Source organism: Helianthus annuus, chromosome 13 (assembly GCF_002127325.2).
Source record: "Helianthus annuus cultivar XRQ/B chromosome 13, HanXRQr2.0-SUNRISE, whole genome shotgun sequence".
Classification (NCBI taxonomy): Eukaryota; Viridiplantae; Streptophyta; class Magnoliopsida; order Asterales; family Asteraceae; genus Helianthus; species Helianthus annuus.
This window is the reverse complement of record NC_035445.2, coordinates 22996760-23068848: the sequence shown is the minus strand read 5'-3', so window position 1 is coordinate 23068848 and position 72089 is coordinate 22996760. Positions and strand designations below refer to the sequence as shown.

Genomic DNA, 72089 nt, shown 5'->3' with positions numbered 1-72089 from the left:
TTCAATTTCAGCTTCTTGAATATTAAGTTTCAATTTTGCGATTTCATCCAGTTGTTGGTTGATTAATTCTTTTTTTAACCGAAGCACTGTCGACAGATGAACATTTTCTTTATAAGTTTTACCATTTCTGTCATCATTATCTTTCATTGTGCGTTTAAGCTTCTCAAAATTTGCAGTGATCTGACGATTTTCAAGAACTAACCTTTCATTTTCTTTCCTAACCTTTTCATGGTCAATTTTATCATTTTCAATTTTGTTAGTTAATTCTTTTAATCATTCAGTTGGAGCTTTCACCATTTTATCTCGATCAAGGATTTGATCCTCAACATTTCTGACTCTAGCAGTCAGATCATCAACCTTCTTACCGTTGAGATAAGTGACTGTACTACAAACTTTGCACTCTTTGATGCAATATTTGCAGTCAACATTACCACTGACTTTCTTACCTGACTCAGTTGTTGACGCGTTTGAACTGACCTGGCTTTTAGACTCAGAGACGGATTTAGAATCTACCTCAAGCGCCTTAGCTGCCAGCACCTTGTCAGCCATCTTCCCAAGATTTTCAGCATTCAACTCTTGAGTCGTGTCAATGATCCCATTGTCAATCTTCTTTGATTTTTCTTTCTCTTCTTTCTCCTTCTCATCTTTCTCTTTCTCTTCTCCGCTTCCCCACCATTTCCTCTGCCAATAATCATCTTCTTCTTTCAATTCTTTGATTATGGTTTCCAAATCAAGAGTGTTATGGTCAATAGCAATGTTTCCCTGGGGGTCAAGATAACATTCCCTGTCTGGATCCCATCTATTTGCTCTTTTTGCTTCAAGATAGATACCATATATTCTGATCATTCTATTCGTGGCTAACAGCTTTCTGTGACCATACTTTTGTTCTTCAGTTCTGTTGTCTTTCCAAGGAACAGGTTTAGATTTTGCCATGAATGCATATCCAACCGCATCCTCCTCAGGTAACAACTCACTCCAGTCAAAACCTTTATCGTCGTGAATTACAGCAAGAGCTCTAGATTTCTCTTTGTTTTCCTCAAGCTGCTTCATTCTTGGCGGCTCCGATTTATTCTGATGATAAATCGCTTTCTTATAGTAACCTTCTCTGAACGGGTTCTCAGATTCATCAGCATACGCATTTCGGCATTCACGCTTAAAGTGACCCTTTTGTTTTGTCACACCCTGGCTTTGCGGAAGCATGGGTTAATTTGGTGTGACTTCTTAATACCATAGCTTAATCACAACAAAGCTATATAAAAGTAAAACCATGCAGATCATCCATTGATTTAAGTTTTAAAATAAAAATACCACATCATTGTTTTAAAACGTCGACACATGCAACAGAATTACCACATAACAAAATAAAAACATTGTTCGGAAGACATAACCACAAACTTAAAACAGACGCAGTTTAAGAACTGTGACTCGTCCAGGTAAAAGCCACAACCCCTAAACTTGGATGACCTTATACTCTTATGCAACGTGAAAACGTAGCATACCGTGCCAGATCCTTAATTCCCTGAAATACATGTAAGTTGGAAAAATCAACAAAAATGTTGAGCGAGTTCATGTGTAGTGAGTATGTAAAACCTTTGTAAGTATAAAAACCCTGGTATGTAGCAAATAAGGAAATAAAGAGATCACCAATGGTTTGCAAGGCCATTGATATGTGTGAAGTGCAGTAGGAAGACTCAAACCTAGCAGATTTTTGCGTCGGGCTCAAAGTCACCCCAGGGTCCGTTCTGTTGGGCCTGGGGCTGGGCTCGCTACACCCAGATAGATCAACCGCTAATGACCCTCGGTCCTACAATGAGGATTAATGGCCTTCAGTTCCCGCCTACCCACTCACATGATCTAAGTAGTAACCCTCCTTACGCTAACCATACCATGTAAAAAGTATTCGTAACCATAGTAACATGTATTTCACCCCCGTAGTTTAAAAACTGAAAACAGTTAAGAGAAAAGGGGGGGCATGAACTCACCGTAGTGCGTCTCTAACTAGTAATCTCCCAGTCAACCTGCTGTGCGACGACCTACACGTACTAACTTCTATTAGACGGACGGCCGTGCCTTAGCTTAAGGTTTAAGTTTTTGGGAAATAGTTAGACAACCATTTCGTGTTTACACTTTTTAATTATGTATTAATTATATTCCTTCCCAAGGATGGGGGTTTTAATACATGTGCGTTTATATAATTCCAAGACTTCATTATTAAGTCCCACTTAATAAAATATACTTTAATTCATTCGTCCAAAACACTCTATCTCCAAAATATAAATATTTTCCCAAAAATATTATATTTTATTCCATATAATTTTCCCCAAAATAATACTTTTATCAAAATACACATTTAAGAGTATTTTCTGAAAATGCATAAGTTACATTTAAAGTTCGGGTGGTAATAATAATACCTGTGTAACTTAAATATTTATTGTGAGGGCGTTAGTATTATTTTGGAATCGTTACTGTTCAGTGTATTTTTAGTAATATTATTTTTACTCTAAAAATAATATTCATGTAGTTCACAAAACAATCATAAAATCGCACAAGGGTTATTATGTAAATTATATATTAAATATATTTTTAACAAGTTTTATTTATGAAAATTCCACCTCCGACACATGGGAATTTTGTAATAAAAAGTCATGGCGAAATTTATTTGGAAAAACCAAGCTAAAAATATATTCATAACACTTGTTGTAAAAATATTTTCTAAGTGTTATAATTCTGGAAAAATTTCGCCAGAGTTTCCTCTGTAACTGGAGGTGGCCATGCTTACAAGCGTATCATTTTCTTTTCAAAATTCAATCAACAATTTTCCCATTATCAACAAACAATATTCAAACACTAAACTAGTCAAAACAAGTATAAATCGCAAACACATGAACTTGTAAGTTGTGTAAAAGTATGTAGTATCCTTCCATCATTTTTAGTAGATCCTTCTATCCTTAAAAATGAAATCGGTTTCTTGAAAGCTTTATTTTTAAAGAAAATGCATCTTTAAAACTTCTTGGTCAAAAATTACAAAAATATTTCTTTGTTAAAACCTTTTGTTACACAAGTGTCTACACACTTGTTTGTTCACAAAAATGCCTTTGTTTCAAGAAAGATCCGGCTTTTAAACATGGTTTGTATCTTACACTTGGTTCTTCGAAAATACCACTTGTAGATCTTTAGATCTACTAGTTTAGAACTCCATTTCATAAGAAAAACTCTTTTTACACAAGTTCATGTTTATGTATGAAAGGGTTCGTCATCTAGTAACGTTCCTACTTAACATAATGCTAGTTCATGTTCCATGAACATGATCTGGCGTGGTTAGATGATGATCCGTTCCACTACTAGCAATCAACAACATAAAATAACCATCACTAAACAGGATTCATGAGTTTTACACCACTAGTTTCTTTTTATCCATCAAGTTCATCATTGTAACAAGACTTTTAGATTTGATCTTTAGTGTTTATGAATTTTATCCGATAAACTACTTATTAACCACTTTAGACAAGATCAAGAGAGTGATTAGAAGCACTTACAACTAGCTCAAGTCTAGGGAAGAAATCAAGCGAAAACAAGGTGGTTAATAGCGATGTAGAATTAAAAGATTGAAACTTATGTGTGATCCTTCACCTTCGTGTGTATGTGGAATTAAAAGATTGAAACTTGAAAGTGGGTGTGGGTGTGTGGATGCTCTCGGCCGAGTATCAAAGAGAAGGGAGAGAGAGAGTTGTGATTTTGTTAAGTGTGGAATGAATGAAGGTCTTGATCCCATGGTCTTATTTATAAACTATCTTAGAGTATTATCCACTAGATAACATGTCATGAAGATATTAAGCAACTTGATTAAAATAATCAAATGTGCAAGGGGGGGGGGGGGTAATTGGTTGAATTTGAACAATGTAGTTAGTATCTAGTTAGTTAGTTAGAGTTTAAACCAATTACTAGTGTGTTATGTTTTGTAACGGGTGTTAGGGTATTCGGGGACCCTAACTAGCTCAGAATAGGAAAAATAGTGTCATTGTCAATATTTTTATGTTTCGGGTAAAGTCCGGTTGTTCGGTTGGATACTGATCCGTTAAAGTGCTTAATAAGCATTTAAAGTGTCTTTAATATTATTTTTAGTGACACAAAGAATTCCCGACACTTTGGAAAGTGTCTAGTATTATTTTTCCAGGTTTTTGCACTTTACTAGTTAGCTTAAATGCTGAATTTTGTTTTAAAGTGCAGGATTTTGTGTTTAGAACATGTTTTAGGCACATCCGGTCACTATAATTTTCACCTAGTGACGCAGTTCTACAATCCTCTCTTCTCTACACTTCCTACTAGTGTAGTAAACTATTCCCGGCTCATACTGGCCTTAGAGACAGTGTCTGTCTGGTGCTGGCTATGTCAGCACGTTTACTGGGTTATCCGTTCATTGTGCTACTGTGCTTTTGTGCATCAAGTTTGTCACTATAGTTCTGTGTAAATGATGGAGTGACAGTAAATAAAGTATGATGCATGTATGTGTATGTATCAGAATTCAAGTAGCAGTTTATCCACAATTGTAAGCAAGCACAGTAATTAAGCATCAATTAAATATTTATTAATTCGTACGGATACCTGATTTGGTGAGGGTTGTCACATTCTCCCCCCGTTAGAAAAATTTCGTCCCGAAATTTTAGGATCTGCTTCTAGTTGCAGGGGTCTTGGGAAATAAGTGGGGGTATTTTTCTTTCATTCAGTCCTCACGTTCCCAGGTGTATTCAGGACCATGTCTTGCGTTCCATCGAACCTTGACGAGCTTGACACTGCTCCGACGGGTTTTGTTGATCTTCCAATCTGTAACCTCAACTGGTTCTTCGACAAAATGGAGCGTGTCGTCAATATGAATCTCGTCTGCGGGAATGACAACAGTATCTTGCGTTGGACTCTTTTTCAGATTCGATACATGAAATGTATCGTGAACACCATTTAGCTCGGCAGGTAGGTCCAACTTGTATGCTACTAACCCAATTCTTTCCAGAACCTTGAATGGACCAATATACCGCGGATTCAACTTTCCACGCTTCCCGAAGCGTGCCACACCCTTCTAGGGTGATACCTTTAATAATACCATGTTTCCTACCTCAAAATCTAGAGGTTTTCTTCTTCGGTCCGCATAGCATTTTTGTCGATCGCGAGCCGCCTTGATGCGATCTCGGATCTGTGCAATCTTATCTGTGGTTTCCTGGACCACATCAGGACCAACCAATTGTTTATCACCGGCATTAGACCAACAAAGCGGTGATCTGCACTTGCGGCCATATAGAGCTTCAAATGGCGCGGCACCAATACTGGTGTGGTAGCTGTTGTTATATGAAAATTCGACCAAAGGTAAATGTTTATCCCAGCTGCCGCCCAAATCCATAACACATGCTCTCAGCATATCTTCCAACGTCTGAATAGTCCGTTCGCTTTGTCCATCGGTCTGTGGGTGAAATGTAGTGCTCATATTCAATTGTGAGCCAAAAGCTTCTTGGAAGGACTGCCAAATCCTTGACACAAACCTTCCCTCTCTATCAGAGATGATTGAGAGAGGCACTCCATGACGTGCAACAATTTCTCTCATGTAAATTTCAGCCAACTTGCTCATGTTATCCTTCTCTCTGATAGGTAAGAAGTGTGCTAATTTCGTTAGCCGGTCCACTATTACCCAAATAGTGTCATGACCCTTTGGCGTTCTTGGCAACTTCGTTATAAAATCCGTGGAAATTTGTTCCCACTTCCACTTGGGAATCTCAGGTTAGGGCTGTAAACGAATCAAACGAACACGAACAAGGCCATGTTCATGTTCGTTCGTTAAGGAAATTAACATGTTCGCGAACTATTCACGAACGCATACCGAACATAAGTTTATGTTCATGTTCGTTCGTTAAGGAAATTCAGTTGTTCACGAACAGTTCGTGAACACTAGTCTCGAACAATTCGTGAACACTAGTCTCGAACACAAACGAACACAAGCAAATAAAAACGAACGCAAACGAACATTTAACTTGAAAATAAAAAATAAAAACATTGTTATCCTTAAACATTGGATATAAGTAGTTAAAGACAACCATAGATGGTAAATCAAAACACAAGAAGTCTACTATTCCACCAAACATGAATCAAGTTTAACTAACTAGGACATATTGTCCTAGAATGTGCAAATTTTAGCTAACTTAGAAAAAAAAAAGATTTCAAGTTTTTAATATTTTTAGATAAAAGGTTTATTATTTATTATTTTTTAATATAATCAAACGAACATGAACAAACCTAACCGAACATATTACCGAACGTTCACGAACACAGTCGAACGAACTAGACATGTGTTCATGTTCGTTCGCTAAGCTAACCGAACGATTTTTTTTGTTCGTGTTCGTTCGTTAAGCTAATCGAACGAACATAAACGAACTTCCCGCCGAACGGTTCACGAACGGTTCGCTGAACGTTCGGTTCGTTTACAGCCCTATCTCAGGTTGTTGCAGAAGTCCTGAAGGCTTCTGATATTCAGCTTTTACCTTGGCGCACGTCAAGCATTTGCTAACATAAACAGCAACATCGCCTTTCATCTTAGGCCACCAATAGTAATCTTTAAGATTTTGGTACATCTTATCCGCTCCTGGATGGATAGAGTACCGTGATTTGTGAGCCTCATCAAAAATGACTTTTCTCAAATCACCAAACAGAGGAACCCAAATTCGTCTCATAAAACATAACGTTCCTTCCTTGTTTGGCACCAATTGCTTCTCCATCCCCGGAGATATTCCTTTTCAATATTTCTTTCTTTTAGTGCTTCTTTCTGCGCAGCACGAATGCGCAGAGAAAGATCTGTTTGAATAATCATCTCCAAAGCCCTAACCCTTATGGGCTTGATCCTTTCCTTTCGACTTAGGGCATCGGCGACCATATTCGCCTTCCCTGGATGGTACTTGATCTCGCAGTCTTAATCGTTCAACAACTCAACCCATCATCTCTGTCTCATATTCAACTCCTTCTGGTCGAATATGTGCTGTAGGCTCTTATGATCTATGAAAATTGTACATTTCGTACCATATAGATAATGTCTCCAGATCTTTAACGCAAATATCACTGCGCCTAGCTCCAAATCATATGTGGTATAGTTCTTTTCATGTACTTTCAATTGACGTGATGCGTAAGCTATAACTTTCTGGCGTTGCATCAACACGCAACCCAAACCTTGGCATGAGGCGTCACAGTATACCACGAAAACCATCAGTTCCCTCTGGTAGCGCTAAGATAGGCGCATTACAAAGCTTGTCTTTCAACAGCTGAAACGCTTCCTCCTGTTTGATTCCCCAATCAAACTTCTTATCTTTCTGCGTGAGGAGTGTCAGTGGTTGAGCGATTTTCAAAAAATCCTCGATGAACCTTCGATAATACCCTACCAAACCTAAGAATTGACGAATCTCGGTTGGCGTCTTTTGTGACAACTCGTATTTCAGAACCCATTTATGTGCTTAATGTAATGCATGTGAACTTGGCATGATTATCTGATATGTTGACTTAATGAATGTTATGTTTGATATGTGCTATGTGTAATATATGTATGTATGCAAACGAGCCCAACGCACAACACTCACCCGATCGCACAAGCCCATTCCGGCTACACCCTTGTATTCGGATCTATGGGCAGCCCAAATGAGGGTTTGGCCCACTCCCTTATGTCGCATAACACTTAGGAGATAGGGTTACTTCTCACAACTTGCAAAACACTTTACACACACAAACCCTAGCTCTCATCTTCTCTCTAGAACTCGACAGCAACATACCCTCCCCATCGAAGATTTCTTGGGTTCGGATCACCTTTCCTGTTTGATTCTACTAATCGGTTAGTGTTTTTCTATGATTTCATGATTTATGTTGTGATATGGGTGTTACATGATGTTATGATATCCATGATCTGATATGATGGTTAGGATGGTATGATGAACGATGATGGTTATATGATAATATTTCTGTGAATCGGATTGAATGATAATAGATGTTAATCGACTATTGTGTCCCGTTTTCAGATTGGTTGCTTGTTAATTTAGGAGCGAATGAACGTAATTGGCTACATGTTCATGTGAATCGATAGATTAGTGTTCATGCTTTGATTTTGATTAGGGCTCATAAGAGTTAGATGTTGGAAACCTTAGTTTGATCGATCCATATACAAGTTAGAATCTGTTGATTGTGTGTGGATTAATAAATCATAATTACGGAATTTGTTAATGATAAAGTAACTGATTGTTTGATTGGACCGAATAATTGGAAACAAGATAACTGACTTGCACAATTCTAGGAAACGTGTAACTAGTTGCCATGATAGGATAACTAAATTGATCGCACAAGCTGATTTAATCGCACAAAATGATCCATTCGCACAAGAGGTCCCCAGTCGCACAAGACTGTTGGATCGCACAAGCTGTTATGTTTGCTTAACTGTTGGGCCAGGTATACATGTTGGGTTGGGCTAGTTCGGATCGCACAACCCAATCGGATCGCACAAGTCGACCGGATCTTAAAGCTATCCGGATCACACAAGACCAATGCTTATTTGTTTGGGTCGTTGCATGTTGGACTGTTTATACTTATTATGGGCGGGGTACTATTGGGCTTCTAAGGGTGAATCGCACAAGGTAGTTAGACTTGTGCGAGCCCAATCCCTTGAATCGTACAAGAGTGATTATGTTATGTAATTATCTGATAAAGTGTTGCCATGATCTATACATGATCATAACATGTTAACTTGTGTGAAACTTATGTACACTACTTGAAACCAAAACCTGACTTGTATGGTAACCGTGTTAGGACGTGGTTGACCACTAGCAACTAGACTTGACCTTTCTGTGTATCTGCCAAGCAAACCAAGGTGAGTTCACACTCTTACCAAGGCATGGGGTTCCCAGGGTCGGGAATGGGTTTGGAAGATTTCTTGTACCTAAGTTATTACCGGGATTAGATACTTTGGGCCTCGCGAGAGGAAGGTTATTGATAGATACTACTAGTCTAGTGATACAAATACTTCTCTTCGCACACACGCCGGGAATGGCTGCGATAATAGAACCAATCTTCGCACACATGCCTGGAATGGCTGCGAACCATACACTAAACTTCGCACACATGCCGGGTGGGCTGCGATACAAATATACCTAGTCTAGAATACTTGGGAAACTCCCACTAATCTTCGCAAACATGCCTAGAGGGCTGCGATACAAATGCATACGCAACATGATTCACTAAACAAACATACGACCTACTATACTATTATGATCACTGAACAACCAACTGTGAACTCGCTCAACTTTGTTGTTGACTCTCTGTTACATGCCTTGCAGGACCTTAGGTAGACATGGAGCTTGCACGGGAGGCGCAGTCGTTGTGGGACATGGATCGTGGATGCCATGCTAAAACATTTAAACATTTGAACTTATTACTTACATTGGGTTTACATTTATGCTTCCGCTAGACACTTAATATGCTTGTTCGAACACCTTTCATATTGTTTGGTCGAATTACATTTATTACTTATTATGTTCGATATGATTGGTGGCTTGATCCTGGTCATGTCACGCCTCCAAGCGGTGGTACTCCGCGTGTGGATTTTGGGGGCGTGACAGATTGGTATCAGAGCCATTGGTTATAGAGAACTTCGTTTTAATAAGGGGAAAACGTTTTTGTTAAAACCAGATTATAACCAGAACAGTGCTCTCAACGATCCACAACGACGCTTCGCTCCACGTGCAAGACTCAACATGCTAGGTAATATGGTATATGTTATATTGCCTACTTGCTAGATTACATAGAACTTTGCTCAGAGTATGCTTAGATACACATAACCACTATTGCTTGAGAATACTTGTGTGCTTACTCTTTTCTGTCATCACATTTTTCGCGAACCTCTCTCACTTATGTTACCTTTACTATGAAGATCATGTCTAGACGTATTAACATGACTCAAGCCCAGTTGACGGCTCTCATTAACGAACAAGTTGTTGCGGCACTTGCAGCCGCACAGGCAGGAGGTATATCCTGCAGTCGTAACTCACACTAGGATCTCTAGATCCTACACTCCTAAAACTAACTCTTGTGTTTAACCTTGTCCTCCTATTCTTACACACAATAGGTCAACACGCTCAACAACCTGTTTGCACTTTCAAGAACTTCATGGACTGTCGTCCAAGCACATTTAGTGGCACTGAAGGAGCAGTGGGACTCCTCCATTGGTTTGAGAAGATCGAGTCGGTGTTTGAAATGTGTGAATGCCCTGAGGCTCGCAGGGTGAAATCTAGAAGGAATTGCGCTGACTTGGTGGAACGCGCAAGTTCAGATATTAGGGTTGGCAGCTGCTAACGCCACCCCTTGGAACGATTTCAAGGAACTGATCAAGTGAGAATACTGCACACGTGATGACATCCACAAGTTGGAGGTGGAGCTCTATCATCTGAAAATGACAGGGTCGGAAATTGAAGCTTATACGAAACGGTCAAACGAGCTGGCCATCTTGTGTCCAACCATGGTGGACCCTCCAGTCAAGCGCATTGAGTTGTACGTCAAGGGGCTAGCGCCAGAAATTCAGAGCCATGTGACATCGCTAACCTTAATAATATTCAGGATATTCAGCGTCTTGCTCATCGCCTCACAGATCAGGCAGTGGAACAGAACAGGCTGCCTAAGCGCATCAGCGCTACTGCTACCGCTACCACTTCTGCTACTCCTGCTATCCCCAATGACAACAAGCGGAAATGGGATGGGGATTCCAGCAAGGGTTCAGCTACCGTTCAGTCTCAAGCACAGCAGCAGTGCAAGAATAATGATTACAAGAGCCCAGGTCAGCAAACTTCTGGTGGTCAGGGGCAGGGTGGATATCGGGGAATTCACCCACTGTGTAACAGGTGCAATAGACACCACAGTGGTCAGTGCCGCAAGGGCCGCTGTCAGAGATGTCTCAAGATAGGGCACGAAGCGAAAGATTGCAGGAGCTCACGACCTGCGAATCAGAACCAACAACAACCACCAGCTCCTCAAAACCAGCAGCAGCAACAGCGAGGCAACAGGGGATGTTTTCAGTGTGGTGCTGAAGGTCACTTCAAGCGGTATTGCCCCCAGATGAACCAGAATCGCAACAACAATAACAATCAGGGCAATGGGAACAACAATGGTGGAAACAATAATGGCAATGAAGCTAGGGGACGTGCATTTGTGCTGGGGCAGGGAGAAGCAAGGAATGATCCCAACGTGGTAATGGGTAAGTTCCTTCTTGACGACTTTTATGTTACTGTATTGTTTGATTCGGGTGCGGATACAAGTTATATGTCTCTAAAAGTTAGCCAAATGTTAAAACGTGCACCAACTCCCTTAAACACCAAACATGTCGTAGAGTTAGCTAACGGTAAAAGTCTAGAGGCCACACACATAGTTCAGGGTTGTAATCTTATCCTCGCTGGTCAGACTTTCTCTATCGATCTCATTCCCATAGCTCTGGGTAGTTTCGACATCGTCATTGGAATGGACTGGTTATCCCAACAGCAAGCAGAGATCTTATGCAAAGAGAAGATTGTTCGTATCCCTCGTTCCGGTCAGGAACCCCTCGTGATTCAAGGCGACAAGAGTGGTGCTGTGGTAGGCATCATCTCCTTTCTAAAGGCTCAGAAGTGTTTGCGTAAGGGCCACACTGCCATTCTGGCACTTGTTACTGATGCATCAGCAAAAGAAAAGAAATTGGAAGATATTCCAGTTGTACACGACTTTCCTCAGGTGTTCCCTGAAGATTTACCTGGTCTACCGCCTCATCACCAGGTCGAATTCCAGATCGAGCTAGCTCCAGGAGCAGCACCGATAGCTCGAGCACCGTATCGCTTAGCTCTATCAGAGCTAGAAGAACTATCTACTCAATTGCAAGAACTCTTGGATAAGGGTTTTATCCGACCTAGCTCTTCGCCTTGGGGAGCTCCAGTATTATTCGTGAAAAAGAAGGACGGTACCTTCAGGATGTGCATTGATTATCGCGAGCTCAACAAGGTGACAGTGAAGAACCGCTATCCTCTTCCACGTATTGATGACTTATTCGACCAGTTGCAAGGGTCGAGCTACTACTCAAAGATAGACTTGAGGTCAGGTTACCATCAGCTGAGAGTCCGGGATGAGGACGTCTCCAAAACCGCATTCAGAACCCGTTACGGCCACTACGAGTTTCTTGTCATGCCATTCGGATTAACGAACGCACCTGCAGTCTTCATGGATCTTATGAACAGAGTGTGCAAGCCATACCTAGACAAGTTTGTCATAGTTTTCATCGATGACATCCTGATCTATTCCAAGAGTCAGGAGGAACACGAGCAGCATTTACGAATTATCTTGCAACTTCTTCGATCAGAACAGTTGTACGCCAAGTTTTCAAAATGCGACCTCTGGCTTCGTGAAGTCCACTTTCTAGGCCATGTGGTAAACAAGGATGGGATCCATGTTGATCCATCCAGGGTAGATTCGATCAGGAACTGGCCTGCACCACGTACACCAACGGAAATACGCCAATTCTTGGGTTTGGCGGGTTATTACAGACGATTCATTAAAGACTTCTCACGGATTGCACAGCCGCTTACACTACTGACACAGAAGGGTGTCACCTACCATTGGGGTAATACTCAGGAAACCGCTTTTCAGCACTTAAAGGATAGACTTTGCAGTGCACCTATCCTCTCATTGCCAGAGGGCACGAACGATTTTGTGGTCTATTGTGACGCATCGATACAGGGGCTTGGTTGTGTATTGATGCAACGGGATAAAGTTATTGCTTACGCTTCGCGCCAACTCAAGGTTCACGAACAGAACTACACGACGCATGATTTAGAGCTGGGAGCTGTTGTTTTCGCGCTCAAGATATGGCGACACTACCTGTACGGTACCAAGTGCACTATCTACACCGATCACAGGAGTCTCGAGCATATCTTCAAGCAGAAGGAATTGAACATGCGTCAACGTCGATGGGTTGAGCTACTCAATGATTACGAATGTGCCATTAAGTACCATCCATGCAAAGCCAATGTTGTGGCTGACGCCCTCAGTCGAAAGGATACTACGCCGAGGCGCGTACGAGCACTACAACTTACTATTCAGTCTAGTCTTCCTGCACAGATACGAGATGCTCAGGTGGAAGCATTGAAACCAGAAAACGTCAGGGCAGAAGCCTTACGCGGCTCAAGGCAACGATTAGAATAGAAGGAAGACGGCGCCTATTATGTAACGGGACGTATTTGGGTCCCATATTATGGAAACTTACGCGAGCTGGTAATGGACGAAGCTCATAAGTCTCGATACTCGGTACATCCAGGTTCAGATAAAATGTACCATGATCTCAGAACTACGTATTGGTGGCCTAGCATGAAGGCCCACATTGCAACTTACGTTAGCAAGTGTTTGACCTGTGCGAGAGTCAAAACGGAATATCAGAAACCATCAGGCCTACTTCAGCAACCCAAGATACCACAATGGAAATGGGGGGAAATTTCCATGGATCTTGTTACTGGCCTGCCTAGATCACAATGTGGGAATGATACTATTTGGGTGATCGTGGATCGACTCACAAAGTCTGCACATATCCTAGCTATTAAGGAAATGGACAAGTTCTCCACTCTAGCAGATGTATATATCAAGGAAGTTGTCTCAAGGCACGGGGTGCCAACCTCTATTATTTTGGATCGTGATGCACGATTTACCTCAGAACTGTGGCAAGCAATGCACAAAGCTTTCGGCTCACGGTTAGACATGAGCACAGCTTATCACCCTCAGACGGATGGGCAGTCTGAGCGCACGATTCAAACCCTAGAAGACATGCTTCGGGCATATGTTATCGATTTCGGCAACAGCTGGGAAAAACATCTCCCTTTAGTGGAGTTCTCGTACAATAACAGTTACCACACCAGCATCCAAGCCGCTCCATTCGAGGTATTGTACGGACGTAAATGCCGGTCACCTCTCTGTTGGGCAGAGGTGGGGGATAGTCAAATCACAGGTCCAGAAATGGTAGTTGATGCTACTGAATGGATTGCTCAGATACGGCAACGCATGGCGGCGGCTCGCGACCGTCAGAAAAGTTACGCTGATAAGCGCAGGAAACCACTCGAGTTCCAAGTTGGGGATCGAGTGCTACTCAAAGTCTCACCCTGGAAGGGTGTAGTTCGTTTTGGCAAACGAGGCAAGCTCAATCCGCGGTATGTCGGACCATTCGAGATCATAGAAAGAATAGGCAAGGTGGCCTACAAACTGAACCCACCAGCTGAACTCGGTGCAGTTCATAACGTTTTCCACGTGTCGAATCTGAAGAAGTGTCTGTCAGATGAGGCCCTCATAGTTCCTTTGAAGGAGCTCACTATCGGCGAGCAGTTGCGATTCGTCGAGGAACCAGTAGAAATCACGGACCGGGATGTTAAGGTCCTCAAGCACACCAGAATACCTCTTGTTCGAGTTTGTTGGAACTCCCGTCGTGGCCCAGAGTTTATTTGGGAACGAGAAGATCAAATGGAACTCAAGTATCCCCAATTGTTCGCAAATAGTACAACCACTACTGAGGCTGAAGCTACCACGGAATTTCGGGACGAAATTCCAGATCAACGGGGGGAGGATGTGACACCCCAGGAAAACCAGGAAAACCATGCAACTTAGCTAGCTTCCTCAGTGAGTACGTACCAAATTTCGGGACGAAATTTCTTTTAAGTTGGGGATAATGTGACAACTCGTATTTCAGAATCCATTTATGTGCTTAATGTAACCCATGTGAACTTAGCATGATTATCTGATATGTTGACTTAATGAATGTTATGTTTGATATGTGCTATGTGTAATATATGTATGTATGCAGACGAGCCAAACGCACAACACTCACCCGATCGCACAAGCCCATTCGGGCTACACCCTTGTATTCGGATCTATGGGCAACCCAAATGAGGGTTTGGCTCACTCCCTTATGTCGCATAACACTTAGGAGACAGGGTTACTTCTCACAACTTGCAAAACACTTTACACACACAAACCCTAGCTCTCATCTTCTCTCTAGAACTCGATGGCAACATACCCTCCTCATCGAAGATTTCTTGGGTTCGGATCACCTTTCCTGTTTGATTCTACTAATCGGTTAGTGTTTTTCTATGATTTCATGATTTATGTTGTGATATGGGTGTTACATGATGTTATGATTTCCATGATCTGATATGATGGTTAGGATGGTATGATGAACGATGATGGTTATATGATAATATTTCTGTGAATCGGATTGAATGATAATAGATGTTAATCGACTATTGTGTCCCGTTTTCAGATTGGTTGCTTGTTGATTTAGGAGCGAATGAACGTAATCGGCTACATGTTCATGTGAATCGATAGATTAGTGTTCATGCTTTGATTTTGATTAGGGTTCATAAGAGTTAAATGTTGGAAACCTTAGTTTGATCGATCCATATACAAGTTAGAATCTGTTGATTGTGTATGGATTAATAAATCATAATTATGGAATTTGTTAATGATAAAGTAACTGATTGTTTGATTGGACCGAATAATTGGAAACAAGATAACTGACTTGCACAATTCTAGGAAACGTGTAACTAGTTGCCATGATAGGATAACTAAATTGATCGCACAAGCTGATTTAATCGCATAAGATGATCCATTCGCACAAGAGGTCCCCAGTCGCACAAGACTGTTGGATCGCACAAGCTATTATGTTTGCTTAACTGTTGGGCCGGGTATACATGTTGGGTTGGGCTAGTTTGGATCGCACAACCCAATCGGATCGCACAAGTCGACCGGATCATACAAGCTATCCGGATTGCACAAGACCAATGCTTATTTGTTTGGGCCGTTGCATGTTGGACTGTTTATACTTATTATGGGCCGGGTACTATTGCGCTTCTAAGGGTGAATCGCACAAGGCAGTTAGACTTGTGCGAGCCCAATCCCTTGAATCGTACAAGAGTGATTATGTTATGTAATTATCTGATAAAGTGTTGCCATGACCTATACGTGCTCGTAACATGTTAACTTGTGTGAAACTTATGTACACTACTTGAAACCAAAACCTGACTTGTATGGTAACCATGTTAGGATGTGGTTGACCACTAGTAACTAGACTTGACCTTTCTGTGTATCTGCCGAGCAAACGAAGGTGAGTTCACACTCTTACCAAGGCATGGGGTTCCCAGGGTCGGGAATGGGTTTGGAAGATTTCTTGTACCTAAGTTATAATCGGGATTACATACTTTCAGCCTCGGGAGAAGAAGGTTATTGATAGATACTGCTTGACTAGTGATACAAATACTTCTCTTCGCACACACGCCGGGAATGGCTGCGATAATAGAACCAATCTTCGCACACATGCCTGGAATGGCTGCGAACCATACACTAAACTTCGCACACATGCCGGGTGGGCTGCGATTCAAATATACCTAGTCTAGAATACTTGGGAAACTCCCACTAATCTTCGCAAACATGCCTAGAGGGCTGCGATACAAATGCATACGCAACATGATTCATTAAACAAACATACGACCTACTATACTATTACGATCACTGAACAACCAACTGTGAACTCGCTCAACTTTGTTGTTGACTCTCTGTTACATGCCTTGCAGGACCTTAGGTATACATGGAGCTTGCACGGGAGGCACAGTCGTTGTGGGACATGGATCGTGGATGCCATGCTAAAACATTTAAACATTTGAACTTATTACTTACATTGGGTTTACATTTATGCTTCCGCTAGACACTTAATATGCTTTGTTCGAACACCTTTCATATTGTTTGGTCGAATTACATTTATTACTTATTATGTTTGATATGATTGGTGGCTTGATCCTGGTCATGTCACGCCTCCAAGCGGTGGTACTCCGCGTGTGGATTTTGGGGGTGTGACATCTTTGGAGTTTCCCAATTCTTTATCGCCTCAATCTTGGTGGGGTCCACATGAATCCCATCTCCATTTACCACATGTCCCAGGAATTGGACCTAATGCAGCCAAAACTCGCACTTAGAGAAGTTGGCATACAACTGTTCCTTTTTCAGCAACTCCAAAATAGCTCTTAAGTGTTGTTCGTGTTCAGCCTTCGTCTTTGAATAAATCAAAATATCATCGATAAACACAATCATGAACTTGTCGAGATACGGCTTGCAGACTCGGTTCATTAAATCCATAAAAACAGCTGGTGCGTTAATCAACCCAAATGGCATAACTAGGAACTCGTAATGTCCATAACGAGTCCTAAAGGCTGTCTTAGGAATACTTTCCTCTTGTATCCTTAGCTGATGGTATCTAGATCGAAGATCGATCTTTGAATAAAAGCTTGAACCTTGCAGTTGGTCGAATAGATCATCAATCCTTGGCAGAGGATACCTATTCTTGATCGTAAGCTTATTCAACTTCCGGTAGTCGATACACATATGAAAACTACCGTCCTTCTTCTTGACAATCAGGACCGGAGCTCCCCAAGGTGAGAAGCTTGGTCGGATAAATCCTTTGTCTAACAACTCTTGAAGTTGTGTTGACAACTCTTGCATTTCTGAAGGTGCAAGTCTGTAGGGTGCCTTAGCCACAGGCGCGGCGCCTGGAACTAAGTCAATGTGGAATTCCACTTGACTTTGGGGTGGCAATCCTGGCAAGTCCTCTGGAAAGACTTCAGGATATTCCCTCACAACAGGGATATCTTCGATCTTCGGTTCAGCAGCTTTCTTATCCACGATGTGTGCCAGGAAGGCAGCACATCCCTTCTGTAAACACTTTCGGGCTTTCAGGCAGCTGATGATTCTTAGAGGCGTGTCTCGCTTCTCTCCATGAACCACAATTGTTTCACCATCTTCGGTTGGGATGTGAATGAGCTTTTCGTGGCAAACAATCTCTGCCTTGTTACTTGATAACCAATCCATCCCTACTACCATGTCGAAGCTTCCCAACTTGACTGGCAGTAGATCCAAAGCAAACTCACGTTCTCCCAACTCGATCATACAACCTCTGACCACTTCATTGGTTTCTACTAACTTTCCATTAGCCAATTCGATTGAGTATGGAATATCTAATTTACTAGCGGCTAACCCAAGCATATTCTTAAATTCTAATGATACGAAGCTATAATCAGCACTAGTGTCAAATAAAACGGATGCAAAGCGTTGGTTTATAGGGAACGTACCAGTAACAACATTGGGATCCTGGCGCGCTTCCCTTGCTTCAATATTGAAAACTCTTCCCCGTGCTTGGTTCAATTCCGGGCAGTTTCTCTTAAAATGCCCAATGTCACCACAGTTAAAGCAACCCATTCTTTGACCATTTCCTGCTCCGTTTCCAGCTTGATTGTTGTTTTGATTCCGGTTCACATTACCCGCTTGATTCACGTTGTTCCTTCGATTTCCATTCCCTCCGTTATTTCCTTGTGCTCGATTTCCATTATCTCCACGATTATTGTTCCTATTTCCAAAACCTCCTTGGCCTCCCCGGCCAGCAATAGCCCAACAGGAATCCTTCGAGTGGCCAACCTTTCCACATGCTTCACATACTTTTGACCCACACCGGCAAGAATGGTGACGCTGGCAGGTGTTGCACTTGGGATGAGTACCCATATACCCTTTTCCTTTCTTTCCAGCACCGGTTGCAGCTTGGATCGGTGTGCTTGACTCTCTTTTCTTACCAACACCACTTGTTCCTTGTTTAAAGTTCGAGAACTTCCTTTTGTTCTCGCCAGATGACTCTACGTGAGTCTCCTTCTTCTTTTGCTCAACATTTGAAAACTTGTTCAAACGGATGGCCTCCTCAGTAAGAGCTACGCTCAGGTCGATGGCCTCGGTGATTGTCGCAGGCTTTGAAGAGGTCACCATACTCATGATTTGAGGAGCTAAACCCCAAATGAAGCGCTCGATTCGCTAGTGTAACCATATAAGGTACCACATGAGACAAGTCGTGAAACCTTTGAACATACTCTGCGATCTTGGAGCCTTCCATCTTTAAGTGCCAAAATTCAGTCTCCAACCTTTGAATTTCAGCGCGAGAGCAATACTTTCTTCGCATAAGCTCTTTTAGCTCGTTCCATGTCATTGCATATGCAGCGGCTTCGCCAAGAGTCTGAACTTGTAAGTTCCACCAGGACAAGGCTCCGTCCAAGAATTGCCTAGAAATGTAAGTCACTTGTTGGTCTGGAGCGCACTTGCTCATTCGGAGAACAGACTCAGTCTTCTCAGCCCATCTGACAAAAGCAACAGCACCTCCGGTGCCGTCAAAGTTTACAGGTTTGCAGTCTAGGAACTGCTTGTAAGTGTACCCTGCACATACGTTAGAATATACAAATGGCATTAGCAAACTTGCTAGAGATATCCAAATGTATCGTGGTATGTCTTAATTACTTAATATTACCATGAGGCAGATTGTTATTGCCGTTGTTTTGGGAGATATTCCCACTGGTTTCCACCTGCGAAGCAGCATATTGCGCAATGGCGGCAGCAATGACTTGTTGGAGTTCTGCCTCGTTGGTAGGCATGCGCGTCTGACGTCTTGGTGGCATCTTCTAAAAGATGTGTTCACGTTGGTCAGGTCGTAATAAATAGAAGGATCATGCGTATATAGCAACAATATCAACACATAACACCTCATGTTATAAATAAATCAAACACATAACATCTCATGTTATAAACAATTAATCAAACATCACATATGATGAGAATACTGCGATTGTACTGTCATAAATCGAGACCACAATGTAAGGTTTACAAGTACACAACTGTGTCATACAACATCCATGACTAAGGGCCACATCGCCCTAGTCCAAAACTATCAAATCAGTGTCAATACATCCAATATACAAATCATCAAAAGACAGAATCATCCAAAATGCGGTCTCTAAAAAGGCTGTAAAGTCTGCACAATCGCCGTCCTCTCATCAAAAGTCTACCCGTGTCATACAAAATGGCCCTAAGCTGATGGCGGTGGAGGAGGGGGAAAATGAGAAAAGAGCAAACGTCGCATGTGAAGCCAATCCTCCTCCATAGCGCGATGAGATCGCAACAGATATGCTAGCTGCTGCTCCGGCGTCCAAAAACAAGCAGTAGAATCGGGAGATAACGGACGAGGAGGGTGTGATACCGCAGGGTGAGTAGGGCACTGGCACGGTGGTCGCTGAACTCTCTCCAGCTCCTGCACGCGGCGAGTCAGCGCCTCCTGCTGTATCATGAAAGATCTGAGAATATCCTCTGTAGAATAACCCATGTGATAAGGATGATAAGGATCAGATGGTGGCATGATGGGTGGCGAAGTCCAGAGGAACGGCTCACTAGATGGAGCGTAGGATGGTATAGCAGATGATGCAACAGGGGGAACAAAAGTATGATGAGAAATCGGAGGTACAAACTGATCTCCTCCTAACATGAAAGGTACATGACCAAACGGCTGACGAGATGAACCTTCTCCAGGACGTGGTGGAGGGATGTCCTGGAGAAATGTAACCGGAAGGTCTGCGCGATGCGCATCAGTGACGTGTGTGGGAAACAAAGGTGCATCAATAGGAACTGAAGCAGGTGCTGAAGCAGGTGTAACAGGTACCACGAAAGGCGAGTAATCATCATCGTCTATCCACCCATTTCGGGTGTGCGCATATCGAGGATCAACATGGGTCGTAAAAGGTGCATGATCGAACTGCACATGCACTGGGTCAGGAAGAGGGGCAACAACAGGATTAGCAGGAATATCAGCAACATGAGGAGCATCAATATGAGCAATAGCAGCATGATCATCCACCAACGGTGGAGCTTCAATAGGTAGGCCCACAATGGGTGGTGCGAAAACGGGTGCATCATCAACAGGTACATCATTAACCAAAGGAGCAACAACGGGTACATCAACATGAATAGGGTCATGCTCGAATGCGGGCTCAGGAGCAACAACTGGCTCAGGGGCCGTAGCAGGCTCCGGATCAATAAACTCCATCTCGAAATCAGCGGGATCAGCAAACACAGGATCGACAGGGGCTACGGGATCCTCCATGGGCTGGTCTAAGTGTACAAACTCAATATCATGGTCTGGGTCAAAACTAGGAGGGAAAACAGGATCTGAATCATCATCAATATCATGATCGAACACAAAACTAGGGGCAGGTGCAGGGTCTGTGTCATGCGAATGGTGCTGCACTCCCTGCGCGTGCGAAGGTGCGGATGCCACAGACTCAAAGGAGTCTGGGACTGGTGAATGATCGGGTGCCTCCTCAGCAGGAGCATCAGCAAGAAGTAGGAGATCACCAGCAGCAATGTGGGCCTCGCCCTCAAGGTCATCCTCCTCAAACAAGTCGACGTCGTCGTCAGCGACTACGTCGAGGGGCATGTCAACAATAGGGTAAGTGGCAAGGGGCACAGGGGCAGGGATCACCACGAGTGGCAAGTCCCCAGCGATAGGGCCATCAGCGGGCTCAGCAACGACATCGGGCAGCGCAAATGGCTGGAAATCATGATCGTCCATGCTGGTAGTATCTGAGGTATACACCTCGTGCTCTGATGAGACTATGTCGTCTGATACTATAGGCATGGGGTCTGTGGTGTCCGACTCTCCAGTACCGGATGAAGGCATGACGTCTATAACAAACACACACACATGCACAAATAATCAATCATATAATCATATAAACATGTTAGTCACCAATAAACAAGCAAGTAATCCTCCTAGTCCCACTAGACTACCTCCCAGCCTCTCCGACTGAATCTCCTAGTCTCTCCGACTAATTCCCTCAGTCTCCCCGGCTGAATCTCCTAGTCTCCCTGACTAATTCCCTCAGTCTCCCCGACTGAATCTCCTAGTCTTGCCGACTAATTCCCTCAGTCTCCCCGACTGAATCTCCTAGTCTCCCCGACTAATTCCCTCAGTCTCCCCGACTAATTCCCTCAGTCACCCCGACTGAATCTCCTAGTCTCCCCGACTAAACTCCTTCAGTCTCCCCGACTGAACTCCCTCAGTCTCCCCGACTGAACTCCTTCAGTCTCCCCGACTGAACTCCCTCAGTCTCCCCGACTGAACTCCCTCACTCTCCCCGACTGAATTATAAATTTTAAGAAGGAAAAGTGCTCAACTTTTGTTTGTAAAAACGTTTTGTGACCTGGATCTGGACTTAGTGTATGCAATGTAAAATTGTTTTCGTGAGAGCCCTAGTGATCATAGTCTAGACTCGAGAAGGAATCTTAGTTCGCTATGATCAAAGCTCTGATACCAAGCTGTCACACCCTGGCTTTGCGGAAGCGTGGGTTAATTTGGTGTGACTTCTTAATACCATAGCTTAATCACAACAAAGCTATATGAAAGTAAAACCATGCAGATCATCCATTGATTTAAGTTTTAAAATAAAAATACCACATCATTGTTTTAAAACGTCGACACATGCAACGGAATTACCACATAACAAAATAAAAACATTGTTCGGAAGACATAACCACAAACTTAAAACAGACGCAGTTTATGAACTGTGACTCGTCCAGGTAAAAGCCACAACCCCTAAACTTGGATGACCTCATACTCTTACGCAGCGTGAAAACGTAGCATACCGTGCCAGATCCTTAATTCCCTGAAATACATGTAAGTTGGAAAAATCAACAAAAATGTTGAGCGAGTTCATGTGTAGTGAGTATGTAAAACCTTTGTAAGTATAAAAACCCTGGTATGTAGCAAATAAGGAAATAAAGAGATCACCAATGGTTTGCAAGGCCATTGATATGTGTGAAGTGCAGTAGGAAGACTCAAACCTAGCAGATTTTTGCGTCGGGCTCAAAGTCACCCCGAGGTCCATTCTGTTGGGCCTGGGGCTGGGCTCGCTACACCCAGATAGATCTACCGCTAATGACCCTCGGTCCTACAATGAGGATTAATGGCCTCCAGTTCCCGCCTACCCACTCACATGATCTAAGTAGTAACCCTTCTTACGCTAACCATACCATGTAAAAAGTATTCGTAACCATAGTAACATGTATTTCACCCCTGTAGTTTAAAACTGAAAACAGTTAAGAGAAAAGGGGGACATGAACTCGCCGTATTTCCTCTGTAACTGGAGTTGGCCACGCTTACAAGCGTATCATTTTCTTTTCAAAATTCAATCAACAATTTTCCCATTATCGACAAACAATATTCAAACACTAAACTATTCAAAACAAGTATAAATCGCAAACACATGAACTTGTAAGTTGTGTAAAAGTATGTAGTATCCTTCCATCATTTTTGTAGATTTTTCTATCCTTAAAAATGAAATCGGTTTCTTGAAAGCTTTATTTTTAAAGAAAATGCATCTTTACAACTTCTTGGTCAAAAATTACAAAAATATTTCTTTGTTAAAACCTTTTGTTACACAAGTGTCTACACACTTGTTTGTTCACAAAAATGCCTTTGTTTCAAGAAAGATCCGGCTTTTAAACATGGTTTGTATCTTACACTTGGTTCTTCGAAAATACCACTTGTAGATCTTTAGATCTACTAGTTTAGAACTCCATTTCACAAGAAAAACTCTTTTTACACAAGTTCATGTTTATGTATGAAAGGGTTCGTCATCTAGTAACCTTCCTACTTAACATAATGCTAGTTCATGTTCCATGAACATGATCTAGCATGGTTAGATGACGATCCGTTCCACTACTAGCAATCAACAACATAAAATAACCATCACTAAACAGGATTCATGAGTTTTACACCACTAGTTTCTTTTTATCCATCAAGTTCATCATTCTAACAAGACTTTTAGATTTGATCTTTAGTGTTTATGAATTTTATCTGATAAACTTCTTATTAACCACTTTAGACAAGATCAAGAGAGTGATTAGAAGCACTTACAACTAGCTCAAGGATAGGGAAGAAATCAAGCGAAAACAAGGTGGTTAATAGCGATGTAGAGAGGTCCTTGTGATTCCGTAAGCACCGAGCCTCCTTATGTGTGATCCTTCACCTTCGTGTGTATGTGGAATTACAAGATTGAAACTTGAAAGTGGGTGTGGGTGTGTGGATGCTCTCGGCCGAGTATCAAAGAGAAGGGAGAGAGAGTTGTGATTTTGTTAAGTGTGGAATGAAAGAAGGTCTTGATCCCATGGTCTTATTTATAAACTATCTTAGAGTATTATCCACTAGATAACATGTCATGAAGATATTAAGCAACTTGATTAAAATAATCAAATGTGTAGGGGGGGGGGGGGTTAATTGGTTGAATTTGAACAATGTAGTTAGTATCTAGTTAGTTAGTTAGAGTTTAAACCAATTACTAGTGTGTTATGTTTTGTAACGGGTGTTAGGGTATTCGGGGACCCTAACTAGCACAGAAAAGGAAAAATAGTGTCATTGTCAATATTTTTATGTTCCGGGTAAAGTCCGGTTGTTCGGTTGGATACTGATCAGTTAAAGTGCTTAATAAGCATTTAAAGTGTCTTTAATATTATTTTTAGTGACACAAAGAATTCCCGACACTTTGGAAAGTGTCTAGTATTATTTTTCCATGTTTTTGCACTTTACTAGTTAGCTTAAATGCTGAATTTTGTTTTAAAGTGCAGGATTTTGTGTTTAGAACATGTTTTAGGCACATCCGGTCACTGTAATTTTCACCTAGTGACGCAGTTCTACAATCCTCTCTTCCCTACACTTCCTACTAGTGTAGTAAACTATTCTCGACTCATACTGGCCTTAGAGGCAGTGTCTGTCTGGTGCTGGCTATGTCAGCACATTTACTGGGTTATCCGTTCATTGTGCTACTATGCTTTTGTGCATCAAGTTTGTCACTATAGTTCTGTGTAAATAATGTAGTGACAGTAAATAAAGTATGATGCATGTATGTGTATGTATCAGAATTCAAGTAGCAGTTTATCCACAATTGTAAGCAAGCACGGTAATTAAGCATCAATTAAATATTTATTAATTCGTACGGATACCTGATTTGGTGAGGGTTGTCACATGTTTGCACTTAAAGCACGTCACTTTAGACTTGTCAAAGCCTAATTTGGTAGAAGGTCCACCAATAGACTTCCTCCCTGTGATCTCCATGAAACGCTGTGCTTGACGAACTGCACTGGCCATACACCACCTTATGTCGATCAGTTCCATCTCCTCAGGATCTATTTGATCGTAGTCTTCCTTTGTCAGGTTGGTGTTGCCTATCTTGCCAGCTACAAGACTTTCATACGATTCTAACACAGACGCTAGGAAAACCATCTGTTGTTTAGCAGACTCCTCGCTGAAATTCTGAGTGTTCTTTAAGTCTACATCGATGTTGCATTGAAATAAATTCTTTGCATTAGAATGATTTGCAGATGACGAAGATCCACTGTGAAATCCACTGCTTTGACTTTCTTTGTTTGATATGTTGGAACTCTCAGCAGAAAATGTTGTCTTGGGAGATGTATTCTTTGGCATCATGCTCTTTGGATAGTACAAATCCAAGTTCTTCTAGTATGATGAATGATTGACTTTGTGTGTCTTCTTTAATTCCAACTCGTGACTCTCTAGTCTCTCAATCAGCAGGTCTACAGTCAACACTTCTGGCGGCTTGATAGTATTCTTCAGCATCAACGCATAATATTGCCAATCCATCTCATCTAGCAACGAATCAAACAATTTGTCGACTAGCTCATCTTGAGTATAGAAAATTCCATGTCTCGCCAGTTCCAGCTTCAGGTGCCCAAACCTCTCAATCATTTTACAAACTGATTCATTCTTTAAACATCCAAACAAATCAAACTCTTTTCTAAGTAGTTTCTTTTTGTTTTTCACTATTTCTATATTTCCTAAACATTTGGTTTCTAACTTTTTCCAGAGATCTTTAGAACTGCTGTACTTGATCAAAGATATTATATCTTCTCGAACAGACTGAAATAATAGTGCAACGCATTTTTGTTCAGCGACAAAAGCTTCTATTTCTTCAGGTGATGTTAAACTTTCACCATTTTTGCCTCCATCATGGTATCCACTTTTTAGACTCTTCCAACTAGGATAAGCAAAGGCTCTCAACCAATCTTCAAACTTCTTGGCCCACCGACTGTATTCTTCTATAGCCATCAACTTCGGGGGTTTGTTATAAGTTCCAAACGCACTTTCAACCTCCAAGGCATCCGATAACTTTTTCTTTGTGTTTGGCGTGTTCTCATTGGTGTTGTTCGAAGAAGTATCATCTCCTGAATTTCCAGCAAAAGCATACATGTCACTAAATGGGTTCATGAATATATCATCCATCTTGCACGTACCTGAAAAATCAGCAAACACTTAGAAAATTTTTCGAAATTTTGAAAAATAGCTAATTTCAAGCGAAATCAGCTTTCGAGCGAAATCAACAGAGATGGTTCAAGCGAAATCAGAGAAATCTGATTCGAGCGGAATCAAATTTTTACTTTTCAAGCGAAATAGGATTTAGTTTGATTTCAAGCGGAATCAAACTTAATGTTTCAAGCGGAATCTAAAGTAATCTGGTTTCGAGCGAAATCACAACCCAAAACTCAGGCGGAATCAGAATTTTACTTATTTCGCTTCAAATGGCCAATGTTTTCGAGCGGAATTAAACTTTTCAAGCGAAATCCTTCGAATACCCTTTCAAGCGGAATTAGGTTTTTTGGTCATTTTTACCATTTTTAATCCGAATTTTAACCTGATTCTTTCTAGGGTTTGTTAACACTATGTTTTACACAATATATTCGAAAATCAGGCCATTTCCACCGGTGGAACTAGTTCAAATCAGAAAAGTATGAGAAAAAGTGAGTAGAAAAGAGAAAATCTGGTAGAATCAAGCTGCTATGGTATGAACTCCTCGTCCTGTGCTTTGATACCACTTGTTGGACCGTGTGCGACCCTAAATAGTCAGTAAAAGCAGTTCATCTTTGAATATAGAGGAGGAATCAAAGTAAACAAAGTCACAACAGCTTTATCCTTTCAATTTCCTTTCTATTAATGCTTTCTGAGTGAATTTTGACAGCAATTCGACACCTAGCACATGACCAGATTCCGCTCCAACTCTTACAAATGAGAACATCACTGATCTATTTATAGTTGCCCTGATTCCGCTTGAAACACTCTCAAGCGGAACCCCATGATGTTCATTCTCGAGCGGAATCACCTTGTAAACATTGAAGCGGAATCATAAACTAAACATCTGGAGCGGAATTTCATTATATCCTGATTTCGCTTGAAATGACATACTAGTCATTTTGAGCAAAATTACACTCTAAAACCACTTTTTCATTTCCAAGCTCCAATCAAACCTATCTAGACCTAAGACTCGATAAAGACGCAGTAAACAGACATTCAGTGCACCAACAAGGATCTCAGGAATCCTTAAGGAATTATGTGAATAAGTTTAGCCGGGAATCCTTAGATATCCCGCATCTTGATGTTCCGACAGCTGTGCAGGCTTTCAAGATGGGATTGCAAAAAGATTCCCAATTTTACCAGGATCTTGTAATGAATCCCTGCAGGAATCTGGATGAAGCTCGTAACAAGGCACTAAGATACATTCGGCTGGAGGATGATAAAAAGATGCAAGAGAGAATGAATTCGTCCACAACCTATGAGTCAACCAACAGGAAATCAGAATCTTCGTATAAACCATATCGCTCGAAGCCATACGGTAGAAATGATAGGAAAAAGTCAATGCTGTCGAAGACAAGGATCCTGAGGAGTATCCTGAGTTGTCTGAATATTGTTTTTCAGTTAATATACCTGAATTGATGTATGCTATGCAGGGTTTAGGAGACAAAGCCAGATGACCTCGGAAGAATCAACAAAAAGCTGATTGGAAGGATAAGTCCAAATGGTGTGCCTTCCACGAGGATTTCACACATGTTACTGAGGATTGCATTGCCCTGAGAAAAGAAATAAGCTACCTCTTGAGCAAGGGGTTTCTGAAGGATCTGCTGGGAAGAAAGAAGAATAAAGGGCAGGATCCTGAGAAGGATCCCGAACGAGCAGCATCACCCCCAGCAGATGCCAAGATAATTAACTTTATTTCAGGAGGATTCGATATTTGCGGGACTTCATATTCCGCAGCCAAGAGGCATGCAAAGGAAGCTAAAGCAGAAAGAGGAGAAAAGCCGACCAGGATGGCGACGCTCACAACTGACAAAGTGATCACTTTTGATAGTTGTTTTGGTCAAAAATCACACAAGGATAATGTAACCAAACTTTATGAAAACGGGGTATGATGCTTGGTTAATTATGAAAGTAAAGGATCACTTCTGTGATAAAGACGCAAAGACACGATGATTTATACGAGGAAAAAGCCCTTGATCAATGAATGATCTCCGGCATAAAAAACCTCGGGTGATGGCAACTACCGATCACCAACTTCAATATAACAAAAAAATATGATTACAACTTTGGATGATAATGAGCTGAGTACAAGGATCACTGAGTGTCTAAGTGTTTGAGAGTTGTGTCGTATGTCGTGTGTGTCCTTCCGAATGAAGAAGAGTGGTATTTATACATGTGTAGGTGACCTATTTTAGGTAAAATGACTAACTATCAGCTCATTACCCCTTTAGAAATAAAGACAATCTAGCCTAAATTGCTGCCCATAAATCAAGCCTAGTTTCCATATCCTGTGCAACGTCTTTCTTCGATTAAGCTCTTGCCATATTTGTGAAGACGCGTTCCTGGATCATGATGTCTAGAGCATATCCTGCTAGATGTTCCTGCAAAACAATATTGTATTGAGTGGAAGTAGCCGTTAGTATGAGGGTCACCATAATGTCCCATGATCCTGATCCTGAATTTCTGCTGAGGATCACTGTCTGCCAAAGAAACAAGGATCACTGGTTAGGATCATTTGTAAGGATCACCTACAATAAAATCCAGCCCTAACAATTGCCCCCAAAATATAAGGAGTTAATTGTAAATAGACAAGTTATATTTTGTTTCGATCTTATCTCTAACGGGCGATTCCGAACAACTAGCTGTTACACATGGACTAGCCGTTGTGATTATTACGCCATAGATGTGACAATCCCTGCAAATCATCATTATAAATAGGAGATAGGGTTAGGATCATTTTAAATTCGAGATATCTTCCCTTTATAATCGCTACCGAAGACTGATCAGGTATCCTCTTCTTCTCTCTTTCCCTTCTTCCTTCTTTTTGCTCTGTTTTTTCTACTCCGTCTCTGTTTCTGTTCCGTCACAAACATGTTGCTCCGGAATTCTCCACACAAGGATTCCAAGAAGGATAGTCCCCTGACAAGCCAAGGGATCATTAAGGATTCTCCTACGGAGAGATGTTGCTTTACCGATGCTCATGTAGATAGGATTCGTCATTGCTTTCCGGCGGATGCCGTCTTCAAATCCTTCACATCTACTGCCTTGAGTGATTTTACTTCAGATACCTGGGTGATCTTTCCTGCAACTCCATTTATCATAGGATATTCGTATCCTTTTCCAGCCTTCACCCAATCTTTCTTTTCTCTGACCCGCATATTTTATATCCAAGCTATGCCGATGATCTGGAGGGTCTTGTATACCTTCGAGAGGATCATCGAGCAGGAGGGGATTGATTTAGGGATGGCAGAGCTGGCCGCACTTTATGATCTTACCACGTTTGGTTCTCATCGATATTTGTTAAAACGGAAGGCCGGGGAAGATCATCCTGTCTTGAAAGTTACCAAAAATGACACAAATTGGAAGCGTCGTTTCTTCTTTGTGAGAAGGGATTCCCTCCCTAATGGGAATGATCTGCCCAAGGAGTGGGCTACTCATGGTAGGATAGAGGATCCTCGAAGGATCACTATCAGTCCTGTCTCCTTTGATGAAGATCACTAATATCTCTTTTCATTTGCAGCCATTTCCATCGCTCATCTCAAGTTAACCCCTGCTGCAAGAGAAAGAGTTTTAGCTTTTAAAAGGCTTAATCCTGAGGTCAGAAGTTTTCAAGTCACCATCCGAGATTCACAAGAAGTATCCTCCGCATCTGCCACAATGTCAAGTAAGTATCCTTACCAAAAAGTAAGTTTTAGGCAAAAAATATTAAATTAGTTAGGAGACTTATCTTGTTTTGATTGTGTAGGTGCTGGGAAATCCGCTAAGTCTGCCAAATCTGCTTCCTTGTTTGGGATTGATGATCTTGCCAAGGTCACGTCTTCGAAGAAGAAGACTTCGGTTGCTAGTCCTTCTGCTTCAGCCCCTAAATTACCCATTAGGGGTAAGGGAAAGAAGAGGAAAATTTCTGAGGATCTTCAAGGATTTCCCCTTCTCCGTCAGCAATTTCTTGATTCTGTCAACGAGGTCAGGATCACTGGCCCTGTTGGTTATCCTGATGGTTTTTGAAGATCACCCGTGTCTGACGTTATATCCTGTTGTTTTTGCAGAAACTTACTGAAATAGAATCTTATGTTAGCCACGTTGAAGATCAGGATCGCCAGATTGCCGACCTTCACCAAATGGGTGAGCTGAAGGATCTCAAGATCACTGATCTTGAGAAGAAGATCCGGACTGTTAAGGATGAGGCTGTCAAAGCATTGATTAAGTTCGATTATGAGAAGCATGACATTACTCAGGACGCTAAAGTCTCTGCCTCGATAGCTATGTACAAGATACAACTGCAGATGGCCACGGAGGCTCAGGATCCTTCCTTTGATAAGAGCACATGGGATATTGAAGGCTGGAAGGCAAGGCTAGCAGAGTTGGAGGATGACGATGATGTTGAGGATATCCCTATGCTTGAAGGTGGAGATGCAGAGAAGGATCAGGGTGGGGAAGCTGGTGGTGATGGAGCAGCAAAGGAGTAGGCTGCATGATTGGGCGATGATGGATATTGTTGACTAGGCCGGAGCCCAATTTTTTAGGATTGGTAGTGGTTTTTTGTGGTTGTTGATGTTTGAAACAATTATGGTCTGTAATCTCTGAACAATAGTTTCTTAGGGTTAAGGATCCTGGATCCTTGGAACAATAGGTAGGATTACAAAAGGTGGAGGGATCCTCTGTTTGGGGGATGAAGCCTTTGTGATCCTGCCGCTTTTATTTCCTGCAAAATGCTAAGACCGCATAGACAATGGACACCCTTTGCCAACCCATGTGGACGGGCCACGTTTTGCTGGTAGAAATGTGGGTTGGCAATTTTGACAGCTTTTTGAAAGGGTTAATGATCCTTTTGTTTAATAATATAACTTAACTTTTCTGGCTTATCTTGTGTTGTTATCCTTCAATAATCCTCTTATTTCTCAATTGCTATATTTGTTAAAATAACAAGCGTTGACAAAGTGTTTAATAAACTTAGGATATGATCCTGGATCAAATATCCTCATATTGAAAATTCTCAAAGTGTTTTAGTTCAAGGATCATAGGTTCGGTTGTCAAAGTATAAGGGTTGGTTAGGATAAAGAGTATAATCAAAAATAGTCAAGGATCATACCTGAGGATCCACGTTAGGATCCTAACCTTCAATCAAGACAATCATAGATAAGACTTTGATAGTTAATAAGGATTAAGGACCCTTATATGTTTAGACTTCCAAAACCTGAAAAGTGAGATATAACTTGGGACTAAGCCAATGTAAAAGATAAATTAGTAACTGGGGACATGCCCAAAGTATAACTGAGAATGATCCCAGAGGATCACTGGGGACAAGCCCATAGGATAACTGGGGACAAGCCCAAAGGATAACTGGGGACAAGCCCAAAGGATCGTATGTAAACTGGAGTATGGCCCTTTCTGGCAACTATCCAAACTTAGTGACATGAAAATGTCAAAACCTTAGCTAACGTGAAAACGTTAGAAACCTTAGGAACGGATGTATGGTGCGTCCACCATTATACGTAGGATCCTAAATATAGCCAGTACGATGAGGTTATCAGCCCCGAAAGTGGGTACTAGTCCCAAAGACGTGAACTATACCAGGATCATCGTGCGCTGCTGGCGGAAACTGGGGATAATCCCAAGGATAACTGGGGTTGTACCCAAGGATCTGTGGTGCTTTTGGAGATCTTTGACGATTTGCTGAAGATACCTGAACTATCATAACTCAAATGGTTTGTGAGTAGAGGATGAAGGATACATGATCCTTATCCTTAGGCAAAAAGTAAGAAAATGCAATAGTTTTAGGATAAGCATATTACCAGAGTAAGGATCACCGATATCTCCAGGATCCTTCAAGGATACTTCAATGTAAGGATCACATGCAGGAAGGATCATGTTCACATGAAATATTTCTTTAAGTGAACAGCATTCCAGGCTCTTGGTAACAAGTTTCCTTCCATGGTTAGCAACCTGTATGCCCCCTTTCCTGCTTCAGCTTCAATCAAGTAGGGACCTTCCCATTTTGGTGCTAGCTTCCCGTCAGCAGGATTGATAGTATTTTGAAATGCTTTTCTCAACACCATATCTCCGACTTGGAACTTCCTTATCCTGACATTCTTGTTGTAGGCACCAGCCATCCTTTGTTGGTAGCTTGCCATCCTTATCCTAGCTAGATCCTTGTTTTCCTCAATAGTATCCAAATCCTGAGCTAGGATTGTAGCATTTTCTTCAGGATCACGAGCACTTGTTCTAGCAGTTGGGATCACCATCTCTGTTGGGATCACTGCTTCTGCCCCAAATACTAACGAGAAGGGTGTTTGTCCGGTGGCATTCTTGGGAGTTGTCCTATCAGCCCATAGCACATAAGGTAACTCCTCTGCCCATTTTCCTTTCTTGGATCCTAGCTTCTTCTTCAGATTGTTGATGATGATCTTGTTGGATGATTCTGCTTGACCATTGGCTTGTGGATGAACTGGTGTTGATGTGATCATCTTGATTCCCCAACTGTCACAAAAGTTAGTGGTTCTGCTTCCAATGAATTGGGAGCCATTATCACATACAATTTCAGAGGGAATGCCAAATCTAGTTATAATGTTTCTTTTAATGAAGGATATGACTTCCTTTTCTCTGACTTGAGCGAAGGCTTCAGCTTCTATCCACTTGGAAAAATAGTCAGTCATGGCAAGCATAAATACTTTTCCACCAGGTGCTTTAGGGAGCTTGCCAACTATATCCATTCCCCATCTCATGAATGGCCAAGAGGATGGTATGGGGTGTAGTAATTCAGCTGGTTGGTGAAGGATATTGCTATGTCTTTGGCAAGGATCACACCTCTTAGCATACTCTATAGCATCCCTTTTCATGGTTGGCCAGTAGTATCCTGTTCTAAGGATCCTTGAGAATAATACCCTGCCCCCAGTGTGGTTTCCACAATCTTCTTCATGGAAGTCCCTCAACACTTCTTCAATTTCAGGATCCTCAATACATCTTAAATATGGTCCTGCAAGGGATCGTTTATATAGCACATTATTCAAGATTGTGAATTGAGATACCTTGATCCTGAAAGCTCTAGGATTTTCTCCCATTGGAATCTCTCCGTTTTGCAAGTATTTCATTATTGGTGGGATCCATGATCCTGAATAAGGTTGAGCTTCTTCACCAGGGATTACTGCAGTATCCTCTACTATTTCCATGGCCACCTGATTTTCAATAGCAGGAGCCAGGATATGGATGATAGGGATACTTATATCTTCTGGAATCTTCAAGGATGATCCTAGGTTGGCCAATGCATCAGCCCCTGTGTTCTCCTCCCTTGGTACCTGTGTCAAGCTGAAAGAAACAAAAGAGAGTGCCAATTCTTTGACTATCTCTAAATATTTGGTTAGTTTTTCACCTTTAACAGCATAGGATCCGTTAAAGTGATTAGTGATCAATAATGAATCTACATATACGTTAAGATACTTTACCCCCATATCCTTAGCGATTTGTAAGCCAGCAATTAGGGCTTCATACTCAGCCTCATTGTTAGTTGCTTGGAACTCACAGGCTATGGAGTGGGGTATTATGTCCCCCTGTGGCGATTTTAGTAGGATCCCTAGCCCTGTGCCTTTGATATTTGAGGATCCGTCAGTGTGCAGGATCCAAGGATCCTTGGTCTCATCCAGCTGCTGGACCTCCAATTCTGCTTCCTTTTGTAGATCACTACTGAAATCAGCCACAAAGTCAGCTAGTGCTTGAGATTTAATGGCTGTTCTTGGTTCGTATCTTATATCATGGGCACTAAGCTTCACTGCCCACTTAGCCATTCTCCCTGACATATCCGGTTTCCTGAGGACATTCTTAATTGGAAAATTAGTTTTAACAACAATAGTATGGGTTTCAAAATAATGCCTTAACTTAGTCGATGCCATGATTAATGCAAGGATAAGTTTTTCGAGGTGTGAGTACCTGGATTCGGCATCAAGTAGACTTTTACTTACATAGTAGATAGGATATTGTGTACCTTCGTGATCCTTAACAAGGACAGCACTTACAGCGGTTGAGGATACCGCTAGATATAAGGATAACACATCTCCTTTTTCCGGTTTTGCTAATGCTGGTGCTGAGGACATATACTCTTTTAGGGCTTGTGAAGCATTCTCATGCTTCTCAGTCCATTCGAACTTCTTATTCTTCCTTAGGATATCGTAAAATTCTCTGCATTTTTCTGAGGATTTCGATATGAACCTGTTCAAAGCTGCTATCCTGCCTGTTAGTCTTTGAACATCCTTGGCATTGGCAGGAGATTTGATATTTATTAATGCTTTGATTTGTTCCGGGCTTGCTTCAATGCCCCTCTGGGTTACCATGTACCCTAAGAACTTTCCTGCCTTAACACCAAAATGGCATTTTGAAGGATTAAGTTTCATGTTGTAACTATCAAGGATATCGAATGCTTCTTCCAAGTCCCTTAGGTGATCCTCAGCTTTCTTTGACTTGACCACCATATCATCTATGTACACCTCCATAGTTTTTCCAATTTGATCCTTGAACATCATATTTACCAGCCTTTGATATGTTGCACCTGCATTTCTTAGTCCAAAAGGCATGGCAATATAACAATATAAACCGGTTGGGGTCATAAAGGCTGTATCCTCTTGGTCAGATGGTTCCATCTGGATTTGTTGGAATCCAGATGATGCATCCATAAAAGTTAACAGTTCATGCCCCGCTGTTGCATCCACCATAGAGTCAATGTGGGGTAATGGGAAAGGATCCTTGGGACATGCCTTATTCAAATCAGTGAAATCGACACATACCCTCCACTTTCCGTTTTTCTTTTGGACAACAACCACATTGGCTAACCATTTTGGATACTTTACCTCTCTGATCATACCTGCTCGAAGTAGTCTCTCTACTTCTTCTTGGATAATGGCATTCCTTTCTGGTGCAAACTTCCTCCTTTTTTGATATATTGGCTTGATAGACCTGTCAATGCCAAGTTTGTGAGTAATAATATCCTTAGATATACCTGTCATATCTTCATGTTTCCAAGCAAAGGTAGATTTTCTTCTTTTGAGGAAGGATATCATGTCTTCTTTCATCTTGCCAAGGATCCCTGATCCGATATAGATTTTTGATTCAGGATCACTAGGATCCAAGAGGATTTCATCTACATCTTGTTCCCTTGCCTCCAAGACATTCCTTGGAGGATACTGTAATTGCTATTGCTCCCTTGGCTTCGAGGTTGGCTTCATAGATGAGGTATAACAATCCTTAGCCTCTTGCTGATTACTGTCGATCTTGATTATCCCCCATGGGCTAGGGAGCTTCACACATTGATGGTAGGTAGATGGAACTGCTTTCATGTCATGTATCCAAGGCCTGCCAAGGATAACGTTGCAACAAGATAAACAGTCAATAACACAAAATTTTTGGTAATTATGTAATCCTTCCACGTAGATTGGGAGTTTGATGTCCCCCAGAGTTTTCTTCGTTTCCCCACTGAATCCAACAAGCACGGAGGATCTTGGTATGATGTCTGATTCTGGGATTCCCATCTTCTTCAAGACATCAAGCTGGATAATGTTCACTGAGCTCCCTCCGTCAATAAGGATCCTGCGGACAAAATGATTAGAGATAAAGAGAGTGATAACTAAGCTATCATGGTGAGGATCCTGAACGTTAATGCGATCATCCTCATCAAATGTTATCATCTTCCCTTCTGAGACACTTGAGGTTCTAATAGGCCTTTCTCCATTATCCATTTTTGATTCTTTTGCATGTCTTTTGGCCGCTGAAAAGGATGTACCACAAATGTCTGATCCTCCGGATATGAAGTTAATCACTTGTGCGTTTGCCGGAGGTGCTGGAGCCTTTTCAGGGATCCTTTCAGGATCCTGGGTCCTTTGCTTTTTTCTCCCCAACAATTCTTTTAGATGCCCCTTGCTTAGCAGGTATCCAATTTCTTTTCTTAAGGCTATGCAATGTTCAGTTAGATGCCCGAAATCCTCATGGTATGCACACCATTTGGACTTATCCTTAGTCCCGGATGGTTTATCATTCTTCCTGGGCCATCTGGCTTTTTCACCTAGATTCTGCATTGCAAGGATCAGTTCATGATTATCAACGGAAAAACAATATTCTGAGATTGGAGGATATTCTTCATCATCCTCTTCTTGGTCAACAGCATGCACATTCTTGTTCTCGTTTCTATGGTAGGATTTGAACTTGTTGCTTTTGAAGGAGGATCCTTGCTTATCTTGTTTTGAGGATCCTACTTGTCTTTCCTGGATCCTCTTGTCGTCCTCTAGCCGGATAAACCTGAGTGCTCGAGTTCTTACTTCATCTAAATTCCTGCATGGTGTCATAACAAGATCATCATAGAATAATGAATCCTTAAGCAGTCCCATTTTGAAGGCTTCAACAGCTGTAGCCATATCCAAGTTGGGAATGTCCAAGGATTCTTTACTAAATTTAGTTATATAATCCCTTAATGATTCGTTATGATTTTGAGTTATCCTGTACAAATCACTAGTTAATTTCTCAAATTTTCTACTACAAGAGAATTGGTTATTGAATAAATTAACTAAATTGGCAAATGAAGTAATAGAGTAAGGGGGAAGACTTAGCAGCCACTTAAGAGCTGATCCAGTAAGAGTAGATCCAAATCCTTTACATAGGCATGCTTCCTTCAATTTTTCTGGGATAGGATTGATCTCCATCCTCTCCCTGTATTGTGCTATATGCTCCTCCGGATCCGTTGTGCCATCATACAACTTCATGGTAGGGATATGGAACCTTTTGGGTACCTCTGCGTCACAAATTGGTGGTGCAAAACGGGATACCTTGTGGCTTCCATCCGCAATCTCTGGGATAGGCTTGACTACCCCTGGAACACTTGAGATCATGTCCTTTAGTTTCTGTAATTCCCTGGCCATAGCATGATTGGTACCTGTATCCTGCATGAATCCAAGGTTAGTAGCAGGATAATTATTTAAAGTGTTACCTCCCATTGGGTTCAAGTTAGGGAATCCACATTGCTGGGATTCTGGAACAACGGAGGGACCAGTGGAAGCAATGGTCTGCATTGGAATGAAGTCCCCTTGATGGACATCTAGACTTCCTGTTTGCAAGCTTTTTAGGGATCCTGGCATCTGTAAGGATCCTGGTATCTGGGATGATCCTGGAACGAAGGAGGATCCTTGAACCTGGGATGATCCTGGAACAAAGGAGGGACCTTGGCCCTGGAATGATCCTGGAATAAAGTAGGATCCTGGAAACTGCTGTGTCTCCGGATAGGCTCCCGAATTCCTGAAGGATCCCATGTACTGAGGATAGGATCCTACGGGCTGAAAATGTGAGCCTGATGTCTGAGTCATTGCTGCCGAGTTGAGATGTGATCCTCTTGACTCCCCTATAATTTGCACGTCCGGGATCCCTGATGGCTGGGAAGTGATCATTGGAGTATCAAAGCTCAAGGATTTGGGCATCAGTGGAGAATGATCCTCTGCCGCTTTCTTTTGTCTTTTGAGATCTCCAATTTCCCTGAGGATCCTTTCGTTAGTTTCATCTTGCCGCTGCATACGATCCTTCATCTGCAAAATTAAAGCAAATACATCACTAGTACTGGGAATAGAAGAATTCATAGCAGAAGAAGATAGAGGTTTTAGAGGAAGTGGGAGTTGATCTCTTCTCAGTATTTTTCTGAGATCCTGCCGGTGGAGGAGGCAAGGTGATCTGTGATGAAGTGACCGCAGACATCGCCGTGGACGTGTTCTTCAATGATGAAGCCATGTAACTCTCTGAAATGATTTCGAACAAAAGATTTTCTTATGAATGAAGCACCAATTGCCCCACGGTGGGCGCCAAACTGTTTTGGTCAAAAATCACACAAGGATAATGTAACCAAACTTTATGAAAACGGGGTATGATGCTTGGTTAATTATGAAAGTAAAGGATCACTTCTGTGATAAAGACGCAAAGACACGATGATTTATACGAGGAAAAAGCCCTTGATCAATGAATGATCTCCGGCATAAAAAACCTCGGGTGATGGCAACTACCGATCACCAACTTCAATATAACAAAAAATATGATTACAACTTTGGATGATAATGAGCTGAGTACAAGGATCACTGAGTGTCTAAGTGTTTGAGAGTTGTGTCGTATGTCGTGTGTGTCCTTCCGAATGAAGAAGAGTGGTATTTATACATGTGTAGGTGACCTATTTTAGGTAAAATGACTAACTATCAGCTCATTACCCCTTTAGAAATAAAGACAATCTAGCCTAAATTGCTGCCCATAAATCAAGCCTAGTTTCCATATCCTGTGCAACGTCTTTCTTCGATTAAGCTCTTGCCATATTTGTGAAGACGCGTTCCTGGATCATGATGTCTAGAGCATATCCTGCTAGATGTTCCTGCAAAACAATATTGTATTGAGTGGAAGTAGCCGTTAGTATGAGGGTCACCATAATGTCCCATGATCCTGATCCTGAAGTTCTGCTGAGGATCACTGTCTGCCAAAGAAACAAGGATCACTGGTTAGGATCATTTGTAAGGATCACCTACAATAAAATCCAGCCCTAACAATAGTGATAACAGCGATACTGTGCAGGATCCTCACCATGATGCTTTAGTAATTACTTATTATGTCGCTAACCATTTTGTGCGCAGGATACTGGTAGATAACGGCAGTTCCGTCAACATAATTCAGCTGGAGACGTTAAAAAGAACGAATGTATCCTCGATGGATATTACTTCGAAGTCCACCGTGCTCGTTGGGTTCAGTGGAGAAGCCAGGAATACAGTGGGGGAGATAAAATTACCAGTATATGTTGAAGGAGTCAATTCAATACAACGTTTTTGTGTGATGGATTCATTATCCTGCTATAACATCATATTAGGTAGGCCTTGGATCCATGATATGAAAGTTGTGCCATCGACTTATCATCAGTGTATTAAGATCCCGACGCCTTGTGGAGTTGTCAAAGTGGATAGTGACTAGCAAGAAGCAAAGGAATGTTACTCATCCTCAATGAAATCCTCAACCAAGCCTAATGCTGCATAGCAATTAAAGATGCGGGCCCAGGATATTCTGGAGGCTTCTGAGCAGGATGTAAAGAAAATTATCCTGGATCAGGATAACTCGGATATCTCCGTGCTTGTAGGAACCAATATCCCTCAGGATATTGAAAATCAATTGACTAACTTTTTGAAATGTAGGACGTCGACATTCGCATGGAAACATGAGGATATGACAGGTATTTCCAAGGATATTATAACACATAAGCTTGGTATTGACAGATCATTTAAACCAGTCTAACAAAAGAGAAGGAAATTTGCTACGGAACGAAATATGATCATCCAAAAGGAAGTTGAAAGGCTGCTAAAAAGCAAGATGATTAGAGAAGTGAAGTTTCCTAAATGGCTGGCAAATGTAGTTGTGGTGCAAAAGAAAAACGGGAAATGGAGAGTATGTGTGGATTACACAGACTTGTACAAAGCCTGTCCCAAAGACCCGTTTCCTCTACCTCATATTGATTCAATGATGGATGCTACCGCTAGCCACGAAATGTTAACCTTCGTGGATGCCTCTTCAGGATTCCAGCAGATCCAAATGGAACCTTCAGACCAGGAGGATACTGCTTTTATGACACCAACAGGTATTTATTGTTATACTGCGATGCCTTTTGGTTTGAAAAATGCAGGTGCAACGTACCAAAGATTGGTGAACATGATGTTTAAAGACAAACTGGGGGACACCATGGAGGTGTACATTGATGACATGGTAGTAAAATCTAAGAAGGCTGAGGATCACTTCAAGGATATTAAAGGAGCATTTGATATCCTGGACCAGTACAACATGAAATTGAATCCTGCTAAATGCCACTTTGGAGTGGGGGCAGGAAAGTTTCTAGGGTACATGGTGACTAAAAGGGGGATAGAAGTAAGGCCGGAGCAGATTAAAGCCATCTTGGATATCAAGTCACTTTCAAATATGAAGGATGTTCAACGATTAACAGGGCGAGTAGCGGCATTAAACAGATTTATCTCGAGATCCTCGGAAAAGTGCAAGGAATTTTATGATATCCTGAAGAAGAATAAGAAATTCGAATGGGGAGAAAAGCATGAAACAGCCTCGCAGGATTTGAAGCAGTATCTTTCAACCGCACCTCTGTTAATGAAACCTGAAGACGGCGAACCACTATCCCTATACCTTGCAGTATCAGGGAATGCAGTAAGTGCTGTCCTTGTAAAAGATCATGAAGGTCAGCAGTATCCTGTCTATTATGTCAGTAAAAGCTTATTAGATGCTGAAACTAGGTATTCACACTTAGAAAAGTTAATATTAGCCCTAGTTATGGTATCGGGAAACTTAGACATTATTTTGAAACACATAGTATTCATGTTAAAACCAACTATCCTGTTAGAAATGTGCTTAGGAAACAAGAAATGTCAGGTAGGATGGCTAAATGGTCGGTAAAATTAAGTGCATTTGATCTAGTATATGAACCTAGAAATGCCATAAAGTCTCAGGCTTTAGCTGACTTTGTGGTTGATTTCAGTAGTGATATCCAAAATGAAGTAGACCTAGAAGTACAACAGCTAGGAGAAAACTTAGAATCCTGGATATTGTACACTGATGGAGCATCTAATGTAAGAGGTGTAGGTCTGGATATACTACTAAAATCGCCACAGGGGGACATATTACCCCAGGCCATTAGATGTGAGTGTCCTGCCACTAATAATGAGGCAGAATATGAAGCTTTAATTGCAGGATTAGAATTGGCTAAGAGCATGCATATCAAGAGCCTACAAGTGTTTGTTGATTCTTTGTTAATCACTAATCATTTTAATGGATCTTATGCAGTAAAAGGTGAAAAATTGGCTGAATACCTTGAAATTGTCAAAAAATTAGCAGGATATTTCGATGTTTTTACACTTGAACAGGTACCAAGAGAGAACAATGCTGAAGCTGATGCCTTGGCAAATCTGGGATCATCAGTCAGGATACCAGAAGGGACCCAAATACCAATATTACATATCCTGCAACGGATCCTCAGGGTAAGGAGGTAGTAAGTATCCAGGATCCTGGTGCTAAGTATCCTGAAGAGGATCCTAGATCCTGGACGACTCCAATCACAAGATATCTCAAGGAAGGACACATCCCCAAGGATGAGAATCCTAAGGCCTTTAGGATGAAGGTATCACGATTTACTATTATAAATAATGTTTTATATAAGAAATCTCTTGCAGGTCCATATCTGAGGTGCTTGGAGGATCCCGAGACCAAAGAAGTGCTTCAGGATATCCATGAAGGGGATTGTCACACCCCCAAAATCCACCTGCGGAGTATCACCGCTTGGGAGCGTGACTGACCAGGATCAAGCCACCAATCATATTGAACATGTAATTAATATTAAGTAAAATAAATGTAAACCATCCATCCAATACGATAGGTGTTCAAAACATAACCATAGTTTTCAAAGTGTAGCGGAAGCATAGTAAATAATCCAACAATAGTTAATAGTTTTAAAAGTCATAATAGTTCAACGTAGAAACCACGATCCTTGTCCACAACGACCCGCTTCTCCAGTGCAAGCTCCAAGTACCTAACGATCTGCAAGGCATGTAACAGTATGATCAACAAACTAGTTGAGCGAGTTCACAGTAAGTAAATGAGTAACAATAAGTAACGGGTGGCTCTACTGGGCCAATAGTGAGTTATACAGGTGGGGGCTTCCCATGTTATGTGACCACTAGACTATTCGTATTATCCCTGTTCTTCGTCCGAGAACAGTAGCGCGTATAGGGTGTACGTGGGTTTCACGTACGTATCCTTTGTACCGAGGATAGAAGTAAGTAATGCGTACACGTAGGTTTTACGTGCGTGCCTGACATCCGAGGCAGTAATGGCATATGACCACGTAGGTGTTATCCAACCTACGGAACCACGTAGGTGTTATCCCAACCTACGGAACCGTCCTGACATCCGAGGACCATGATAGGTGATAGTCTAGGAAAAACGTTTGTACGTTATAAGTCAATTGAAACCTTTAACCCATTCCCACGACCCGGGAATCCCATGCCTTAGTAGGAGTGTGAACTCACCTTGGTTTGCTCGGTATGCTAGGTTATGTACTCACAAGTAATTAATCAAGTCCTATTGTATGCACGTATAACAAATCAGTTCACGTTCGAAATGATACGCATGTAATCTAATGTCACATAGTGCTTGATAGCCAATATCATGTATAAATCATGTATCACGTAACAGTTAACCCATTCATACAATTCACGCAATTTATATGAATATATACAGGATCATGCATCTCACAAAGACTCAGGCAAGTATGGGGGGGGGGTCTCCCCTGTTCAGCACTCATACAACCTCAGACAAATAATCAGCACATAAATTCGGGCATGGTTGATCATATTAACCTCAGACCAAATCAAACTCAATAAACTCGGCCCAAATACAAACCAATTAAGTTCGGACCATAACAAACCAATTAAGTTCGGACCAATTACAACTCAATTAAGTTCGGACCAATTATCAATACATATATTCGGACCAACATTGAGGATTAAACTCGGACCCTCATTTGAAAATTATACTCGGACCATTGTTATCTATGCATATAATCGGACCATAAACAACATTATATTCGGACCATCATTCAACATCAATAAACTCGGACAAGATCAATTAATTAAGCTCGGACCAAGTTCAATTCATTTAAACTCGGACTAGTTGAATTCATTTAAACTCAGACACATACTCAAACTCAGGCAACTAATAACATGAATTCCAATACAGGAGAGAATCATATCAGTTACGTTTTTGTTAACATACGAACGTGAAACCCTAACTCATGCATTTTCACACGAATTGTTCAATTAACAATGTCCATTCATCATTTCTAGCATCTTAATTCATCTAGAGGATCGATTATACGATTAACACATCATCACAATCAGAATAATCATAATCAATTTAGTGTACAGAACCATCAAATCAAAGCTAGGGTTTACAAGAATTCACAAGAATCAAGGATTGCAAACAATCAAACAATCTACAATTAATCACAACAATGATTAAACAATTTACCTTGCGATGATCCTAGAGAAAGAGGAATCAAGTGTGATGATTATCTTGTGCCAAATGATTTGGTGATGATGCTTGCTAGAAGATTAGAGAGGTGAAAGTACGTGTTCTAGTTTTGTGTGCAAATGATTAGAGAAATGAGATTAGGGTTAAGTATCTAGGATTTCACTAATTACCATCTACCTCCCTAAGTATTATAATTTACAAATGCACACCATCTCATATTTGACAAGTTTACTGTTTCAAAGTTCCACCACCAAGTTTACACATTTGACAAGTTTCACAAATAACCAACAACTATACCCAATCAAACAATCAAAACATATATAATTTCATGGAAATCAATTGTGCAATTACATGAACGTGCAATAAATACGAAATAAAATCTTAGAAATTCGAGTTGTCACATTATCCCCAACTTAAAAGAAATTTCGTCCCGAAATTTGGTACGCACTCACTGAGGAAGCTAGGTAAGTTACATCGTTTACTGGTTTTCCTGGGGTGTCACATCATCCCCCCGTTGATTTGGAATTTCGTCCCGAAATTCAGTAGTAGTAGCTTCAGCCTCAGCAGTGGGTGCATTGGTTTCGAATAACTGGGGGTACTTTTCTTTCATCTGGTCTTCGCGTTCCCAGGTATACTCTGGGCCACGCTGGGAGTTCCAACGAACTCGAACAAGAGGGATTCTCTTGTGTTTGAGGACCTTAACATCCCGGTCCGTGATTTCAACTGGTTCCTCGACGAACTGCAACCGCTCGTCGATAGTGAGTTCCTTAAAAGGAACTATAAGGGTCTCATCTGATAGGCATTTCTTCAGATTCGACACGTGAAATACATTGTGAACTGCACCGAGTTCAGCTGGTAGGTTTAATCTGTAGGCTACTTTGCCAATTTTCTCAATGATTTCGAACGGTCCGACATACCGTGGATTGAGTTTGCCTCGTTTACCAAATCGAACCACACCCTTCCAGGGTGAAACTTTCAATAAAACCCGGTCCCCGACCTCAAATTCCAATGGCTTTCTACGCTTGTCCGCGTAGGCTTTCTGACGGTCGCGTGCTGCCGCCATGCGTTGTCGTATCTGCGCAATCTTTTCTGTGGCATCCACTACAATCTCTGGACCCGTAATTTGACTATCCCCCACCTCTGCCCAACAGAGAGGTGACCGGCATTTACGTCCGTACAATGCCTCAAATGGAGCGGCTTGAATGCTGGTATGGTAACTGTTATTGTACGAAAACTCCACCAAAGGGAGGTGCTTTTCCCAGCCGTTGCCGAAATCGATAACACATGCCCGAAGCATGTCTTCAAGTGTTTGAATCGTTCGCTCAGACTGCCCATCCGTCTGAGGGTGATATGCCGTGCTCATGTCTAATCGTGAGCCGAAGGATTTGTGCATCGCTTGCCAAAGCTCTGACGTGAATCGTGCATCGCGATCCGAAATAATAGAGGTGGGCACTCCGTGCCTCGAAACAACTTCTTTAAGATAGACATCTGCGAGAGTGGAGAACTTGTCCGTTTCCTTAATCGGCAGGAAGTGTGCAGACTTGGTGAGTCGATCAACTATGACCCATATTGTATCATTCCCACGCTGAGATCTAGGTAAACCTGTAACAAAATCCATGGAAATTTCTTCCCATTTCCATTGCGGTATCTTAGGCTGCTGAAGTAGACCAGCTGGTTTCTGATATTCAACCTTGACTCTCGCACAGGTTAAGCATTTTCCAACGTACGTAGCGATGTGGGCCTTCATACTAGGCCACCAATAAGTAGTACTGATGTCGTGGTACATTTTATCCGACCCTGGATGTACCGAATAGCGAGACTTGTGAGCTTCATCCATTACAAGTTCGCGTAGACCGCCATAGAGTGGGACCCAAATACGCCCCGTTACATAGTAGGCGCCGTCTTCCTTTTGTTCCATTCGCTGCCTTGAGCCGCGTAAGGCTTCAGCTTTGACGTTTTCGGGTTTCAGAGCTTCCATCTGAGCAGCTCGTATCTGAGAAGGAAGACTGGACTGAATAGTAAGCTGTAGCACTCGCACGCGCTTAGGTAGAGTGTCTTTCCGACTGAGGGCATCAGCCACAACATTGGCCTTGCCTGGATGATACTTGATGGCGCATTCATAGTCGTTCAGAAGTTCAACCCATCTCCGTTGACGCATATTCAAATCCTTCTGCTTAAGGATATGCTCGAGACTCCTGTGATCGGTGTAAATCGTGCACCTGGTACCGTACAGGTAGTGTCGCCATATCTTAAGCGCGAAAACAACAGCTCCCAGCTCTAAATCGTGCGTCGTGTAGTTCCGTTCATGAACCTTGAGTTGCCGCGAAGCGTAGGCAATAACTTTATCCCGCTGCATCAATACACAACCAAGCCCCTGTATCGATGCGTCACAATAAACCACGAAGTCATCCGTGCCCTCTGGCAATGAGAGAATAGGTGCGCTGCAAAGCCTATCCTTTAAGTACTGAAAAGCGGTCTCTTGCATATTACCCCATCTGTAAACGACACCTTTCTGTGTCAGCATAGTAAGTGGTTGCGCGATCTTTGAGAAGTCTTTAATAAATCGCCTGTAGTAACCCACCAAACCCAAGAATTGGCGTATTTCTGTCGGTGTACGTGGTGCTGGCCAGTTTCTGATCGAATCAACCTTGGATGGATCGACATGAATCCCATCCTTGTTCACCACATGGCCTAAGAAGTGGACTTCACGAAGCCAGAAGTCGCATTTTGAAAACTTTGCGTACAATTGCTCTTTTCGAAGAAGTTCCAAGATAAGACGTAAGTGCTGCTCGTGCTCCTCCTGACTCTTGGAGTAAATCAAAATGTCGTCGATGAAAACGATAACAAACTTATCAAGATAAGGTTTGCACACCCTGTTCATAAGATCCATGAAGACTGCAGGCGCGTTCGTAAGCCCAAATGGCATGACAAGAAACTCGTAATGACCGTAGCGAGTTCTGAAAGCGGTTTTGGAGACGTCCTCATCCCGGACTCTCAGCTGATGATAACCTGACCTCAAGTCTATCTTGGAGTAATAACACGACCCTTGCAACTGGTCGAATAAGTCATCTATGCGCGGAAGAGGATAACGGTTCTTCACCGTCACCTTATTGAGTTCACGGTAGTCGATGCACATTCTGAACGTACCGTCTTTCTTCTTCACAAATAACACTGGAGCTCCCCAAGGCGAAGAGCTTGGACGAATAAAGCCCTTTTCCAAGAGCTTTTGTAGCTGCTTCGACAGTTCTTCCAGTTCGGTTGGAGCTAAACGATACGGTGCGCGGGCTATTGGTGCTGCTCCAGGAGCTAACTCAATCTGAAACTCGACTTGACGATGAGGAGGTAAACCAGGTAAATCTTCAGGAAACACTTGAGGAAAATCACGCACAACCGGTATATCCTCCAGCTTCTTTTCCTTTGCTGATGCGTCAGTGACAAGTGTCAGAATGGCAGTATGTCCCTTTCGTAAACATTTCTGCGCCTTTAAGAAAGAGATGATGCCAACCACAGCACCACTCTTGTCACCTTGTACTTCGAGAGGTTCTTGACTGGAGCGAGGAATACGAATAACTTTTTCTTTGCATAAGATCTCCGCGTGATGTTGGGATAACCAATCCATACCGATGACGACGTCGAAACTACCCAAAACTATGGGTATGAGATCAATCGAGAAAGTCTGACCCGCTAAAACAATACTACAACCCTTGACTACCTGTGCGGCTTCTACACTTTTACCATTGGCTAGTTCTACGACGTGTTTGGTGTCTAGAGGTGTTGGGGTACGTTTTAATAATTTACTCATTTTCAATGACATATAGCTTGTATCAGCACCCGAATCAAATAAGACAGTAACATAAATATCGTCGAGAAGAAACTTACCCATAACCACATTGGGATCATTCACTGCATCACCCCGACCTAGCACAAAAGCACGACCACGAGCTTCATTGCCATTGTTGTTGTTGTTTCCCCCGTTATTGTTGTTATTGTTCCCGTTGCCCTGATTGTTGTTGTTGTTCTGGTTCCTGTTTAGTTGAGGGCAGTGTCTCTTGATGTGACCTTCAGCACCACAATTATAGCACCCCTTGTTGCCCTGTTGCCGATTCTGCTGTGCCGGTGGCTGCTGCTGATCCTGATTCGCAGGACGAGGGCTTCTGCAATCTTTGGCCTCGTGACCCATCTTGAGGCATCTTTGACAACGACCCTTGTTACACTGACCGTTGTGGTGCTTGTTGCAGGTGTTACACTTTGGGAGATTTCCTCGATACCCTCCCTGTCTGTGGCTGCCTGAGGAGTGCTGACTTGGACTCTGGTAACTGTCTGTCTTTCGCTGTTGAGCTTGCGACTGCACTGAAGCTGATCCCTTGCTAGAATCCCCATCCCATTTTCTCTTACTTTCACTGGGAGTAGCAAGTGTAGTAGAAGCAGTAGCAGTAGCAGTAGCAGTAGCACTGATATGCTTAGGCAGTTTATTCTGATCCACTGCCTGATCGGTGATGCGATGAGCGAGACGCTGGATTTCCTGGATGTTGTTGAGGTTAGCCGAGGTAACGTGGCTCTGTATTTCTAGTGCCAAACCTTTGAGATACAACTCAATACGCTTGTATGGAGGGTCCACCATAGTTGGACATAACACAGCCAACTCATTTGATCTCTTGGTGTAAGCTTCGATTTCCGACCCAACCATTTTCAAGTTATACAAATCGTCCTCCAACTTGTGAATGTCTTCTCTAGTGCAGTATTCCCTCTTGATCAGTTCTTTGAAATCATTCCAGGGTGTGGCGTTAGCAGCTGCCAACCCTAAGATCTGCACTTGTGCGTTCCACCAAGTGAGCGCAATCCCTTCAAGTGTGCCAGTGGCGAACTTCACCCTGCGAGCCTCAGGGCATTCACACATCTCGAAAACTGACTCGAGCTTTTCAAACCAGTGGAGGAGTCCAACTGCTCCCTCCGTGCCACTGAACGTGTTAGGACGACAATCCATGAAATTCTTGAAGGTGCACACAGGTTGTTGCTGAGCGGGTTGACCTATTGTGTACGAATAGGGCAAAGTTAAGTACGAGAATTAATGTAGGATCTAAAGACCCTAGTGTCTATACTGCAGGGTGTACTACCTGCTTGGGCGGCTGCAACTGCCGCAGCAACGAGAGCCTCTAGCTGGGCTTGAGTCATGTTAATTCGTGCGGCCATTGATCTTCACATCAAAGGCAACATAAGTGAGAAAGGTTCGCGAATAGTGCGATGACAGAAGAGTGTAAGCACATAAGTATTCTCATGCAATGACAAGTTGTGAGCAAGGTAATGTAAGCATACTACGAGCAAAGTTCTATGCAAATTCTAGCATGTAGGCAATAAACATAAACCTTAGTACCTAGGAAGTTGAGTCTTGCACGTGGAGCGAAGCGTCGTTGTGGATCGTTGAGAGCACTGTTCTGGTTATAGTCTGGTTTTAATAACAACGTTTTTCCATATTAAAACCAAGTTCTCTATAACCAATGGCTCTGATACCAATCTGTCACACCCCCAAAATCCACCTGCGGAGTATCACCGCTTGGGAGCGTGACTGACCAGGATCAAGCCACCAATCATATTGAACATGTAATTAATATTAAGTAAAATAAATGTAAACCATCCATCCAATACGATAGGTGTTCAAAACATAACCATAGTTTTCAAAGTGTAGCGGAAGCGTAGTAAATAATCCAACAATAGTTAATAGTTTTAAAAGTCATAATAGTTCAACGTAGAAACCACGATCCTTGTCCACAACGACCCGCTTCTCCAGTGCAAGCTCCAAGTACCTAACGATCTGCAAGGCATGTAACAGTATGATCAACAAACTAGTTGAGCGAGTTCACAGTAAGTAAATGAGTAACAATAAGTAACGGGTGGCTCTACTGGGCCAATAGTGAGTTATACAGGTGGGGGCTTCCCATGTTATGTGACCACTAGACTATTCGTATTATCCCTGTTCTTCGTCCGAGAACAGTAGCGCGTATCGGGTGTACGTGGGTTTCACGTACGTATCCTTTGTACCGAGGATAGAAGTAAGTAATGCGTACACGTAGGTTTTACGTGCGTGCCTGATATCCGAGGCAGTAATGGCATATGACCACGTAGGTGTTATCCAACCTACGGAACCACGTAGGTGTTATCCCAACCTACGGAACCGTCCTGACATCCGAGGACCATGATAGGTGATAGTCTAGGAAAAACGTTTGTACGTTATAAGTCAATTGAAACCTTTAACCCATTCCCACGACCCGGGAATCCCATGCCTTAGTAGGAGTGTGAACTCACCTTGGTTTGCTCGGTATGCTAGGTTATGTACTCACAAGTAATTAATCAAGTCCTATTGTATGCACGTATAACAAATCAGTTCACGTTCGAAATGATACGCATGTAATCTAATGTCACATAGTGCTTGATAGCCAATATCATGTATAAATCATGTATCACGTAACAGTTAACCCATTCATACAATTCACGCAATTTATATGAACATATACAGGATCATGCATCTCACAAAGACTCAGGCAAGTATGGGGGGGGGGTCTCCCCTGTTCAGCACTCATACAACCTCAGACAAATAATCAGCACATAAATTCGGGCATGGTTGATCATATTAACCTCAGACCAAATCAAACTCAATAAACTCGGCCCAAATACAAACCAATTAAGTTCGGACCATAACAAACCAATTAAGTTCGGACCAATTACAACTCAATTAAGTTCGGACCAATTATCAATACATATATTCGGACCAACATTGAGGATTAAACTCGGACCCTCATTTGAAAATTATACTCGGACCATTGTTATCTATGCATATAATCGGACCATAAACAACATTATATTCGGACCATCATTCAACATCAATAAACTCGGACAAGATCAATTAATTAAGCTCGGACCAAGTTCAATTCATTTAAACTCGGACTAGTTGAATTCATTTAAACTCAGACACATACTCAAACTCAGGCAACTAATAACATGAATTCCAATACAGGAGAGAATCATATCAGTTACGTTTTTGTTAACATACGAACGTGAAACCCTAACTCATGCATTTTCACACGAATTGTTCAATTAACAATGTCCATTCATCATTTCTAGCATCTTAATTCATCTAGAGGATCGATTATACGATTAACACATCATCACAATCAGAATAATCATAATCAATTTAGTGTACAGAACCATCAAATCAAAGCTAGGGTTTACAATAATTCACAAGAATCAAGGATTGCAAACAATCAAACAATCTACAATTAATCACAACAATGATTAAACAATTTACCTTGCGATGATCCTAGAGAAAGAGGAATCAAGTGTGATGATTATCTTGTGCCAAATGATTTGGTGATGATGCTTGCTAGAAGATTAGAGAGGTGAAAGTACGTGTTCTAGTTTTGTGTGCAAATGATTAGAGAAATGAGATTAGGGTTAAGTATCTAGGATTTCACTAATTACCATCTACCTCCCTAAGTATTATAATTTACAAATGCACACCATCTCATATTTGACAAGTTTACTGTTTCAAAGTTCCACCACCAAGTTTACACATTTGACAAGTTTCACAAATAACCAACAACTATACCCAATCAAACAATCAAAACATATATAATTTCATGGAAATCAATTGTGCAATTACATGAACGTGCAATAAATACGAAATAAAATCTTAGAAATTCGAGTTGTCACAGGGATTGTGGTAACCACACTGGGGGCAGGTTATTATTCTCAAAAGTATTAAGAACAGGATATTATTGGCCTACCATGAGAAAAGATGCTGCAGAATATGCTCGAAAATGTGATGCATGCCAAAGACATAGCAACATACTACATCAGCCCGCAGAGCCATTATATCCTATTATATCCCCTTGGCTGTTCATGAAATGGGGAATGGATATAGTAGGAAAATTTCCAAAAGATCAAGGAGGAAAAGTCTTCATGCTGGCAATGACTGATTATTTCTCTAAGTGGGTTGAAGCTGAAGCATTCGTTCAAGTCAGAGATCAGGAAGTGGTATCCCTCATAAAAAGGAATATACTGACTAGATTTGGTGTACCAGCTGAAATAATTTGTGATAATGGATCTCAATTCATAAGTAAGAGGACTACTGACTTTTGCAAGAGTTGGGGAATCAAAATGATCACATCCACACCGGTACATCCTCAAGCAAATGGACAAGCAGAATCCTCAAACAAGATAATTGTCAACAACCTAAAAAAGAGGCTATGAGCCAAAAAAGGAAGATGGGCAGAAGAATTACCCTTTGTTTTATGGGCTGATAGAACAACAGTGAAGAGTGCAACTGGCCAAACCCCGTTTTCCTTGTATTTGGAGCAGAAACGGTGATCCCGACTGAAATGGTAATACCTACAGCAAGATCCAGCCTCCGGGATCCTGAGCAGAATCCTGAAACCCTATGCCAGGAACTGGATACTATTGATGAGACGAGAGATACAGCAAGGCTAAGAATGGCAGCATATCAACAAAGGATATCCAAAGCATATAACAAGAATATAAGGACTAGAAGGTTCCAGGTTGGAGACTGGGTACTAAGAAAGACTTTTCAGAATACTACTAATCCTGCTGATGGGAAGTTGGCTCCGAAGTGGGAAGGACCCTATAAGATTGAATCAGAATCAGGAAAAGGAGCATACCGACTCAAGAATATGGAGGGGGATATGCTACCGAGATCCTGGAATGCTATACATCTAAAGCTCTATTTTAAGTGAGTTTAGAATTTAATTTCTAACTCAAGATGGTATGAATTCTGTCTCTTTTAAATATAATTTATTTTATTTGAACCCATTACTGACTTAAGCATCGGAGGGGTGTTAGCCAAGCTAACACCCACCTTAGTTTAAGGTTGTTTTGCAGAATATGCCTCGGGATATAGCTCCAGGATACACACTCAGGATACTTCGAAAGATTAGAGGATTGGCCCCCTCTCTCACGTTTAAGGGATCCTGATCCCTTCACAGGTTTAAAGGTATTCACCTTTCTCACGAATTGGGTTTAAACACCCCGCCTGGAGCGCAAGTTGTCCAGGGATAGTTCAAGGTGGCGGGACTAGTTCATGTAAAAGTGGCTGACAATTTCGTCACTGTTGGCTATATCCTGGACCCTTAAGGTATATGAGGATTGATCACCCTCTCTCACGAAAGGGTATTTTCATACTCTCTAAGGTTTAAAGGTTTTCACCTTTCTAAGTCTTGGAGTTTATACACTCCCGCCTGCAGCGCATGAAAATTTGGGATTTTCCCCAAGATACTACGGATTTATCTCCAGAATGTTTTCGGGTTTTACCCCAGTAACACAAGAACTATCTATGCAACTATCCAAAAAATCTTTCTAAGTGTTGGAAGATTTCGTGCATAGGGGACATTTGTCCTAAGGCGGTTATGTAAGGCACAAAGAGTTAAATTTGAACCCAGTACACTAAGACTGGGGACATCTTACTGAAAGGAGTCACAAGAAGGATTGAAGTTTGGTACTAGGGTTACACTCCATTCCTGGTATGATCTTTCCTTTGTGAATCTTATACAACTTGTTTGAACTTTCGAAACTAGGTTTAAAGTTTAAGTATCCTGATTAGGATATATCTTTAGAATATATTTTTGGAATATGATTCAGGATATTTGATTAGAATATTTGGGACACAATACATAGATTTAAAACTCAGAGTTAAATGTGTTATCAAAACAAGGTTTATAAATTCTAAACAAACTATCTTTTTCCTTTAAAAACTCTATTTAATTATTTGAGATTTTGAAAAATAAACTACTTTCTAATCTTTAAGGACTTTGTCTGAATTATTTGAATTTTACGGAAGATATCGACTGAGTATATTGATCAAGATATATTCACAGAAATCTAAACTAAATGATGCATAACAAAAAATTAAAAGGCAACAACAAGTAGGTCAAAAGGTGGTTATATTATTAACATATCAAAAGTTGTGCTTTTGGTTTCACCTTAAACCAAGGCCCATCCACTAAAAGCACGATAGGTTCATAACTATATTTACACAACGATTGAAGGTTTCGTGTCAAACCGAGACCCATCCGCCTCCAACCATTGTATCGTTCAAAACAGGTTATACTAATTGATGACCAAGGGCTTCCACCTGAAACCCAGGACCCATCCACCTTTGGCCATCATATTGTTTTAGTGCAGGATATATAAATTGTTCAAAGACGGGGAAAGTAAATTGTTTAAACGAACCACAACCATGAAATTTAAAAAAGTGGGCTCCGGCCTTGGCACATATATCCATCATCGCCCATGTCGCTGCATTTAAGGGGCAGCTCTGTCACACCCCCAAAATCCACCCGCGGAATACCACCGCTTGGGAGCGTGACTGACCAGGATCAAGCCATCAATCATATCAAACATAGCATTTAATAATAATAAAAGTAATTAACGTAAGTCACCATGACATGATTGATGTTTCAAAACCAAATACTGTTTTAAGTAGCGGAAGCATAGTAAAGTAAATTCAAAACGAGTTATGAGTTCGACATCATTAACGATCCATCTACCCACAACGACCTGCTCCTTCCCTGTGCAAGCTCCCAAGTATACCTAAGGTCCTGCAAGGCATGCAGCAAATAATCAACAAACTAGTTGAGCGAGTTCACAGAAAGTAAGTTCATTGTGTAATGCATAAGTATAGCTAGTGGGGGCTTCCCATACTAGTGTGTAATAAAGGTGGGGGCTTCCCATGTTCATCCTGGTTAATGAGGGCTTCTCATTAACGGTACTTACTAGACTAACTTCCGACCATGTGTTCTTCTTTACCGAGAACAGGAAAACGTACAGGGTCACGTAGGCTTTACGTGACGTGCCCTTCCCCGAGGACAGTGGTACGCGTGGGGGCTACGTAGGCTTTACGCAGCGTGGCCTTCCGACCTGGAAGCCAGTGAATGGTATTGGGTTACGTAGGCTTTACGTAACGTGTCCTTCCCGACCCGGGAGACATATGGCAAGTATACTGGGTTACGTAGGCTTTACGTAACGTGTCCTGACTAACCTGAGGACGATGGTCTATAGTCTGGTATATGCGTAAGTACGAGTAACTCATTTTACAGTAACAAATCCAACCCAATTCCCAACCCGGGAATCCCATGCCTTGGCTGTGTGAACTCACCTTGGTTTGCTCGGCAGATACACAGAAAGTACAAGTAGCAAGTAAATGATCACTCACGTCCTATCATGGTTATTATACGAGTCAGGTTCGTATATAGCACGTATATAGTAATCACGTATAGTCATGGCAAACATGTACGCACGTAAACAGATAAGACATAGCCTGTGAGGATCCAATTGTTCTAAGTCCATTCATACCCGGCCCAATGACATAAGCAGCCCAATAACAAAACAATCCAGATTCTCAATCGGCCCAAATAGCAAACACATACAAGTCCATTAATAAACAGTCCACAATTCAAATCGTTGGGCTCAATAGATTGGGCCCGTGACAGTGAAGGCCCAACAGTGTGCGTGTAAAGGGTGGTCTCGAGTCGCAACGGAGATCTCGAGTCGCAACCGGAGATTACGAGTCGCAACAGCTGGTTGCGAGTCGCAATGGAGATCTCGGTTCATCATGGTCTGGTTACGACTGATCATGTGCTGGTTACGAGTCGCAACGGGACTCGCAACCGTAGTCTCGACTTGTGCTGGCTTGGTTACGAGTGGGATTCTGACTCGCAACTATGGTCCCGACTCGCAACCAGGTGTCGAAATCGCGTATGTAACTGATTTCCATAATTCCTGCATTGACTATTCCGTGATTCTAGCAAACATCTACGGCAGTTTCGAAATCAGATCAATCACAGAAATTTATCATCAGTTAATTCAGATTTCATGCATATTCATAACAATTCAAGAACATCAAAAAAACGTGAACTGCATTCATATGAACAATAATCTATTTCTATGAACATGTAACCGTGACTAATTACCTAGCCCAAAACTTAGCACATCTACAAGTTAACATCCGAATCACATAGCATGACAACAGATTTCATCGAGTTTCATCCGATCCGTATGAACATGTTAACAATCCGAAACACATATTAACATTTGATTTATAACAAAGCACACATGTAAACCGGTTCTATCCCAATCAACCATACTATCATCATCCGAATTACATCATGTAATGTTCAAGAATCATATAAAATCATCAAATACAATCAAATAACAATGTACACTAACCGGTTGAAATCAAAGAGAGGGTGAGCCGAGAAGTGTTGTTCGCCGTCGGGTTCCAAGTAAACGAGAGAGGGAGAGCAAAGCTTCTAGGGTTTGTGTGTGTGTTCTTGTGTTGTAACCAATGAGAGGAAAACAAGACCCTTAGTTTTGGTATAGTGGTTGCGAGTGGGGAGTGGGCCGAGCCCACTCGGTTGTCTAATGGTCCGCGTACAAGGTGTGGCCCAAAGGGCTTTGTGTGGCCGGTTTGTAGTGTTGTGCGGATCGGGTTTGGCTCGATAAAGATAAACATAACACACACACATAAAAAGCACATAATATCATAACATTCATTAGTCCGAAAATATCACATAAGCACGTAACGTTACATCACAGCAAGTCTAAAGTTCGAGTTGTCACATTATCCCCAACTAATTGGAAATTTCGTCCCGAAATTTGGTATGCACTCACTGAGGAAGCTAGGTAAACTGTACTGTTCACTGGTTTTCCTGGGGTGTCACATCCTCCCCCCGTTGATCTGGAATTTCGTCCCGAAATTCCGAAGTAGTAGCTTCAGCCTCAGTAGTGGTTGCCTTGTTCCCGAATAACTGGGGGTACTTTTCTGTCATCCTGTCTTCGCGTTCCCAGGTGTACTCTGGGCCACGTTTGGAGTTCCAACGAACTCGGACAAGAGGGATTCTCTTGTGTTTGAGGACCTTCACATCCCGGTCCGTGATTTCAACCGGTTCCTCGACGAACTGCAACCGCTCGTCGATAGTGAGTTCCTTAAAAGGAATGATGAGTGTTTCGTCTGATAGGCACTTCTTTAAGTTCGATACATGAAAGACATTGTGAACTGCCCCGAGTTCAGCTGGTAGTTTCAACTTGTAGGCTACCTTGCCAATCTTTTCTATGATTTCAAATGGTCCGACGTACCGCGGATTCAATTTACCCCGTTTGCCAAAACGAACCACACCCTTCCAGGGTGAAACTTTCAATAAAACCCGGTCCCCGACCTCAAATTCCAATGGCTTTCTACGCTTGTCCGCGTAGGCTTTCTGACGGTCGCGTGCTGCCGCCATGCGTTGTCGTATCTGTGCAATCTTTTCTGTGGCGTCCACTACAATCTCTGGACCCGTGATCTGACTATCCCCCACCTCTGCCCAACAGAGAGGTGACCGGCATTTACGCCCGTACAATGCCTCGAATGGAGCGGCTTGAATGCTGGTATGGTAACTGTTATTGTAAGAAAACTCCACCAAAGGGAGGTGCTTTTCCCAGCCGTTGCCGAAATCGATAACGCATGCCCGAAGCATGTCTTCGAGAGTTTGGATCGTACGCTCAGACTGCCCATCCGTCTGAGGGTGGTATGCTGTGCTCATGTCTAATCGTGAGCCGAAAGATTTATGCATTGCTTGCCAAAGTTCTGACGTGAATCGTGCATCGCGATCCGAAATGATAGATGTGGGCACCCCGTGCCTCGAGACAACTTCTTTAAGATATACGTCTGCGAGAGTGGAGAACTTATCCGTTTCCTTAATCGGCAGGAAGTGTGCAGACTTGGTGAGTCGATCAACTATGACCCATATCGTATCGTTCCCACGCTGGGATCTAGGTAGGCCTGTAACGAAATCTATGGAAATTTCTTCCCATTTCCACTGAGGTATCTTAGGCTGCTGAAGTAGGCCAGCTGGTTTCTGATATTCGACCTTGACTCTTGCACAGGTCAAGCATTTTCCAACATACGTAGCAATGTGGGCCTTCATACTAGGCCACCAATAGGTAGTGCTGATATCGTGGTACATTTTATCCGACCCTGGATGTACCGAATAGCGAGACTTGTGTGCTTCATCCATCACAAGTTCGCGTAAACCGCCATAAAGAGGGACCCAAATCCGGCCCGTTACATAATAGGCGCCGTCTGCCTTCTGTTCCATCTGTTGTCGTGAGCCGCGTAAGGCTTCAGCCTTGACGTTTTCGGGCTTCAATGCTTCTACCTGAGCATTTCGTATCCGTGCAGGAAGGCTAGACTGGATCGTAAGCTGTAGCGCTCGCACGCGCTTCGGTAAGGTGTCCTTTCGACTAAGGGCGTCAGCCACAACATTGGCTTTGCCTGGATGGTACTTGATAGCGCATTCATAATCGTTTAGTAATTCAACCCATCGCCGTTGACGCATGTTCAAATCCTTCTGCTTAAGGATATGCTCGAGACTCCTGTGATCGGTGTAAATCGTGCACCTGGTACCGTACAGGTAGTGTCGCCATATCTTAAGCGCAAAAACAACAGCTCCCAGCTCTAAATCGTGCGTCGTGTAGTTGCGTTCATGAATCTTGAGTTGACGAGAGGCGTAAGCGATAACCTTGTCGCGCTGCATTAACACACATCCCAATCCCCGAATGGATGCATCACAATATACTACGAAGTCTTCTGTGCCCTCTGGCAATGAGAGAATAGGTGCGCTGCAAAGCCTATCTTTTAAGTGCTGAAAAGCAGTCTCCTGGGGCTCTCTCCAGCGATAGGTAACACCCTTCTGTGTCAGTAGCGTAAGCGGCTGAGCAATCTTCGAGAAATCCTTGATAAACCGTCTGTAGTAACCTGCCAGACCCAAGAATTGGCGTATCTCTGTCGGTGTACGCGGTGCAGGCCAGTTTCTGATCGAATCTACCTTGGATGGATCGACATGGATCCCATCCTTGTTCACCACATGGCCCAAGAAGTGGACTTCACGAAGCCAGAAGTCGCATTTAGAAAGCTTGGCGTACAGCTGTTCCTTCCGAAGGAGTTCCAAAATAAGGCGAAGATGCTGCTCGTGCTCCTCCTGACTCTTGGAGTAAATCAGGATGTCGTCGATGAACACAATGACGAACTTGTCGAGATAGGGTTTGCACACCCTGTTCATAAGATCCATAAATACCGCAGGCGCGTTCGTTAACCCGAACGGCATGACGAGAAACTCGTAGTGACCGTAACGAGTTCTGAAGGCTGTCTTGGAGACGTCCTCATCCCGGACTCTCAACTGATGGTACCCAGACCTCAAGTCTATCTTCGAGTAGTAACACGACCCTTGCAATTGGTCGAATAAGTCGTCTATGCGTGGAAGAGGATAACGGTTCTTCACCGTCACCTTGTTGAGTTCACGGTAGTCGATGCACATCCTGAACGTACCGTCTTTCTTCTTCACGAAAAGCACTGGAGCTCCCCAAGGCGAAGAGCTTGGTCGTATGAAACCCTTTTCCAAGAGTTCCTGCAGTTGCTTTGACAATTCCTCCAATTCTGATGGAGCTAGACGATATGGTGCGCGAGCTATGGGTGCTGCTCCCGGAGCGAGCTCGATCTGAAATTCGACCTGACGATGAGGCGGTAAGCCTGGTAAGTCTTCAGGAAACACTTGAGGGTAATCACGTACAATTGGAATATCCTCCAATTTCTTTTCCTTTACTGATGCGTCTGTAGCGAGTGCCAGAATGGCAGTGTGACCCTTACGTAAGCATTTCTGAGCCTTCAAGAAAGAGATGATGCCAACCACAGCACCACTCTTGTCGCCTTGAACTTCTAGAGGTTCCTGACCAGAACGAGGAATGCGAATAACCTTTTCGCTGCATAAGATTTCTGCCTGGTGTTGGGAAAGCCAATCCATCCCAATCACGACGTCGAAGCTACCCAAAACTATGGGAATGAGATCAATAGAGAAGGCTTGACCAGCTAAGATAAGATTACAACCTTGAACTACGTGCGTGGCTTCTAGACTTTTACCGTTAGCTAACTCTACTACGTGTTTGGTGGGTAAAAGTGTTGGTGCACGTTTTAGCAGTTGACACATTTTCACAGACATATAGCTTGTATCCGCACCCGAATCAAACAAAACAGTAACGTAAATATTGTCGAGGAGAAACTTACCCATAACAACGTTGGGATCGTTCACTGCGTCGCCTCGACCTAGCACAAAAGCACGACCACGAGCTTCATTGCCGTTGTTGTTGTTGTTTCCACCGTTGTTGTTCCCGTTGCCCTGGTTGTTATTGTTGTTGCGGTTCTGGTTTAACTGAGGACAATCGCGTTTGAAGTGACCTTCAGCCCCACACTGGAAACACCCCCGGTTTCCACGCTGTGGCTGCTGTTGCTGCTGCTGGTTCTGTGGAGCTGGTTGCTGAGGCTGCTGATTCTGATTCGCAGGCCGTGGACTCCTACAGTCTTTGGCCTCGTGACCCATCTTAAGGCACCTTTGACAGCGACCCTTGTTACATGGGCCGTGGTGATGCCTGTTGCAGTTGTGGCACCTGGGTTGACTACCCTGATATCTCCTCTGTCTGTGACCACCAGAGGATTGCTGACTGGGACTCTGATAGTGATCAATCTTCTGCTGCTGAGACTGTGGCTGAACAGATGCTGAACCTTTACTGGAATCCCCATCCCATTTTCTTTTACTGTCACCAGATGTAGCAGGAGTAACTGAGGTGGTGACGTTAGCAATAGCATTAACACGCTTGGGCAGTCTATTCTGGTCCACTGCCTGATCAGTGATACGGTGAGCGAGGCGTTGGATTTCCTGGATGTTTTCGAGGTTAGCCGACGTCACATGGCTCTGAATTTCTGGCGCCAATCCCTTGAGATACAACTCAATGCGCTTGTATGGAGGGTCCACCATAGTTGGACACAGAACGGCCAGCTCATTAGACCGTTTAGTATACGCCTCGATTTCCGATCCAACCATTTTCAAGTTATAAAGCTCATCTTCCAGCTTGTGTATGTCTTCCCGCGTGCAATACTCACGCTTGATGAGTTCCTTAAAGTCGTTCCATGGGGTGGCGTTAGCAGCTGCCAACCCTAAGATCTGCACTTGTGCGTTCCACCAAGTGAGCGCAATCCCTTCAAGTGTGCCAGTGGCGAACTTCACCCTGCGAGCCTCAGGGCATTCGCACATTTCGAAAACCGACTCGAGCTTTTCAAACCAGTGGAGGAGTCCAACTGCTCCCTCTGTGCCACTAAACGAGCTAGGACGACATTCCATGAAGTTCTTGAAGGTGCACCCAGGCTGCTGCTGAGCGGGTTGACCTGCTTGGGCGGCTGCAACTGCCGCAGCAATGAGAGCCTCTAGCTGGGCTTGAGTCATGTTAATTCGTGCGGCCATTGATCTTCATAGTAACAAGTAGCATACATAAGAATGGTTCGCGAGTAGGGCGATGACAGAAAAGCGTAGGCATATAGGTGTTCTCATGAAATCAAAGCATGTGTATCTAAGCGTAATGCGAGCAAAGTTCTAAGCAGTTCTAGCAAACAGGCAATAAACATAACATAACCCTTATTACCTAGGATGTCGAGTCTTGCACGTGGAGCGAAGCGTCGTTGTGGATCGTTGAGAGCACTGTACTGGTTATAGTCCGGTTTTAATAAAACGTTTTCCCATATTAAAACCAAGTTCTCTATAACCAATGGCTCTGATACCAATCTGTCACACCCCCAAAATCCACCCGCGGAATACCACCGCTTGGGAGCGTGACTGACCAGGATCAAGCCATCAATCATATCAAACATAGCATTTAATAATAATAAAAGTAATTAACGTAAGTCACCATGACATGATTGATGTTTCAAAACCAAATACTGTTTTAAGTAGCGGAAGCATAGTAAAGTAAATTCAAAACGAGTTATGAGTTCGACATCATTAACGATCCATCTACCCACAACGACCTGCTCCTTCCCTGTGCAAGCTCCCAAGTATACCTAAGGTCCTGCAAGGCATGCAGCAAATAATCAACAAACTAGTTGAGCGAGTTCACAGAAAGTAAGTTCATTGTGTAATGCATAAGTATAGCTAGTGGGGGCTTCCCATACTAGTGTGTAATAAAGGTGGGGGCTTCCCATGTTCATCCTGGTTAATGAGGGCTTCTCATTAACGGTACTTACTAGACTAACTTCCGACCATGTGTTCTTCTTTACCGAGAACAGGAAAACGTACAGGGTCACGTAGGCTTTACGTGACGTGCCCTTCCCCGAGGACAGTGGTACGCGTGGGGGCTACGTAGGCTTTACGCAGCGTGGCCTTCCGACCTGGAAGCCAGTGAATGGTATTGGGTTACGTAGGCTTTACGTAACGTGTCCTTCCCGACCCGGGAGACATATGGCAAGTATACTGGGTTACGTAGGCTTTACGTAACGTGTCCTGACTAACCTGAGGACGATGGTCTATAGTCTGGTATATGCGTAAGTACGAGTAACTCATTTTACAGTAACAAATCCAACCCAATTCCCAACCCGGGAATCCCATGCCTTGGCTGTGTGAACTCACCTTGGTTTGCTCGGCAGATACACAGAAAGTACAAGTAGCAAGTAAATGATCACTCACGTCCTATCATGGTTATTATACGAGTCAGGTTCGTATATAGCACGTATATAGTAATCACGTATAGTCATGGCAAACATGTACGCACGTAAACAGATAAGACATAGCCTGTGAGGATCCAATTGTTCTAAGTCCATTCATACCCGGCCCAATGACATAAGCAGCCCAATAACAAAACAATCCAGATTCTCAATCGGCCCAAATAGCAAACACATACAAGTCCATTAATAAACAGTCCACAATTCAAATCGTTGGGCTCAATAGATTGGGCCCGTGACAGTGAAGGCCCAACAGTGTGCGTGTAAAGGGTGGTCTCGAGTCGCAACGGAGATCTCGAGTCGCAACCGGAGATTACGAGTCGCAACAGCTGGTTGCGAGTCGCAATGGAGATCTCGGTTCATCATGGTCTGGTTACGACTGATCATGTGCTGGTTACGAGTCGCAACGGGACTCGCAACCGTAGTCTCGACTTGTGCTGGCTTGGTTACGAGTGGGATTCTGACTCGCAACTATGGTCCCGACTCGCAACCAGGTGTCGAAATCGCGTATGTAACTGATTTCCATAATTCCTGCATTGACTATTCCGTGATTCTAGCAAACATCTACGGCAGTTTCGAAATCAGATCAATCACAGAAATTTATCATCAGTTAATTCAGATTTCATGCATATTCATAACAATTCAAGAACATCAAAAAAACGTGAACTGCATTCATATGAACAATAATCTATTTCTATGAACATGTAACCGTGACTAATTACCTAGCCCAAAACTTAGCACATCTACAAGTTAACATCCGAATCACATAGCATGACAACAGATTTCATCGAGTTTCATCCGATCCGTATGAACATGTTAACAATCCGAAACACATATTAACATTTGATTTATAACAAAGCACACATGTAAACCGGTTCTATCCCAATCAACCATACTATCATCATCCGAATTACATCATGTAATGTTCAAGAATCATATAAAATCATCAAATACAATCAAATAACAATGTACACTAACCGGTTGAAATCAAAGAGAGGGTGAGCCGAGAAGTGTTGTTCGCCGTCGGGTTCCAAGTAAACGAGAGAGGGAGAGCAAAGCTTCTAGGGTTTGTGTGTGTGTTCTTGTGTTGTAACCAATGAGAGGAAAACAAGACCCTTAGTTTTGGTATAGTGGTTGCGAGTGGGGAGTGGGCCGAGCCCACTCGGTTGTCTAATGGTCCGCGTACAAGGTGTGGCCCAAAGGGCTTTGTGTGGCCGGTTTGTAGTGTTGTGCGGATCGGGTTTGGCTCGATAAAGATAAACATAACACACACACATAAAAAGCACATAATATCATAACATTCATTAGTCCGAAAATATCACATAAGCACGTAACGTTACATCACAGCAAGTCTAAAGTTCGAGTTGTCACATTATCCCCAACTAATTGGAAATTTCGTCCCGAAATTTGGTATGCACTCACTGAGGAAGCTAGGTAAACTGTACTGTTCACTGGTTTTCCTGGGGTGTCACAAGCTCCCTCCTTCACCACGACATCTCCACCAGCATCCTCCTCAGCATTCCTCTCAGCATCATCAGCAACATCCTCTCCACCAGCATTCTCTCCGGCATGTGTCCCAGCATCGCCACCGGCATCCTTTGAAGCACTAGCATCAGGCACCTTAGCAGGTTCTTCCACAGCGGATTTGGTAGGAAGCTCCACAGGATTTCCCCCAAGATCTCTCAATTTCGCTTCCCAGGCCTTGGTATTCCAAGAGGGGCATTGAAAGCCCAGAGCCATTGCCACTTAACCCATTTTCAGTCTGGCCTGGAGAAGGGAGATGATGACAGAGTTCTTAAGGCTCTCCCGATACGAAGCCATAGCCTGCTCTTGTTGGACTTGGGCGGCGTCGATCTTGGCCTGAGCTTCATGGGTGACCTTTTGGATTGTGGACTGCTGCTCTTGGCCCATTGCCTTGTATTTTGCCTCTTAGTGCTCTGATTTAGCGGTGGCGATTGCTGCTTGGTCTGCAATGGTGGCTTCGGCCTTTTTCAGCTGGCTTTCAAGCATAACGTTCGAGCCGCATGCATCCTCATAAAGGAAAATCAGACGTTCAAGACCCTACAAAGTAAAGAAAGAGGTATTAACTTTAATTAAGTTTAGTAACTAGCATATGTTGCAGGATATGGGTCAGGATATTTACCTAGTTGAGGAAGCCGGTCATGTATTTGCTGGACTCTGCAAACCCATGATTTTCAAATGGGAATACATCGGGGGTAGCAGGAGGCTCTGTTTCCTTTCTTTTTCGGGAGCTGGAGGCCCGAGTTCTGGATGCTGGAGGAGCTTTGGGAGCAGTAATGGTCTTCGAACTGGTAGGGTTCGGTGTGACGGATGACTTCTGATTGGATTCTTGCTTGACAGGTGCAAGGCTTGAGTAACTGCCCAACTCATCGAGTTGGAAGCCTTCGAGATTGATAACTGGCACTGTATAAGGGAAAATACGATTAATCTCGTTATACTTTCAAAATATAATCAGTTTGATAGATAAAATGATTTCTGAAATTATACTTACCAGACATGCTGGAACTTGATCTTTGACTTGAACTTGTAGATAGTAGGGCGAAGGTCCTCTCACTTTCTGGAAGCCTGTAGGTTTCTCTTATCCTTTCTACCGATTCAGCACTTGGTGGAGCTAGTTCCTTGAAATTTGCTTCAAGAGATAAACGTATCAGGATATTAGTTCAGGATACAGTTTCGGGATATGATTGGGGATATTCCTAGAACCCTAGATCCCAGAAGTTAACCATCTCTTAGGAAGGTCAGAACCCCTATCGATGGAGTCCCTTTTTACAAAGAAGAATTTTCTTGTCCATTTATCCTCGTTCTTGGTAGCTTTAAGAATGAGAGGATTTTTGGAGATAGAGAATAAAAGGAACCGGCTGGAACCGTGGGATCTTAAACGATAAGCCATCGGAAGGTCTTCGATGCACAAGACCAGCATATGACGAGTCTTAATCTGCTCGAAGGTGACTAGGACGCGCCAAACCATGGGCATGGTTTGGGCGAAGCTAAGGCCGGTCAACTCGAAGAATCGAGAGATGAAGGGTGAAAACGGATATTGAAGACCGATGGAGAAAGGATAAGCAAAAAAGCATACCCACTCATCGGAACAAAAATCCGATCGGACCTCTCGGTCAAATGGACGGAAGACTGTCCCCGGGGGAAAGGCACAGAAAGCTCATAAAGCCGCAATATCAGCATTATCGAATGAACACACCTCTTTTGAAGGTTCCTTGAGCAGGTTTTGTCTATAGAAGAGGGAAACGGAATCTGCCGTTTGTGATCTAGTGCGGGTAGCCATGGAAGGATGTAACAGACTTAAACAAAGAAAACAGGGAAGACAAAGAGAGAGAATACCTGAAATTCGCTAGAAGATAGAGATGATTATAACGAAAAATCCCTCAGTTAATATAGGCTGGATATAGGGGGTAAAGAGTAAATAGTGCATCGGAAGTTTCACATTGTCGTTTCAAGGGTCTCGTCATATTGATTGCCTCGATCCAGGTGATAGAGTTTTAAAATATATCCATTGGATTGGTATACCAACAGATATATTTTGGGGACAATTGTTATGAGTCATTTTCTGAACATATATCCTGACTAATATTCTGCTTCTGATTGTTTACTTGTGACCAGGATACCGGATCAGGATATTGGTAACATCCTGGTGCGATATCCTGGTATTGACTGAATTAATCACGTGCAGATTAAGAGTTATAGGTCTCCAACATTCGAGAAGACTTCTTCCCCCAAGACTCGGGCAAATAAGTTGAAATAGAGACGTTGATCTCGAAAGACCAGGACTGCAACATTTACTTTGGAATATTCGGGGCATCTCGGTTTATTAGGAAAGTTAGTTGTTTTTGTTTAGCTATAAATAGTATGATCGGATCAAGTTAAGGCACTCACTCTTTCACTCGCACACTTCGCTCTCTAGTTACTAGCAATCACTACACACCAACACTTGTAATCAAATCACATTGTAACACCTAGTTGATCCGCATCATATCCTGCATTGTATCCTGACATTTGAAGTAATAGAAGAACAAGGCAGCTGTGATTGTCAGCTCCCGAGGTTTTGTGCCGGCGATCTAGATTGATCAAGGGCTTTCCTCATACATCTCGTGTCACCCTTTACTTTTTTGTTCATTGTTTGATCTTAGATACAGCTTTATATCCTGAGCTGTATCCTGAAACTGTTTTTGCAAATAACTTTACTTGAATATTTTCGACACACCTTTCAAGCACACTACCTCACTTAACTAATTTGATCACTAAATTGCTTAGGTAATTTTTGACCAAAACAATTATAATTTGATTTATTTAATACTTAAACACGTGATTTAAATGAGATGATCTGATGGTTGTGGTTGTAGGGTACATAATGTACGATTAGTGGATTTGTATGATAACCTCTCTCTCTCTCTCTCTCTCTATATATATATATATATATATATATATATATATATATATATAAACGGGTTCAGGAGAAAACGCTCAAAAGTGTGAGAACGATGAGAACGCTTCCTGGCCCAACACGTGTCACGCCGCTTAGAAAAGGGCGGATGGGCTTTTTTGTTCTTTCATCTTCTGCTTTTCCAGTTCCGCTTTTCCCAATATTGTTTTAATTTTTGGTTTTTAAGATTTTTGGCGTTAACCAAATTCAATAATTAATGGCATTTTAATGGTTTCAGTGTATCAACATTTTGGCGTTTATGGTGTTTTTCAAGCAGTTTTAAACAAGATGGCCCATTGTTGTCTATTATTTATTAAAAAAAATTTGGCGTTTGTGGTATCTTGGCGTTTTACTATTGTTAAAGTATATTTCAACCACAGGGAAAAAAATACAAGGGAAGAAAATAAATTAAAAATCCTAATCGGATCTCTTTTCACAATCTTCACTGTCATCAGTCTCTCTCTTCTTTAATAGTACAAGAACTGTCACCAAATATATGGCGTTTTATGTAAAACTTAACAAACCCATCGGTTTGATTTTTTTTGCCTGCTCGTATGTTGAACTGGCTTTTTTTCTGGATGTTTGGGGACATAGATCTATGATGTGTGAGTGCGTTTTTCGCTTTTTCTTTATCTGGATCTTCATCTTTATAATCATCCCACTCTTCAGTGTCATTGATCTCTTCTCCTCATCCAAACCTTCTTCAAGAACAAAAAAAATACAAAATGCCATATGACTGGCATCAGTATCTTTTTCTTGAAATTTTGTCCATCTCATGCAGCAAAATCTTTCTGAGTTACTCCCCTCTTATAACAATTCATTCAGATTATTTTTTTGGCGTTTTACAGTGAGTGGTATTTAGTAGTATTGGTGTTTGTTTTTTTCGTTTGATCAAATGGAAGTTGCTGAGACATATCATTTTTATAGGATGTCTTTTTGGCGCCTAAATTAGGCGGTGCATTATTATAATAAAATATTCGTCTTTTCAGTTACTGTTTTGTAATTATTATTTTTGATAAGCTTTATCTCTGAAGTCTGTAACCCGTCCCATCTTTCAAGTTTGGCGTTTTAATTCTAATATAATAAAATTTCTCTATGTTCAGTATTACTGATTTGTATTTACTGTTTGTAGTTACATTTTCAAGTTTGCTTTTTATTTTTTTATTATTTTCTTTGGGTTTTTTATAAGAATTTTTCAAAGTAATTCTATTATAGTTTGGGAGTTTTTTGGGGGCGTTTAACAATTTAATATCGTTTAAACAAGCATTTTGGCTGTATTGGGGTTTTTATTATATATGGCGTTTTTATTATATAACAATTAACTGAAAAGGAAAATAAAAAAAAAGAATACATAAACAATTGATCTTCCAAATCTTCACTGTCACCAGTCTCTTTATTCTTTTTTGAATCATGTTAACTGGCTGGTTCGACTTTCGTATGATTCATTTTGTTTTTTTGTTTTTCAAGTAGTTTTTTGTGTGGCTGTTTGGAAGCACACAGTCTAACATCAGCATCTTTTTCTTAAAGATTTGTCCATCTCATGCAGCAAAATGTTATTGAGTTTAGACCGTTCAGCCAACAATCTTGAATTTTTACAATCAACGATGTTTGATTTTTTAACTTTTTTGGCGTTTTACCGATAAAAAGAATGCCACGAAATAAGATCACCTTAAACCTCAAATTTTGATCATGCTAAAATCAATAATGTTTTGCTGTATGAAATGGACAACATTGTTAATCCTCGGTTAAGAAAGATAATTGACAATGTTGTCCACCCCATACAACTAAACTTTATTGACAACAAACGTCAATAATGTTTTTGTATGTTTTGGCATTATAAATTGGATGGAAGATGAGGATAAGTCAATAAGATTTTACTCAATGAAATGGACAATATCCTCATTTAAGGATTTTGTCTATTTCATTGAGCGAAATCTTACTGACAGCCAAACTGAATTAAAAAAAAAAACGTTTTCGTTTAGAAGATATTTGATGTTTGGGTTTTTTGGCGTTTCTCAGGCGAATGGGTTATAACAATATGGCATTTGGGTTTTTGTGTGTGTTTTTAATTGAAGGTCTGAGATGTTGTATATATAGGATTTTTTGCCGGTTTTTTAGGTGGGATTTTACTATAATTAAGTTTGGCGTTTTATATCTAATGGCGTTTTACTTAGAATGGTCTGTGATTTTTGTTTTTGGAGTAGTCAAAAGACCTTTTTACCCTTAATGAAGCGTGTCCACGTAATAAAATTGATGTTATTTATGAAAACGCCACCGCGCCAATCTAGTACATAGATTGTTTTGATTGGACGATCGATAAGCGTTCTCACCGTTCTCACACTTTCTACCGTTTTCTCTAAATCCCGACCCTATACGAGTGACGAGTGACGACCGATGACGAATGCGAAGATCGAGGAGATGGCATAATCGTGATAGTACTCTATTTCACCCGTTTATGGGTTTATTCGGTATGGGTTCTCGGGGTTCATTGGTTGTTGGCGTTGAGCAAAAACCTGGTGATTTGAGCTCAGCGCGTTCATCATGTTGTTGTTTGGAAACATTGTGAAAAGAAAAAAAGGGTAGAGAGGATTGACATGTTGTGTAGAGATTGTATGGTATCAATTGTTAAAATGTTTAGGTGTTATATAGTAGTTTTCAAAAAAAAAAAACATTTTTTTTAAATATGACCATTTAAAAATGGTCAAAATCATAAATTCTCTCACCCTTCAAGCTTTGGCGCTCCAAAAGAGGACAACAATAAATTTTCCCACCCTTCAAGCTTTGGTGCTCCAAAAGAGGACAACAAAGACAACTCTAGCTCTCCTTTGACGCCCCTGCCCTTGTAATAGTGTAGGGGGCGGTATAGGGTTGAGGTGACATAGGGTGTTAATTGACACCCCATGGCCTAATTTAAATACCATTAATTAGCAACTCATATATGCATCTAGGTGTGTTGTAACTAATGCTTGGGGAGTCTTTCAAAAAAAATTGGATTTTTTAGTTTTAGTCCAAAAGTATTGGAAAATTACTTATAACCCAAAACTATTTTAATTTCTACTTTTAACCCAAAACAACAACATGATAAACACGCTCAGAATGTAACAACCTGTGTTGTCAGAATGCATGGTGAACTTCTTGTCCCAAATTTGTTAAACACTTAATAAGTTGTTATCAAGTTGTTTCACATAGTTTATCTCATGAAAGCTTACAACTCCATTCGATATCATTCCCTCACCGGTGATTTAACCTCCCTTATCTCCTGCAAAACAACATAACCTCTTTGAATAGCTTTAACATCGTTATGGAGCCTTATGTTGCCCGTTGTGAGCCTGGATTCTCCACTATCAACACTCCAAAGAATATTAATAGTTCCTCCTAGAACACCTTGCACATTCATTTAAATAAGCATTTGGAGAGGGGGCCCAAGCCTTTATTGTCTTAGGTCGTGCAGGGTTATTAAGAAATGTAATTTCAATATCCCGAAGATTAAATAAAGATGGCGCTCCCTGTTGGGATTGAACCCTACTAAAGGAACAATTGATAAAGCCAAAACTGGATCAGATCAGTGGATTCACAATAAACAGTTGTTTGCATCAGTCTTTCCCCTTGAATGTGGCCTAACATCTGATATCCTCTAACTACTGACCTTCTACAACAACTGATGATCTATAACAACGGCTGAACACTCAAAGACTGTTGAAGACTAAGCACTGATGCTCAATCTACTGATATGGTTTAAATACTGCTGAAGACACAAAGTACTGCTGGGATTATAACAGTGGAATGAGAAGCAGTAGTTTACTGTGTAGTTTGTATTATTTGTAATAAGTAGTTTAGTAAGCAGTGTTTGTATAGATCAGTGGTTATAGGTTGTTAGGAGGTTAGATGTCACTTTCATGGTGACGTCAGCAAAGATGCTTCAGTGGTTTGTTCTATACTATAAATAGAACAGTACCCGGTACAGTTCTATTAGCTCTCTTCATCACCAAGTCATTCTGTATGAACATTTACTGTGAGCTCAGGCTGAGGGGGAGACTTTGTGCATGCATGCAATAGTTTTGTTTATTGTAATCAAATACAATCATTCGATTCTATGTTAAACATGTTTGCTTAAAATTGTTCTCTCTTTGATTGTATTGAAAGTTTATTCATCTATTTCTGCTGCAATTGTTTCTGTTTCATCTTCATTTTAGTTAAACAAACACAATCATATCAAACTCAGATCCTAACAATTGGTATCAGAGCTTGGATAGTCACACTTGATCTAACAATCATTTTGACGTAAAAGTTCAGCTCCAAATCGTTGATACTTTTAATTGTTCGTTTTTGTTGTAAAACAGAGTAAGGTATAATCATGTACAAAGTTGATTATTCAGTGCCTGAAAAATAACCAGAATGACGTCACAATCACAGGATGCCAATAATAACATTGGTTCACTCTTCAAACCACCTATGTTGAAGAGATCTGAATACAACATCTGGGAGCGAAGGATGGGTCACATCCTAGCTCAACAGAATACCGGATGTTGGAAGTCGGTTATCTTTGGACCACATGTTCCAATGGTGCCGAGTGCTGAGGATCTAAAGGTCATGGTTCCTAAGAAAATTGAGAACTATACTGAACAGGCTTTTCAGAAAATTGAACTAGATGCCAAGGCATTTAGCATTGTTGCATCTGCACTACCAAATGAGATCTATGCTGGACTGTTACACTGTAACAGTGCCAAGGAATTATGGGATGCACTTAAGGAACAGTTTGGGGGGACTAAAGAAGTGATTGAAAATAACAGGGAAATTTTGAATCAACAATATGGAACCTTTTATCATATTAACGGTGAATCATTAACACAACAGTTTGAGCGATTTAGCTGTCTCCTAAGTGAACTAAAACTTGTTAAGGTTGAATTTGCTAATGCAACACAAAATAGTAGGTTTCTTAGGTCACTTCCTGATATGTGGGACATAATTGCTTTTGTAACCAGGAATTCTGTTGGGTTCAAAGATCTGACCCTAACCCAGCTTCATGGTAGACTCCTGACCTATGAAAGGGAGTTGAACCAGAAAAACAAGTTACAAGAGTCTGGAAAAGTTGCAGATGACTATTCATTTGGCAGCATAGCTCTTTTGGGTCAGGAAGAATCTGGTAGTAGTAAGGATCAGGGTTATGATCATTACATTGACATAACAGCTGGTGGAGCTTTTAATAACTCTGATTCTTACTCATCCAATTATGCTTTTACAGCTAACGGAGAAAACCAGAATTCTGATAATTTGTGCTTTGAACTCAATGATCTCCAACATTTTGATCCAACTGATTTAGAGGAAATGGACATATTACACCAACTTGCATTGCTAAGTGTTAGAACCAGCAAATTTTACAAAAGGACAAGGAGAAAATTCCCAGGGTTGCATGGGAATCTAAAAGTAGGGTTGGATAAATCAAAAATCAAATGCTACAAGTGCAACATGTTAGGTCACTTTGCTAGAGAGTGTAGGAGTCAAAACAGTGGTCCAATTATCACACACCCTAGCCCTAGACCACAAAATAACCAAAACACTTTGCAATATTCCCAATATGCCCCTGCTACCCATTTAAAAACTGCTCATTATGCAAATCCTACAACCCATGTTCCTGTGCAGTATGTCCAAGCCACTGTTCCTCAAATTTAGTATATCCAAGCCCCTGTCTTTCAGGTTCAGGTGCAACC

At 41.9% G+C, this 72089-nt stretch overlaps 1 protein-coding gene across 1 annotated transcript; it reads right to left on the bottom strand.

The window, feature by feature from the left end:
* Positions 1 to 19376: 19376 nt before the first annotated feature.
* LOC118485726 (pollen-specific leucine-rich repeat extensin-like protein 1) lies at positions 19377 to 63665 on the bottom strand. The gene is made up of 4 exons (XM_035982144.1): positions 63398 to 63665; positions 21209 to 21594; positions 20117 to 21160; positions 19377 to 19445 (listed from the first exon to the last, which is right to left on the bottom strand). The coding sequence occupies exons 1-4, from the start codon at positions 63663 to 63665 to the stop codon at positions 19377 to 19379; spliced, it is 1767 nt and encodes a 588-aa protein (XP_035838037.1).
* Positions 63666 to 72089: the final 8424 nt, after the last annotated feature.

Excerpts from the sequence above, each read along its gene's own strand:
- LOC118485726 (XM_035982144.1), bottom strand. The coding sequence starts at position 63,665 with ATGGCTCTGGGCTTTCAATGCCCCTCTTGGAATACCAAGGCCTGGGAA. Across the intron at positions 21,161-21,208 it reads AGGCACCCGATCATTCACCA|GGAGTGCAGCACCATTCGCA; the intron begins GTCCCAGACTCC and ends TCGCACGCGCAG. Across the intron at positions 19,446-20,116 it reads AGTGCCCTACTCACCCTGCG|GTGGAAACCAGTGGGAATAT; the intron begins GTATCACACCCT and ends GCTGCTTCGCAG.